Consider the following 72,089-nt stretch of genomic DNA (forward strand, 5'->3'; position numbering starts at 1 on the left):
ATGTATTTTATTTTTTCTACTTTTTTAATAATTGATTTTGGGGGGAAAATCTTTTTAAATGTGAAACTGTTTATTTTATTTTTTCAAAACACTTTTTTATTTTATTTTACACTGTGTCCCCCATAAGTTTATACAAGACCTCAGGGGGACATTTAACTTAATTATTTTTTTATTTCCCACTATTGATTTCTCCTGTAATTTGGGCTGACATAGTAGCCCCAGTTACAGGGGAAATACACCCCCCAGAGAGGCTGTACAGCAGAATACAGTGCTGTACAGCCTCAGTGCAAGGCTGATCGAGATCTATGGAAGACCTCACAGCTCCTGCACTCCCCCGGCAGTCACATGACCACCAGGCAGGGACAGGAAGCGGCATAGCGCTTTCTGATCTGTATACACAGTGCTCATTGAGTGCTTTGTATACACCGATCTAGAAGGCAGGGACACCTGGGAACTGTCCCTGCCTTCTCCCTGGGGTGCCCTGCTGTCACTGACAGTGGGCTGCAAGATTAGCGTGCAGCTGCGATCTCTGAATGGACGTTCCAGAACGTCCATTCAGAGATAAACCGACCGCCCAAGGATGTTTATAGTCAATGGGCGGTCAGGAAGTGGTTAACTATGCAGACTGACTAAATAGTTTGAAAAAAATCAAAGATGGTGGCCAGCCTACCCAGGAAGATTTGGTGGTAGGTGCATGTCTCCAGGGAAAGTGGTTAGATTCCCCTAAGGCCTCATCTACACAACCGTATGTATTTTACGGTCCGCAAAAAACAGATCCTCAAAAAATACGGATGACGTCCGTGTGCATTCCGTATTTTGTGGAACGGAACAGCTGGACCCTAATAGAACAGTACTATCCTTGTCCTTAATTCGGACAATAATAGGACATGTTCTATTTTTTGGCAGAACGGAAATACGGAAACGGAATGCACACGGAATAACTTCAGTTTCAATTTAAATTAATGGTTCCGTATACGAACATGAAAAGAAAATGCGTTTGTGTGCATGAGCCTTAACAAGTTGGATATCCACAATAAATAATAGAGAGAATATGGAAACAGCACGTCCTTTCTGTGAGGCTTATTCCAGCATCTGGAATATACCTCAAAGAAAGGACGTGCTGTCCCTAACTCCCTATACTCTTATTGTTTCTTGTGGATATCTGACTAAATAGTTTGGTCTTAAGTAGTTTGGAGCTACTCGACCACGGCATGGGCACATTGCATGCACAGTGTGGTCGTACACTTAAAAGGCTTCTGTCACCCCCACTAAACTCATTATTATTTTTTTGGGTACTTATAATCCCTAACCTGTGATATAGCTATACATTATTTTATTAATCATTTTCGTTCTATAGATATGCCAAAAAATTTACTTTTATAATATGCTAATTACCTGTCTACCAGCAAGTAGGGCGTCTACTTGCTGGTAGCAGCCGCAAAAAAACGCCCCCTCCTCTTGTTGATTGACAGGGCCAGCCGCGATCTCCTCCTCCGGTGGCCCTGTCAGCATTTCAAAAATCGCGCGCCTGTGTTCATTCGGCGCAGGCGCTCTGAGATAAGGCGGCTCGCCTCCTCAGCACTCCCTCAGTGCGCCTGCGCCGATGACGTCTCCTCTTTCGGTGACGTCATCGGCGCAGAGGGAGTGCTGAGGAGGCGAGCCTCCTTATCTCAGAGCGCCCGCGCCGAATGAACACAGGCGCGCGATTTTTGAAATGCTGACAGGGCCGGCCGGAGGAGGAGATCGCGGCTGGCCCTGTCAATCAACAAGAGGAGGGGATGGTTTTTTGCGGCTGCTACCAGCAAGTAGACGCCCTACTTGCTGGTAGACAGGTAATTAGCATATTCTAAAAGTAAATTTTTTGGCATATCTACAGAACGAAAATGATTAATAAAATAATGTACAGCTATATCGCAGGATAGGGATTATAAGTACCCAAAAAAAAAAAAAGAGTTTAGTGGGGTGACAGAAGCCCTTTAAGCCTGTATTACATTTGCCTATTTTCCGGCGTATGAATGCTCTTTAGCGAAGATCTCACATTGTAATACTGCTGCTGAATGCCCAATGAACAAGCTCGTTCATTAGGCAATCCAAATCTTTTGACATGCTATCTAATCATGATCTGCCACTGGAAAACCACTATACAACATGGGGACGAGAAATGGCATAGCAATCACTCTTGCCCATGCTGTGGAGGAGATCACTGCATGTAATAGCAGTAGTCTCCTCCGCTAGTGAGCTGAAGGGAATCCAGCCTTTAGGGTACATAGTAACAGTTTATAAGCCTGAAAAAAGACATTTGTCCATCCAGTTCGGCCTGTTATCCTGCAACTTGATCCAGAGGAAGGCAAAAAAAAAAAAAACTGAGTAGAAGCCAATTTTCCCAACTTTAGGGGGGAAAAAATTCCTTCCCAACTCCAATCAGGCAATCAGATAACTCCCTGGATCAACGACCCCTCTCTAGTAGCTATAGTTACATACTTTCACATGTTTTTAGTACCATCTTTCTGCACTTTTGCAGGGTGTTTATTTTCACCTACAGTATTTGCTGTAAAAATGTCAGGTCTAGATACTAGCTGAAGGTCTATGGGAAACATGACAAACAGACCACACAAAAATATATTTTTTTTGCTCCTGGCATTTTTATCTTTCAAATTTTTGCACAGTAGAAGAAAAAGGCCACAAAACCACATTCTTACCAGTTAAAAACATAAACTGATAAATTCATGTGTAATGACCCTAAGGGCTCTTTCACACGAGCGGATGCTGTGTGGGTAATCCACTGCGTGAAAGACAGCCAAGCCGCACTCTGTACAGCAGAGACACAGAGCAGTAACATGACTGATAACGCTCCGTGCCTCTCTGTGATCTTTTTACTACAAAATCACAGTGAGATAAAGTTGTCACCGTGATTTTGTAGTAAAAAGATCAGAGAGGCAAAGAGCGTTATCAGTCATGTTAATGCTCCATGTCTCTGCTGTCCGGAGCAGGGCTTGGCTGTCTTTCACGCAGCGGATTACCCACACAGCATCAGCTCGTGTGAAAGAGTCCCACTATTTATCAAGTTTTTGGTGCAGATTTTCATGCACATGAATGGGTGCGGACCACAAACACTTGAGTACAAAAAAAAACAACCTACATGAGGTTTGACTAAACTCATACACTGCTGATTCTGGATTACGCTGGATTTTAGGCTTGAATATAAAATATCTTTAAAAAGCATGGTGGGGATTATCAAGTTTTGCAGGAAAATGACTTGTCATAAATCTGGAATGAGACTAATTAACATGGGTAACCAGGCCCACTTTGCAAAAATAGTCAGGCTTCATGCACATAAACGTTGTGTGCCCATGGCCCGTGTGCACTCCGCATCACGGATGCGGACCCATTCAATTGAATGGGTCTGCAATCACAGAGATGCAGAACGGAAGCACTAGAGTGCTTCAGTGGTGTTTTTGTCCGTGCCGCCGCACCGCAAAAAAAAATAGAACTAGTTCTATTTTTTAGCGGTGCGGACGCATCACAGACCCATTCAAGTGGAATGTTGAATGTCCCGGCAGCCACGCGGACATTGCCCGTGCATCGGGAACCGCAAATTGTGGCCTCAAGATGCAACATGTCACAAAATGTTTGTGCGAGTAAGGCCTCTTTCACACTTGCGTTGTCCGGATCCGGCGTGTACTCCACTTGCCGGAATTACACGCCGGATCCGGAAAAACGCAAGTGTACTGAAAGCATTTGAAGACGGAACCGTCTTCCAAATGCGTTCAGTGTTACTATGGCACCCAGGACGCTATTAAAGTCCTGGTTGCCATAGTAGTAGTGGGGAGCGGGGGAGCAGCATACTTACCGTCCGTGCGGCTCCCCGGGCGCTCCAGAGTGACGTCAGAGCGCCCCATGCGCATGGATGACGTGATCCATGTGATCACATGATCCATGCGCTTGGGGCGCCCTGACGTCACTCTGGAGCGCCCGGGGAGCCGCACGGACGGTAAGTATGCTGCTCCCCCGCTCCACTTTACCATGGCTGCCAGGACTTTAGCGTCCCGGCAGCCATGGTAACCATTCAGAAAAAGCTAAATGTCGGATCCGGCAATGCGCCAAAACGACGTTTAGCTTAAGGCCGGATCCGGATTAATGCCTTTCAATGGGCATTAATTGCGGATCCGGCCTTGCGGCAAGTGTTCCGGATTTTTGGCCGGAGCAAAAAGCGCAGCATGCTGCAGTATTTTCTCCGGCCAAAAAACGTTCCGTTCCGGAACTGAAGACATCCTGATGCATCCTGAACGGATTTCTCTCCATTCAGAATGCATTAGGATAATCCTGATCAGGATTCTTCCGGCATAGAGCCCCGACGACGGAACTCTATGCCGGAAGACAAGAACGCAAGTGTGAAAGAGCCCTAAGCTCAAAAGATCCTCTGAAACCTTTTTTGTAAAAACCTTTTTTTTCCTCATTGCATCAGGTTTGCTACTTTACAGGAAAATGCCCTATAGACCCAAAATTGATGCTGTGGTATTGATGCATTACTTCAGCTCTGAGATTGAAGCTTTCTGCGGCAGTGTAGAAGACATGGGGCCAGATTTATCATTCCTCTGACAGCTCACTCCACTTTCACATATGGCTAAAGTCAGTTTTAGCCAAGTCAGATTTATGATCGGCCCTTTAAGACTGTAATAAATGTGGTTTGACGGTAGCAGTTTATCCGTCAGTAAGCAGCTTTACAAAAGTCGCACGTTTTTATGAAAAAGTCGCATGTTTTTATGAAAAAGTCGCATGTTCTATTAAAAAGTCTCATAAGATAAGCATGGTCCTCACTGGAGTGAAATTGGGACTTTTTTGCGACTTTTTTAAATAGTCCCAATAGTAAATCTGTCTAGAGATTCATTTACATAAGAAGACACGCCCACTTTCAGAAAACTGGCGAGCATAGTGCAGAGCAGAAAAAAGTCGCAAATTTGTGCGCAGTTTTAGCGTTTGGGACTTTTTCACTCCATTATTCTGACCTGAGCTAATGATAAATCTGGCCCATAGTCTCCCAATGCATGGGATGCAGAGGATGGGGGATTTATCTGTGTGATCACCTCTCAGATGTTTATATAGCCCATACAAAAGAAAGCCATTGTTGTAGGTGCCAAACATAGGCAAATATTATAAAGAACCCTAAACTGAAGTGGTCGACCTATGGACAAGGAGGCAGATCCCATGGATAAAGTCGCTCCAGAAAAGGAGAACAGCAACCATTAGTTTATCATCTTCATGTTCTATAGATTAAGCAATTGTGTGGATTTCTGCTGACACCGATGCATTTAGGATCCATTCACACGTCCGTAGTGTATTGCGGATCTGCAATACACTGGGCCGGCACCCCTATAGAAATGCCTATTCTTGTCCGCCATTGCGGACAAGAATAGGAAATGTTCTATTTTTTTTTTCGGGAGCCGCGGACAGCACAATGTGTCCTTTCTGTCCCCCATTGAGAATGAATGTGTCCACAGATGCAGACCCATTCTACGGTTCTACGGACGTGTGAATGGACCCTTAGGCTACATGCACACGACCGTGCAATTTGCGGAACGGCACGGACAGCCTTTAAATATAACTGCCTATTCTTGTCCGCAAAGCGCGGACAAGAATAGGACGTTATATTTTTTTGCGGGGCCACGGAACGGAGCAACTGATGCGGACAGCACACAGTGCTGTGAACATCTTTTGCGGCCCCACTGAAGTGAATGGGTCCGCATCCGAGCCGCCAAAACTGCGACTTGGATGCAGACTAAAACAGCCATGTGCATGAGGCCTTACTGTGTAGAGCTGTCTGCTACCAACTTCTGTTCTAGACAAATATGTGTATATTTTAACTTTAAAGGGATTCTGTCACCAGGTTTCACCCCTGTCAGCTAAACATATGCTGATGTTCAGGGCCTCATCAGGATTCCTAATGTGGGCTTCTAAATGTGATCCGTAGCCTTTATTTTGCTAAGAAAACAGGTTTTACTAACCTGTCACTCAAAGACTTCTGCACCGCCTCCTAATCCTCTGTGCGGTCTCTCGCTCTCCCTCCTCCTGCTGTAAGATATCACGTGTGCACACAGGGCTCTGAGAGGCTGGCGCCAGAGTGCAGGTCATACCTGGGTTGAAGTGCCAGCGCATGCGCACTTCGCTTCAAGAAGCCAAATCGAGAGGTCCGCACGGGCGCATCAGGCAGAGCCCTGTGCGCACGCGTGAGATCTTACAGCAGGATGAGAGAGGATGGAGGGAGAGCGAGAGGCAGCACAGAGGATTAGGAGGCGGTGCAGAAGTCTGGAAAGGCAGCGCTGGGCATGAATGGCAGTGGGTGCGGCGGGCACCTTGCATCCCTTGGGCACCTTATTTCTTTGAGTGACAGGTTAGTAAAACCAGTTTTTTTTTTTTAGCAAAATAAGGCTACGGATCACATTTAGAAGCCCACATTAGGAATCCTGATGAGGCCCTGAACATCAGCATATGTTTAGCTGACAGGGGTGAAACCTGGTGACAGAATCCCTTTAAGTGTAATATCCCATGCTTTACAGTACTCCAAATCTAAACAACCCTGTTAAAAAGGACACGTGGGCACATTTCTGCTTGAATTGAAACCTATAGATACATGACAGCGTGTACCTGCATGTAGTACAGTTCATTCATCTGACACAAGTCTCCATATTGCCACGGCCATTCACATCCAATCTGTGCCTGGAGCAATCATGCAGACAGGAATTCTATAGGGTGAAGCATCTATTCGAACAAGGTGCTGAGACCTAGAGAAACCAGGAGCTTCTCTCAGATTCAGAAAGTTAAGCCTCATTCACACCTCAGTGTTCCACGGACATTAGTACGTGCTCTCCAGGGACAGCACACGTCCCCATTCACTTTAATGTGTGTATTCAGATAGTGTTTTAGCATGCTCTATTTTGTCCGTGTTCACGGATCCATCACGTCCATTATAGTCTATGGGTCTGTGAAAACCACGGATGCCATCTGCGTTCCACTGATTAAGAGATTTGAAAATATTTCAGCTGTGCAGTCAGTGAAACACAGATGCAACAGACAGCAAAAGACAGACAGACCCAACACAATTCCTTCACAGATGCATCACTGACCACCTGCTCAGATTTGGCACGGACACATGAATGAGGCTTTAACCAGGAGCTAGATGAGCCCTTGATCTACTGATCACAGGCCTATTTGCAGGGTATTTACAGGTAGAAGACCCCACCTACCCATCACTCACTATAACCAGCATTGTTTGTTTCGTTTAATTCTCTAGTTCTGAAGTCTCCTGAGGAGTCCAATAATACCAAGATAGAAACCTGGCACTCCCAAAAATTAGAATATCGTGCAAAGTTCATTTATTTCAGTAATGCAACTTAAAGGTGAAACTAACATACGAGATATTCATTACATGTAAAGCGAGATATTTCAAGCCTTTATTTGGTATAATTTGGATGATTATGGCTTATAGCTTATGAAACCCCAGTCACAATTTTGAGGTACCCTTTGCTCAGGGGGTATGGATCAATTAGCTGACGAGTGACACTTTGAGCCTAGAACATTGAACCTTTTCACAAAATTCTAATTTTAAGCTGCATTAATGCAATTCCATTTAATTTGCATTACTGAAATAAATGACTTTTGCACGATGTTATAATTTTCACCTATAGGTCCAAGAGTAGGGCAAGGTTCCAGATGGGGTCAAACTAATCAGGGAAGGAGCTCTGTATTTAGGCATCTTTAGGGATTGCTAGCCCCTTACCCTTAATATGGTCACATTATGGACTTTGACTATCCTATTTATACAGCAGACTTGACCTGGAGAAGTGACCATCTACAATTAAGCACTAGATGGTGTGCAGCACTAAAATGACAAGACCACTGTGGGACCATGGCTCTAAAAACTGGGTCTTATGTTTGTGAGGTAGCATTACTTATTGCTTGAGAATTATTGCTTCCCAAGGCCTCAGGCTACATGCAGTGCGGGTCCACAATACACGAGCACCGGCCGTGTGCATTCCGCATCATGTACCCATTCACTTGAATGGGTCCCCAATCACGGAGATGCAGAACAGAGGCACGGATTGGAACCCCACTGAAGCAGTATGGAGTGCTTCAGTGGAGTTTCTGGCTGTGCCTCTGCACCACAAAAAAAGTAGCACATGCACTACTTTTTTGTTGTGCAGTCAGCTGCGGATCGCAGACCCATTCAAGTGAATGGGACCGTGATCCACATGTGACTGCCCCAGTCTGTGTGCGTGCATTGCAGACCGCAATTTGCGGTCTGCAGCACAGGCACGGAGCCCTTATGTTCGTGTGCATGTAGCCTTAATCAATGATTTCTATCAGTTATTGGGAGTGCAAACAGGGAGCAGGTAAACACCAAACAGGTGCAGACCCTTCCCTTAGACCTCATGTCTGTTGAGCCTCCACTCCTGGTTTTGGCTCACAATCACCAATGAAAAATCTGACCAAAACACTGAATAATGCCAAACTCTGTACAAAATAACCTTTCCTCCTTTTGTTAGGGGTATTTTTTTTTATACATATCTAAAAAGTTTTAATGAAACCCAATTTGTTATTGGATTCAGATTTCAGCCTGGTGCACAGATTTTAGGGTGGCAAAATATTGGTTTTAACAAGTTGCTGAGGCAGCACTTTCCAACAAGTTATTTTTTTTTATTAAGACAAACCATTACAAGTCAGATACAGAGAACCATTGATATTTAAGTGCATTATTTAACAGTCTGAACACTGGTATAACAATACTAGAAAACCCCACACCAAAACTTTCCAGTACAATACAACAGTAACCAGCACAGCAAGACTGGATAAGTGAAAGGCTTTCTTGTTAACCAAGCAAATATGATGCATTTTGTCTGTCTACATCATTACAGCTGCTAAACACATACAGAATAGGGAGGGGGACACACTGACAGAATAAGCTTTGCACCGTTGGGGCGGCCTTCACAGATGCAACTCAATTTTCAGCTTCTTTGGAATCCTTTCCCTTTCTGATCTCTTCCCGATTCTTCTCCTGTGAAGGATAAAAACCATTCTGGTTAGAAAACACACAGAACGTCTAACACCCTAATAGAGTCTACATTACTTACCAGTTCTCGCAATCTCTCCAGTTTTGCTGCAATCTGGGCCTCTCTATTTTCTTTAATGGCTTCCATTTTAGAAGTTAATTTTTCCTCGGCCATCTTGCTGAAGTTGTCGTTTTCTTCTTTAGCTTTCTGCAGAACTTCTTTTTCATGCTCTCTCTTCTCTGCAAGCTGTTTTAAGATCTCAGCCTCGTGTAGCTGAGAAATAAGATGAACATTTTACACACTTAGGATATTAATGCAAGATGAAAAATTTGTGCCTGTCCACCAAGGCAATCTCTTTAGGACAGGACCCTACAATAAATACTACCTCCACTGGCCTACATTAAATTCAGGGAATGCAAGTTCCACATGCATGCTGAGCCCACACTATATTCTACTTCTTGTGGCACCAAAAGAGGTAGAATAGTGTGGGCTCAGCATGCATTACCTATTATGTGAGAAGGTCCTAGATTGGGATTACTAATGTGAGGCACATGGAAGTCTGAATTGATAAAACTGTATGCCTCACGTTCAAGTTTTTTTTCCTGGGATTTAAATATGTATGACCCTTAGTTTAGGTAATCAATATCAGATAGTCAGGGGTCCGGCACACCCAACGATCAGCTGGTTGAAGAGAAGGCCAGATTACCTACTATTAGGGCTCATGCACAGAAATTTATTTTCTTTCAGTGTCCATTACTTTTTTGGCAGACCCATTCATTTCAATGTGTCTGCAAAAAAATAAAATTTTATATAATATATAATTTTCCAGTACCATACAGAAAAGGATAGTACTGTTCTGTAAGGGCCAGCTGTTCAGGTCTGCAAAATACGGAATGTATTTTTTTGCAGACTACAAAATACAGTTGTGTGCATGAGTCCTTAATTGAGGCATGTAGTTTTATCAGTTTGTACCTACATGTGCCTTACATTAGTAGTAAGTAACATGATCATGTACATCACATTAACCATGTTGTCCATTAGGTGGCGAGGTATATTATGGTGTTAAAGGGGTTGTTTGGGTTCAAAGCTAAACCTGGACATACCCATAATTTCACCCAGGCAGCCATCTTATCAGAGCATTTCATACTCAGGTTTTTTTATTTTTTATTTACAACACTGCTGGGTGGAGGAGTCTGCCCAGCAGTGTGTTCAGTGACACCACAGGCTCTGATGGGCTGGCTTTAGCACTGCCCTAGCTGCTTTACAGGCTAGGGCAGCGCTAAAGCACACCCAAGAGTGCCGGTGACATTCTCGTGCTCACTGCTGGGTGGAAGCTTACGCCTGGCAGCCCAGTAAGTCACCAGATCTCCTCAATGCCTTTGCAGGGCAATAGAGAGCATCAGAGCATAAAAAGCTCCAATGCTTTTGTCAGGGGGGAATTCTGGGTGAAAATATGGGTGTGTCAGGGCTCAGCTCTGAACCCGGACAACCCCTTTAATTTGGAACCTCCATGTGCCTCTAATAGTGACACCATCACTAACCCCATGTTGCCCATTATGAGGTACATGATTGGAGTCTTACTACTAATGTGAGGTACTAAAGTATGACCATGTGCCTCACCATACTACACATCCCTGTAAAAACAGCAGGAAACATCTGCAGGAAGTTCCTTCTGGGTATTGAAGGACCCGTGATGTCATCGCTATGTGACCAGTAACATGTAGATCATACTGGTCACATGGAGATGACATTAAATGTCCTTTAACCTATGCGCATGCAGCACTGCAAGGACCGTGTTGAGTCTTTTTCCCCCTTCGTTCTCATTGGTGGCAGTGGTCAGCACCTCTGTGCGGCTGCTATGAAAACCATGGTGTGTGCTGCACTTAGCACGTACAAAGTTCTCCGACAGGAGCCACTACTAAGCTGGACAGTAGAGAAGCAAAAACACAGACACACATTGATGATTGATACATGGTGCAACCCAATTCTGGTTAATAGAAGAGTCCCAAGTTGGGGACTGGCCTTTACAATTCATGGTTTTGTGCAATTTCTGCACAGATCTGCTTGAACTGAAAACATAGCTTTGTACTGAAGTAAACATTCATTGGTTAAAAAAACCTGCAAATTCCATGCTGAACTGTACCTTTATAAAGCATTCGTGTGAACTGGCACTTTGAATTAGAGTTCCCAAGTCATAAAAGCTCCAATTAGCAGACTTAAGGCTCATGCACACAACCATGCCGTGTTTTGCAGAACGGACGCCAATAGAAATGCCAGTTTGTCCAAAAAATGGACAATAGGACATGTTTTTTGCAGGGCCACGGATTGGAGCAACAGATGCTAACAGAACATGGAGAGCTGTCCTCATCTTTTGCAGCCTCATTGAAGTGAATGTTCCACATGGCTCAGATGCAGACCCAAAGAACATTGTGCATAAGCCCTTAAACTGAGCAAGCTCTAAGACCTGTTATCTGGTGCTTGCACCATCTCCTGAGACCAGAAAATACAAACATTTTCTGCCACTCCACAGAGGGCACATACCAGTGCTATATCCAACAAACCCTTATGAGGTGAAAAGGATGCTCAAGTGCCACAGGAGCTTATTCACAGCATTAGCACTTACCAGTCAGCTGGAAGCCATGACACTGGAATGGTGGCACTGTCACAGGGAGAGTAGCTTTTTGTAGTTAAAAAAATATATGGTGCTCACTTTAGTCTTGGACAGACCCATTCTCTGGGTCAGTACAATTAGTGATATTAGTTTTTCTGGTGTTTTATTAAAAACTGAAAAAAAAAAAAAAAAAAAGGGAGGGTTTCTTTGCATTGCCATATTCTAAACCCCATAACCTTATATTTACAGAACTGTGGGAGGGTATTTTTTTGCAAGGTGATATATAATTAGTACTGATACCAGTTTGGGATGTGTGACATGTACACCTGTTTGAGGGAATGGGTTAAGGTCCAAACTGCACCAAATAAGGTCTAATATACAGGTAAGAACCATGCAGATTCTGCTGTAGTTTATTCATGCACATTTCCCAAGTCAAAAAGGGTAAGTTACGCTTAATGGTAATTGGTTTTTCCCATAGCCTCCACAATGGCACTCACAGGAGGGTGTCCCTTCCCACAGGACAGGAAACAATGCCGGAGCACATGATTTAAAAGGACTCTTCCCCTTACCTATTCAGTCAATAAGAGGACATGGAAGTGATGCAAGAACAAAATATGTATTAACCATTTGCAAATGATGCAATTTAAGAGACAAAAGGAAAAAAGGGAGGGTTGTGGAGGCTATTGAGTGCTGTTGTGGAGGCTATTGAAAAAAATAATAAATAAAGTTACCGGTAAGAGTAATTTACCCTTTTCCCTGGCGCCTCCACAACAGCACTCACAGGAGGATTACCAGAGTAATCAATATTAGGGAGGGACCACGGCAGAAAGGAATGTGGCTAAAGGATAGGTCCCTGTTATTAAGAAGGTCTAATTTATAATGATATGAGTCATATAGGGCTTGCCCACGTGGCTGCCCTGCAGATCTGGTCTGAGACTGAAGTAGATTCCGCCCAGGAAGATGACCGCTCTGGTAGAATGGTCATTTATCCTGGAAGGGGGAATGAAGATTCTTTTGGACATAAGAAAAGGCAACTACATCTCTAATCCATCTGGCTATAGATTTGCTGGCCACCTGTCTGAAGTTTAATGGTGGTATGCAGGTAGGATAACTCTTCTCACATGCAGGTTGTGGAATTTAATCTCTTTCCGTAGTTTGAGATTGCAAGAAGGAAGGTAACAAAACTTCCTGTTCACAATGAAACCTGGAAATCACCTTGGGAAGAAAAGCAGGGCAATGTCTGAGAATTATGCGGTTGTCCAGGACCACAAGACAGAGGCTTGCGAGAGAACGCCTGAATTTCTCCAATTCTTCTAGCAGTGGTTATTGCTACAAGAAAAACTGTTTTGTAGGCAAGCATCTTTAAAGAAATCTGTTCAACTGGAGGTTCTGTTAGAACTGAGGAGGACCAAGCTCAGGTCAAGAAATGCTTGATGAGTGGGAAGTCAGTCAGTCTCTTATCCAGGAAGGCACTTAAAGCTGAAACCTGCACCTTGTGTTGCAGGCCAGAGACCCTTATCTAATCCCACCTGTAAGAAACCTAGAATTTGAGGAATGTCTGGAGAAAGGTGATTGAGGACAAAAAAAAAAAAGCTTTCCAGGTCCTTAATTTTTGATGTTCTAGGCTTTCAGCTCATCATAGTAGAGATTACCACATCAGTCAACCCTTTTAGTCCTTCAAGGCGAGGTGTTCAGCTGCAAAGATTTATCCTGGGATGAAATACTGGTCCTTTGTGAAGAAGGTCCAGGGTAGCTGGATAGGTCCAGTATACTCCTGCTGACAGCCTGAGCAGCAGGGGGAACCAAGACCTCCTTGGCCACAATGGAGCAATGATTACCTGGGCTCCTCACTCTACCTTCATTAGAGTTCTTGGAATCAAACTGAAGGGAGGGAAAGCATAAAGAGCTATTGGCCATGGCTGGAATAGTGTGTCTACCCAAAACAGTTGGTCCTGTGGGGAAAGCAAAACCTTCTGATCTGTCTTACCCCTTTTGGCAAATAGATCTAGATCTGGGACTCCATCTTTTGCAGATCTGTTGGAATATGAGAATTCAGTGACCATTCGCCCTCCTTCAAAGTCTGACAGCTGAGGAAGTTGGCCATTACATTGTTCTTTCACATGAACTGCGGTTAAAGAGGACCTTTCACTAGATAAAAAAAATTAAAATAAAAAAATCGAAACTAACTATACAGACATGGAGAGCGGCGCCCAGGGATCCCTGGGCGCCGCTCCGTTAGCCCGGTATAGGCGCCGGTATCTTCACATGTTAGGCTCCACCCAGTGGAATCTGCCAGCATCTCCTTCTCCCATGCTGTAGAACTGGCCAATCACTGCACTCAGCTCATAGCCTGAGAGAAAAAAAAAAAACTCAGGCTATGAGCTGAGCGCTGCGATTGGCCAGTTCTACAGCATGGGAGAAGGAGACACCGGCAGGTTCCACTGGGTGGAGCCTAACATGTGAAGATACCGGAGGCTATACCGGGCGAACAGAGCAGCGCCCAGGGATAATAGTAAGTGCAGGGAGATCCCTTGGCACCGCATGTCTGTATAGTTAGTTTAGATTTTTTAATCTAGTGAAAGGTCCTCTTTAAAAACAAACAAGATTTTTCTGCCCAAGGAAAATAAAAAAATAAGTCCTGAGACACTGCCCCTAGGGAACGGCTTTGGTTCCTCCTTGCTTGTTCAAGTAGGCAACTGCAGTGGTGTTGTCTGATAACACCTTTACATGTTTGAGATGGAGTGAAGTCAGATGATTACTTTGTAGATGGCTGTGAGCTCTTCGATTGGAGGAAGTCTGTAACATATGCTCCCCCCGCCCCGAACTATTCTCCCTCCTGAATGGCTGCCCCATCCCAAACTGCTTGCGTCTGTGGTTAAGACCATGTTTTTTTTTCCTGCCTCCAATAGACACCTGCCTGCAAGTTCTTTTCCACTCCACATTAAGGATCTTTACAGAATTTTGGATGAGAATGAGCTTTTCTAGGGCAGAATTTGTTCTGTTCCAGAAAGACAAGAGGAAGGCCTGAAGAAGCCTCATAACTGAGCCCATCTTCCTGACAGGATTGTAGCCGTCAGAAGGCCTAAGATAGTCATGATGTTCCTGATGGAGGAAGTCCTCTGGCTGCAAAACAGAGAGACTGACATAGATGTTTTTTTTTTCTAGGGGCAAAAAGGACATTAGAAGATGAGAATTTAAGAGTACTCCCAAGAAGAGCTTCTTTTGGTCTGGAGCTAAATTGATTTTTTTGAATTTTATAATCCACCCCAGGGTGCTAAAGCACTTTTTCACTTGAAAGGAGGTGGGTACTTGGAACTTTCTCTATGGGTGAAGCAATCAGGAAGTCATTGAGATACAGTACAATCAGAATCTGCTTTAGATGTAGTTACTTCATGACCTCCGACATGATCTTTGAAAAAAAATCCTTGGAGCAGAGGAGAGTCCAAATGGGAGGGCTCCTAAATGAAAATTGTGTAGTTGGTCCTCCATGAAGACAGCAATTCTTAAATGGGCCTGACATATTTGGACATGATAGTAAGCGTCCTGAGGGAGTAAGTTAATTGTGGATTTTTATAGTTTCCATCTTGAATTTTTTGTATATGATGGATCTGTTGAGGGATTTTAAATTATTAAATGGAAGGATTTGTTCAGCTTTTGGACCAGAAATATTGGAGAATAGAAACCTGCCGTACTGATCTACTGGAACCGGAAGTAGTACCTTTTTGTTTACAAGGGAAAAGATTTCCAGTTCTAGACAAGACCTTTTTGAGGAAGTTTGTTTATAATAAAACGATCTGGGGGAGGGGGAAGAAAACTCTAGTTTTAAGCCCTCTTAGGGTAGACACTACCCATGGGAAGGCTCCCATTTTCTCCCAGGCCAAGGTGAAGAAAGTTAACCTTCCCCCGACATGGCATCATTGTGGGACGTGAGGAGCTTTCAGGATTGAATAGGAATCCTCATCCTCTACTCCTAGAAGGCTGCCACTTCCTTGACCCTTCTTTCTTCTGATCCAGACTTTTTGGTTCTGAAAGGACTGTCTGATGAAAGTAATGGCTTTTGAGGGGAATTCCTTTTTTCTCATCCAAGGCCTTTTCAAGAATATCGGCTAACCCCGAGCCAAATAAGCCATCTCCCTCACAGGAGATAGCGCAAAACCATTTTTGACCCAGCGTCACACCATGTACGAAGCCAGATTTTTCTACGAGCCGCAATAGACAGAACAGCTGACCTTGCAGAAAATCTGAATAGGTCTGCATATGCCAAAAAAATTTATGCCTTCTTTAAAAAACAGGCAAGGAAGATAAGATCTCTTCCCTCGGGGTACCAGCTGCTAAGTGCTCTAACCGATTTAGCCAGACTGATAGAAATCTGGTTATGCGGGTAGAAGCAATACTGGGATGCAGCATGGAAGTATTTGTTTCCCAGGCTTTCAATAAATTCTGGACTTCTTGTCCATGGGATCTCACAAGAGACCCATGTCCTCAAACAGCAAAGAGGTCTTTTTTGAAATGCGGGCAACAGGGACATCGATCTTTTGAGTTTTGTCCCACAGATTAGATTCTGTGTCCGCAAAGGGATATTTCCTTTTAAAGGAATTTGTCAGAGTTCTTCTTTCAGGATCCCTCCATTCTCTGGATATCAGGGATTTTATGTTATGGATGGGGAAGACCCTTTTTCTTCTTTCCCCAGCCCCTGGAACATTTGATCCTGGACAGAACAGGTTTCTTTCACCTCAATGTCCATAGTGGCTCTTATGGTTTTTAGAAGAGTCTCTTCAGGCAGAAACAAGGGTCTTCCTGAGCAGTCATCTGAGGAGGCAGAGTCTGGATCAGATACTAACTCTGCTTCATCCAGCTCAACTGAATAGGTAAGGGGAGGAGGCCTTTTTAAATCATGTGCTGTGTCGTTTCCTGTCCTGGGGGTGAGGACAACCTCCTGTGAGTGCCGTTGTGGAGGCACCTGGGAAAAGAGGGACATTTCAAAAGCAAAGAGGGACTTGGGGCAAAAAGAGGGTCAGCCTCCAAATTAGGAAAGCTTGGAGGCATGCCTTTAAAGCAGCTCTATCACCAGGATCAACCCTATAAAACCAGGCACATAGCGTAGTAGGGTTGATTAAGCCATTTAATTAAAACTGTACCTTTATTTTTACTGTAGGTGCCAGCGTTCGAGAAATTTAGACTTACTATGCAAATGAGCTGTTGCTCCAGAGACACCCTCGGTGCTGAATACTAAAACCTCTTTCCTTCAAAACGCCCTCCTCCCCTTAGATTTGCCAGCACTAGACTTCAGATGTAGTGTTGAGATCTTGCACCAGTGTACTGAAGGAAATTGTGCCTTCACTTCTGGGTTCAGTAAAGTGAAGAGCACATGCGCAGTATACATCTTTGCTGCTCTTGAAGCAGCAGAAGACAGTGCTCATGTGCCATTCTAGAGCATGCGTACCAGTGTGAGATTTCAGCACTAGTCCTGAAGTCTAGCACTGTCAATCCAAGGGGGTGTGTTGTGAAGGGAAGAGGTGTTCGTATTGAGCACCAGGGGCATCACAGAAACAGTAATCATACCGCATAAGCCTGCCTCCTGTTCAAAAAGCTCATTCGCATTTAAAAAAAAAAAAAAAAAAAAAATTGGCATCTTCTACTTCCACTAACCTACCTAAGCCTGATAACTCCAGGGCAGCACGCCCATAACTCATTACTAATTGGTGTCCAGCTATTGCAAAGCTACAACTCCCAGCAATGCCTGGACAGCCTAGAGCCATTAGGGCATGCTGGGAGTTGTAGTTTTGCAACAGCTACAGGTTGAGCATCCCTGCCCTACACTAAGCAATTAGGTTAATTCATAACATGCAGTTTTAGCAGCTCCCTAAATACACATCTTTTTAGGTTAGCCTATTGCATCCCCTCATCTAACCCTTCTCCATTTACCGCCATGCCTTCAGAAATATGCCTTTAAACCATGCTACGGTTTTATCTTTTGCCCAGTCAAAACTACCGAACTGAAGACATCCTGAACGGATTACTCGCCATTCAGAATGCATGGGGATATGCCTGATCAGTTATTTTCTGGTATAGAGCCCCTGTGACGGAACTCTATGCCAAAAAAGAAACGCTAGTGTGAAAGTACCCTTATATCTTCTCCATTGTGCCAAGATGGCCAGACCATTGTATAAGGGCTCATGCACACAAACATATTGTCTTTGTGTCAGTTCAACCGCTCAATGGGTCAGAAAAAACTAAGTTACTCCATTGTGCAATTAATTTCTGTATTTCCATGCTGCAAAAAATAAAAACAGGTCCTATTGTCTGCAGACAAGGCTAGTACTGTTTTATTAAGGGCCAGCTGTTCTGTTGCACAAGATACAGAATGCACACCGATGTCATCTGTATTTTTTGCGGACTGCAAGATACATACGGTTGTGTGCATGAGCCTAACACAAGTACTTTTTACCTATTGCTTCACCCCATCTCAGATGGTAAGCTCTTGCGAGCAGGACCCTCATTCCTCTTGTTTTAATAGTTATTAGAAGTTTGTTGCCATGTTATTTATGACTGTTTGTTCTTGAACCACCTGATTGTAAAGTGCTGTGGAATGTTGGCACTATATAAGATTATTATTTTGTTGGAATTTCTCCTGAGCACCAGAACCTACAGCAAAAACAAAAGGTATTGTTTTAATCAGCTTCAACTCTACTAGGCTATATGCCTTGTGACAGGTACTCTTTAAAGGGGTATTCCCATCTCAGACAGTGGGGGCATATAACTAGGATATGCCCCAATTGTCTGATAGGTGCAGGTTCCAGTGGTGGGACCCGCACCTACAACGATAATTGAGCAGGTAGAGCTGTGGCAGGAGGACCCCAGATTTCCCGGGGTCCATCCACCACCAAGCAGCCCCTGCTCCTATACATTTCTATGGGCCAGACGGAAATGGAGCCAGCACTCAGCTATTTTCGGAGGCCCCATAGAAATAAATGGAGGGCGGCTGTGCAGTGCACCCTGTGTTCATTTCCCTGCTCAGTTCTCATTGTAGGTGCGGGACCCGCACCTATCAGACAATGGGGGCACATCCTAGCGATATGCCCCCATTGTCTCAGATGGGACAACTCCTATAAGGCCTTGTCTACATAGCTATGGTTTTCAAATTCATTAAAAGGGTATTCCACACCCCTAGTTCTGTTCTGGCCCCTTTGTTGACAGTTGCAGAGCTGTGGGGGCATGTAACAATCTGAGGGTGTCAAAGGCTGCCTTCCCCTCTCCCAACAAAGCAAAGAAGTGAATAAAACTGCTCCCCTCTCTTTAGCGTGATTGCTGGGATACTCATGTTGGATGTGTAGGACTACAAGTCTCAACTATACAATTCAGTGTTTGCTTATATCTTTGTGCAATTGACTAGCAGAGTGCTGTTACCTGTAGTTCTACTAATCCAAGTGTGTTTTAGCCAAGGTAGCGTGCACCTGCGTTCTCATTTACTTATTGTGGAGGTGCTGGTTCGTTTATTTTTTCCCTATACAATACAATGACACTGCTGATCCACAGGATCTTCCCCCAAACTCTTCTTGTACAATGCTCTGCAGACAGCACTAGAGTACAGAGGAGAGAACTCCTCTGGGGTCTTTGTCAGCTCTATGTTTGCAGCAGGGAGGGCGGATCCTGAGCAAAGCATTTATCTCCTCAGTGTCTGAAGAGGAAACCCTGCAGCTGCTCAGTACCAGAGGCAGAGCCTCCATCCCTGAGTGTGTGCTGCTAATGGTAGAAGGGGTTAAACTTTGCTGAAGAATCCAGTGGGAGGAGATGCAGAGCAGACCAGGCCGTGCAGGGGGGGTTAATTTTGGCTCCAGCATGCACAGCAACATTCCCACTGTAAGGTTCCATCATGGTTGCCAGATTGCAAGGAAACTTGGAGATTTTGGCGTCTGAAGTACTTCCAGTAGATGTAACAGAATGAAAGGAGACAGGCCTCCAGCAGATCTGCGATCTAAACAGCTGTTTTACAATATAATCTGCACAAAGAATCAGTGGTGGTTCTGCGGGCATATTCAGTTTTGATCTTGTGTCAAGACAAGTACCTTTCAAAACTCTTGGTTAAACCAGTTTATGATTATTTTTATAAGCACTTGATGAGAAAACATATGGGATTTCTCTTTCTCCAGAACCCATGACAAGCACCCATTTAATTCATTAATCCCTCCCTGGCGCTTGATTGATGACAACTGTTCGTCTTTCCCCCCCAAAAAAATGACAATAAAAAAAGGAAGTAGAATTTTTATAAAATTGCATTTGCATGGCTCCTACTGATCTACTCTGAAATCAACACTAAAGGAGGTGGGTGTTCCCTTTTAATTGCTGAGGCTTCCTGTCCAACTATGCAGGCGGATCCATCTCTCTCCATGGGCTGTCATGGGTTCTGGAAAAATCTAACAGAAGATACCACTCACCTTGCGCCTCTCTTCTGCTGCTTCCAGCTTCTTCTGAATTTCTTCTAATGAGCATTCCTTTTTCTTTGGGGAGGCAATCGCAATATCTGGAGCTGCATCAGTAGATGGGGGGCTAAGGATCAGCTCAAATGCCTGACCAGAGGCACGCTTCTCCAGCTCTTTTACCTTAATATCTATATGGAAAGAGATAAAAATAATTGTGTATTAAAAGGGACTAAGGCACTCCTAGGGGTGGGGGGGAGGAAAATGACTTCTGGCTACACAGCTTCTGACTGGCTATTGAAATAATTAACCACCAAGTTTGTGAATCTGGTATCTACAAGCTAAGCAACAAGGCAAGCAAAATTGACATTTATAAAGCAATTAGAAACAAGATATTAACAGAAAATAACGTGTGAACCAGCTTTTCTGAGAACAAGTAATATTTAGAGAGGTTTTCACCACCTCAGAGACATTGGTGACAGTTTGGATATGCCACCAATATCAGATAGAAGTAGAACCTGCATCCATCTCCAGAAGTGAAGAGCGGTCTCACAGGTGGCCGTGCATGCGCAGTGTGCTCTACATTCACTTCCAAAAATAGCCAAACGCCCTTGCTCTGCTATTTTTTGTAATCTCCATAGGAGTGAATGGAGAGCATATACACTGGTCGCTCTTCACTTTTGGGGGGCTGTTCTGGAGGTCCAAGAGGTTGCCACCATACCCAACATAGGTGGCATCAACAAATGAGTATGAAGGACGATAAAATGAAAATTTGGTAATGTCATCTACTTCAGCCTTTTGGTGCTACCATGACAACCCCAAAGAGGGCAAGGCTGGAAAGATGCTGGTCAGACAATGAATTCTACTGCCAAGGATGTGGAGAGAATTCACAAGGCTTTATTAACAGACATAACAGCGTCTTACCAGCTTCGGCCATGACTGAAAGTGCAAGTGTCGCTCAGCTACGGGAGACTGCAAGAAGAAAGAAGCGTGTTACTGACTGTACAGGCAGCCACAGACACAACCAGCGAAGCCGGGCAACGAGTGGCGCACATGCGTCACGTGACAAAAGGGGCGTGCCCCACCCATCATCCCCACGAGGGTACCACAACAAAAAAGCGCGAAACATAACCCACGTGACCCGCAAGGAAGACTAGCTGCGTCACGAGGAGCCCGAGTGCCACACCCGCCAACCAGCTACTGGATGTAACAGTACAGCGGCGGCAAGAAGACAGTGTCAGGCTGCGAGGGGCGGAGCCAGGCTCTGCTCGACCAATAGCTAGCAAGGCGGGGCCAGACACTACACCTGAACAAAGCAGGGAGCGCGCCTATTATAGCCAGCTCTGTCAGACAGCGTATTAACCCCGCAACCTCCCCGCATGCATGCTGTGGTACTGCGAGCGCGCGCCTCTCCATCTCACACACATGTACGCACCAGCTCCCCACAGGTGCGCTCACTATGCACGGTGGTCACACGCAACAGCTGCGTTTAGCGAGCAAGACGCTAGAAACAGTCACTTAACGGGTGCGCTGGGCCCCACACGAGAACGGCAGTAACCCATCACGACACCGCCTTAACATAAGCGCCCCCGGTGCACTCATCTTCACTCAGGCACAATAACGATACACGAGGTAAAACCCTCTCACAAGCGCTCACCACAGCCGTCCAGCTCTCACCTGTCTCTGCCGATGAATACCACACGCGCTCTCAGCAGCAACGAACAAAAGCGCCCACCACAGCCACGTGACCTGCTATGCGCGCCCCTCATTGGCCGAGACACTGTCTGTCACCCCGCCTTCTCCAAATACCGGCGGCTGCAGCTGCAGGGGGCATCAGAAGACCAACCAATGCCTCCCCCCGTGTTTGATGGACTCGCCCTGTGCTGACTGCTAGTCAAAATATACATCATTGCACATCCTCTATACACCTGACATGTCCTAGGATGTACCATTACTCGCGGGTGTCATCCTCTACCATGTACCTGGGTGCTGTCTCTCTGTTAATTGCAGATAGCAGTGGGGGGTGCTCTGTACCCGTGTTATCCTGTCACAGTATGGGGAGGATTTTCATGTAGGTGTGAGGATAAGCAGAAGGGTGGGCAGCTATTAGGCTACATCTACACGATGAGATTTGTCGCACGACATTTAGTTGCACTAATGTCGCGCGACAATTTTTATAATGGCAGTCTATGGTGTCGCACTGCAACATGCTGCGACTGCCACGCAACAGTCACAGAAAGTCCAATCGAGATGGATTTTTCTGCGACTTGCGTCGCAGTCGCAGAGTGTTGCAGTGCAACACCATAGACTGCCATTATAAAAATTGTCGCGTTCATTTCAATGGGTCCGCAAAAAAAAGGAATGTACTCCGTATGCATTCCGTTTTTTCCATTCCGTTCAAAGATAGAACATGTCCTATTATTGTCCGCATAACGAACAAGTATAGTACTGTTCTATCAGGGGCCAGCTGTTCCGTTCCGGCCCGCAAAATACTGAAAAAGCCAATACGGTCGTGTGCAGTAGGCCTAAGGCTCAGTTCACACAGCTGATTTTCAAAATACACGCATAAAAGATCAGCTGAATCCAAGCAGATTTTTACACCTCACAATTCTTCGTGTTTTTGACGCATTTTCAGGCAGATTTTTTACTTTGTTAAATTCTGTAGTACATTTCCCAAGCCTTTTTTCTGCCATGTTTATGCACGAAAAGCCGAGCAGATGTGCACATCGGAAATGCTGCGGTTTTTTTCTGCTTCCCATTCATTTGAATAAGAAATCCGACACCTGATTCTGCCATGTGGAAAAAAGAAGCATGTGCTACTTCTCATTGAAATGAATAGGAGGCTGTTTTGAGGTGTTTTGGAGCTGATTTTGAGGCAGAAACGATCCAAAATCAGCGCCAAAAACTACATGTGAACTGACCCTAACTGTTTTTTGATGCAGTTTTGCCCCAGATGTCACCCTTCATTAGAGAAGGGAGAAATCTATAGCTAAAGGCTCATGCACACGTCCGTTGTTGACTGGCGCCCGTATTGCGGCCCGCAAACAGCTGGTCCACTGTATACAGGCACCGGCCATTTGTGCACCACATCATGGATGTGGACTAATTCACTTGGGTGAATGAGTCCTCAATCCGGAAGGTGTGGTGCGGAACTGAGGCACGGAACCCCACAAAAGCGCTACAAATGGATGCGTCCGCAGACGGCAGCCACATGGTCAGTGCCCATGCGGTCCGCAGCATGGGCAAGGCTGGCACATGGTCGTCTGCATGAAGCCTAAAACCGTAAACATAATTGACATACTGCAGATTTGTATATCCGCACGGCAGGTTAATTTCCACCTGGAAACAATCCGCAGTATACGAGATTTGTATAATCACACACTTTGCTGGTACTGTATTACGCGGCAGTTTATCTGCGCAGGAAAAACGCTCGTATTACAAATGTGTGCAGGTCGCCTTAGGTTTCCTGATGCCAAAATCTGGAGTCGATCATAAAAAGAAGGAAAGTTTAAAGGACAGATATGACTTTCCCCTTTTTATTCACTGCCGGCTTCCAAAACAGCATCCTGAAACGTGAACACGTAGCCATACCCTTTTTTTTTTTTTTTTTAGGAATTCCTAGTTTTTGTAAAAATACAGATGCTAAAAAACTGTTAAAAAAAAATATTTACTGTGTGAAACAGACTCTTAATGAGTTCTCCAAGAATATAGGGGGAGATTTATCAAACTGGTGTAAAGTAGAACTGGAGATTCCTCCTTTCATTTTGCACAGCTCCTTTGGAAAATGAAAGGTGGAATCTGATTGGTTGCTATTGGCAACTAAGCCAGTTCTACTTTACACCAGTTTGATAAATCTCCCCCATAATGTCGATAGCTGATGCTTAGGATAGGTCAATTTTTAAAGCAAACATGTTTCTCCTGGACGATGTGAGATCAGGATAAGGGCTCATGCACACAAGCTTATTTTGTTTCCCGTTCTGTTTTGTCCTATTCTTGTCAGTTTTGTGGACAAGGACAGGCATTGTTAAAATGGATCCTCAAAAAAAAACAACAATCCAACACGGATGTCACATGGATGTCATCAGTTATTTTATTTTTTTGCGGACCGCAAAATACATATGGTCATGTGCATGAGCCTAAGGCCTCATGCACACGGCCTTGTTCCACGGCCGAGAGCGGTCCGTGGTAACCCGGCCGGGATTCCTGCTGACAGCAGGATGCACGGCGTCATTGGTTGCTATGACGCCGTGCGCTTCATGCCGCCGCTGCTGTACAGTAATACACTCGTAATACACTGCATGAGGCCTTAAAGGGATTCTGTCACCAAGTTTTGGGCTATAGAGCTGTGGACATGCACGGCTAGATCACCGCTAGCATATCCGCAATATACCTGTCCTATAGGGCTGTGTGCTTTTATTTTCTTTAAAAAAGGGATTTTATAGATATGTAAATTAGTCTTGAATGTGTCCAAAGGGCTGTACTAACTTTCCTGGAGCCCAGCCGTGCCCAGCCACGCCCGCCTGTGAAGGAGCCCAGCACCGCCTATGTCCTCCGAATCTCCTCCTTTCATCAACTATAGATTGCCGTAATCTCGCGATGCGCGAGCTTGCGCATGCGCAGCTCTTTCCCTGAGGCTGATACCAGCACAGGGAAGGAACACTATACCGGCACTGCGCATGCGCAAGATTACGCATCGCGAGATTACGGCAATCTATCGTTGATGAAAGGAGGAGATTCGGAGGACATAGGCGGTGCTGGGCTCTGTAAGGAAATATTCTTATCTTTCCCTTATATTGTACCTGAGGTACAAGACTTCGGTATTCAGCTTGATTTGATTCTTTCTGACGTCAGAGAGAGTGATAATGAAGCAAGACAGACTTCTGTGTAGTTTCAAAATGACTCTGAAGGATTTATTATCTCGTGAGACTTATATAGTCCTAAATGACATGATGTTTAAGTTAAACAGTAACACATGTTTTTAGCCAGCTTCTACCAGAGTCCAAGGCTATCCATACATACGAGCTATCATATGGACTTTCACCTGCTACGCGTCCATGCTTGCGTAATGCACCAATGTATGGAACATGATGTAATATAAGCTTATATAAAAAATATATGGTTTGGACTGAAATAGAACCCTTCAACCCCCTCTTAAAACCTATTTACATATATCTATATAATGTGGGTTTTTCATTTTGTTCCTTTCTAGTTCTTCCTTAGTTTGCTTGTAAGCCTTTAGGTATTCCATATACCCTTCAGGAGTATAATCCTGAGGCTTTGTTGAGGTTGTGTTTGCCTCTTCTACCTCTACCGGAGTATAGAGGAATGTTGAGTGTACCCCTCTTTCGGCCACATTTTTACATATGGTAAGAAGGGAGGGCACACACTGTAGACAACAGCAGAGACACACTATTGCAGCGACCACGGCGAGTGCCACTCCTAAAACATATCTTATTTGACCAAAGTCAGGTATCCAGCCAAAAAGCCAGTCCCACCAACCTTTGGTCAACATCTTGTTTTATATGTTTTATCATCTCTTCTAGTTGGCCTATTTTATCTTTTATTCCACGGGAGTGATCTGATAAATTGAAACAACACATCCCTGGAACGCTGAGCATCCTACACCATGTTGGAGCAATAAATAGTCAATAGTTGCCCTATTCTACAAGATAGCCTTTTTATACGATTGTATATCCAGCAGCATATCTTGCAGAACTGCACTAGTGACATTTATCTGTTTTACCATACAACAGGCAAGTTTTGATATTGTCCTGTGGTTATATATGGCCAACCCTGGTACTCCTATCAAAGATACCCCTTAACTCATGTATTCTGCTCTAGAGAGGAGATTCACATTATAATCACAATTTTCTGGTAGCTGTAGAGAAGTGTCTCTCGTGTGTCGTGTCTGCATTGCTGGGAATAGTGGTATCATTGCTAATGTCAACCTAGCTATTGTACAGGGTCCCTCTGTAATATTGGCCGGTATATATGTGTGACTAGTATTTCCACAGGCCAATACCCATCCTGCTGGTAGAGGTACATGTTTGTCTAGGGATGGTACTGTTTTTGTAATATTACATTGCATATACACTGCGTGCAGAATTATTAGGCAAATGAGTATTTTGACCACATCATCCTCTTTATGCATGTTGTCTTACTCCAAGCTGTATAGGCTCGAAAGCCTACTACCAATTAAGCATATTAGGTGATGTGCATCTCTGTAATGAGAAGGGGTGTGGTCTAATGACATCAACACCCTATATTAGGTGTGCATAATTATTAGGCAACTTCCTTTCCTTTGGCAAAATGGGTCAACAGAAGGACTTGACAGGCTCAGAAAAGTCAAAAATAGTGAGATATCTTGCAGAGGAATGCAGCACTCTTAAAATTGCAAAGCTTCTGAAGCATGATCATCGAACAATCAAGCGTTTCATTCAAAATAGTCAACAGGGTCGCAAGAAGTGTGTGGAAAAACCAAGGCGCAAAATAACTGCCCATGAACTGAGAAAAGTCAAGCGTGCAGCTGCCAAGATGCCACTTGCCACCAGTTTGGCCATATTTCAGAGCTGCAACATCACTGAAGTGCCCAAAAGCACAAGGTGTGCAATACTCAGAGACATGGCCAAGGTAAGAAAGGCTGAAAGACGACCACCACTGAACAAGACACACAAGCTGAAACGTCAAAACTGGGCCAAGAAATATCTCAAGACTGATTTTTCTAAGCTTTTATGGACTGATGAAATGAGAGTGAGTCTTGATGGGCCAGATGGATGGGCCCGTGGCTGGATTGGTAAAGGGCAGAGAGCTCCAGTCCGACTCAGACGCCAGCAAGGTGGAGGTGGAGTACTGGTTTGGGCTGGTATCATCAAAGATGAGCTTGTGGGGCCTTTTCGGGTTGAGGATGGAGTCAAGCTCAACTCCCAGTCCTACTGCCAGTTTCTGGAAGACACCTTCTTCAAGCAGTGGTACAGGAAGAAGTCTGCATCCTTCAAGAAAAACATGATTTTCATGCAGGACAATGCTCCATCACACGCGTCCAAGTACTCCACAGCGTGGCTGGCAAGAAAGGGTATAAAAGAAGAAAATCTAATGACATGGCCTCCTTGTTCACCTGATCTGAACCCCATTGAGAACCTGTGGTCCATCATCAAATGTGAGATTTACAAGGAGGGAAAACAGTACACCTCTCTGAACAGTGTCTGGGAGGCTGTGGTTGCTGCTGCACGCAATGTTGATGGTGAACAGATCAAAACACTGACAGAATCCATGGATGGCAGGCTTTTGAGTGTCCTTGCAAAGAAAGGTGGCTATATTGGTCACTGATTTGTTTTTGTTTTGTTTTTGAATGTCAGAAATGTATATTTGTGAATGTTGAGATGTTATATTGGTTTCACTGGTAAAAATAAATAATTGAAATGGGTATATATTTGTTTTTTGTTAAGTTGCCTAATAATTATGCACAGTAATAGTCACCTGCACATACAGATATCCCCCTAAAATAGCTAAAACTAAAAACAAACTAAAAACTACTTCCAAAAATATTCAGCTTTGATATTAATGAGTTTTTTGGGTTCATTGAGAACATGGTTGTTGTTCAATAATAAAATTAATCCTCAAAAATACAACTTGCCTAATAATTCTGCACTCCCTGTATATATATTATTTTTTTTCCTGATACTATCTTTTTACAACTTTCTAGATTTCTATCATATTACTTTGCAGAGTCTCATATGTAGGACAGTTATAACAAGCATGATAAGGATTTACATATCCATATTTAACATCATGATCCTGCAAATCTGTGTCATTTGATTGGGAAAGTAGGAGCCCCGTCCATACAGCTACTGGGGTGGGGACTGCAATTATCAAAGCACTACATTTCAGCCATCTCGAGGAATTTCCCGACTGCGTCATCTCGTTGGGGGTCAAGGCTGTCTGCCTCCGTTAGTACCCCTTCTGTATCTTCTTTGAGGTCAAGGCTGTCTGCCTCCGTTAGTACCTCTGGGCCTCGTTGGAGGTCAGGGCTGTCTGCCCCCGTTAGTACCTCCTGTCCTTCTTCAAGGCCAAGGCTGTCTGCCTCCGTTCCTGCCTCCTCTCTTGCTCTCACAAGCTTCACTCGGGTGGCGTGGATCCAAATTGGAGATTGTTCAATCAGCACAGCTGTTCTGGTTACTGCAATGACGGTAGTAGGTGGGCCATATACAAAATCACCTTGAGCTCTTCCTTTCTTCAGTGTTTCGACCACCATCTCATCCCCCACCCTGTATGGGTGGGTGGGTTCCTGTGGAAAAGAGGGAGACTTACAAGCAATTTTGTCCTCAGTTTTGTTAAGTACCTGTATCAATTTGGTGACATAGTCTTCCCTAATCTGATCTATGTCGCCTTCCTGTACCACTAGGGGGTGACTTGCCCAAGGAGTTGGAAAGGGCCTACCCATAAGGATTTCAAAGCTGTTATGTCCTACTCCGTGGAAATTTGCTATTAAGATGGAAGCACTGTGTTGGGGGGAATGCATAACTTCCCCTCTTTGCAGACTAATTCTAATCCTGTTTTAGGATTTTTTCTGCAATACTGGATAACACCAGTCTTGCTGTTCCTGTTCAGTGGCATACCACTGAAGATCAGTAAGCATTTGTAACATCTCAGGGGTTGGAGGTGCCAGACATGGCATCTCCCAATGGTTACACAAACCTGTGGGGTTGCATTTGGCCACTCGTTTCGCCATCTTATCTGCCAGCGCATTGCCCTGTGAGACATGATCCTTACCATCTGCTGCCGTGAATCCTCTCCTCTGCCAGATCATACCATGGTCCCACACTACCCCATGTGCGTACCTACTCTCAGTATAAATGGTGACAGGTTTATCAGTATGTAGAATACATGCACTAGTGAGTGCAATGAGCTCAGCTGCCTGCTGTGTTGAGTGTGGATGCCCTTGAGTAGGCCTACAACATCATGAGTGGTGTGCAAAATGGTGTAATGTCACATTGTGAAAGGAGTTGCCAACTCTACCATCATAGCACAGGCTGCAAGAGAACACAGACATGCCGGCATCCCTTGAACAGGGGTGGGCATTACCTTTGAGAAAAATACACAAGGACGCAACTTGCCTCCGTTTTCTTGTGTCAGTACACCCGCCATGGTTTTACAATTTTGGCGTGCAAACATGTGGAAGGGCATATTATAGTCAGGGAGGCCCAGCCCTGGACTCGACATGAGCAAACATTTCAGATAATCAAATGCATTGTACATTTCAGAAGACCATTTAATCAAATCTGGATTTTCTTCCAGAGTGGCTTGCCTCAAAACATTGTCAATAGTGGGAGCAATCAGGAATCCATTGTCTACAGTAATTTATCATACCAAGGAAAGATAACATTTCTTTCTTGGTGTGCGGGGCGACCAAACCCGCAATAGACTGGACTCTTTCTGCGCTGATTCTCCGTTCACCTTTTGTGAGGACAAAGCCCAAGTATTCAACCTGCATTTTACACCATTGCATTTTCTTAAGTGTCACTTTGTGACCACATCCTGACAACCATTATAACAGTGATAAACCATCCTGAATGCTGGCCTCCGCTGACATGCTACACAGTAACAAATCATCAACATATTGCAGCAGCACAGAACCTTGGGGGGATGTACCATGGTTTTAACATCGCTTGGAGGACTATGCTGTACACTATAGGTGAATCAGCATACCCCTGGGGTCTGCACCAGGTCAGTTGACGTCCGTCAAAGGAAAATGCAAAAAGTTGTCTGGTTATCTTATCAACTGGGATAGAAAAGAATGCATTTTTCAGATCTATCACACTGAACCAGACAGCGTCTGCTGGAATGGCAGATAATAATTGAGTGACATCAGGTACAACAGGGGCTATAGGCACAATGATGTTGTTGATGGCCCTTAAATCCTGTACAAAGCGGGTAGCACCATCTGCCTTTGTCACTGGATTCACGGGCGTGCTGTAGGGTGAAATCACCTCTTCCAGGATTCCCTTTTGTAGGAATTCTTTTATCATTGGTCTAAGTCCATCAAGTTTCTCTTTTAACAGCGGGTATTGTTTCTGGAACACTGAGATGACACCTGGTTTCGCAGTAGCTTCGTAAGGTGTGCAATCTATGAATCCTGTGTCATATTCATTTGAAGACCATAATGCAGGGTTAATGTTATTAAGTTCTGTGTGATTCTGTATGTTTGCAAGAATCAGTGGCACTGGTGTAGAGACTGGAATGAGATCTGAGTGTACTCTTATGTCCTGATTCTTTGCTGATACCTGCAAGTCAAGCTTAATGAACAAATCTCTCCCTAACAGGCTGACTGGGCAATCTGGTATAATGCTAAATACATGATCTGTGATGTATTCCCTGTCCATGGTCTCGAGTGGTAGTGAGTCAGTTTTGAAAGGTTTTGTCAAAACCCCATTAATTCACATAGAAGGCTCACACTTCCCTCCTCCCACTCTTCTAAGTCCACCCACTAAGTCCTCTAAGTCCACCCCTTTTAGTCGGACGCTGTGGTCCCCCTTTTTGTCTGTCATTAATGTGGCAGCTGTCCATAAGAACAGAGCTCTGATGTTTAGCACAACACTTAACATGTAACACATGACTTCAAACATTGAAACAAACAGATCTGACAATACAGACATGAACACACAAAGGGCCCATAAATTTTTTTCATTGACTTCAATAAAAAAATGTACAGCTTGATCAATGCTGTTGGCACCAATAAAAACTAAAAACCTCCAAAAAAAAAAAAATTCTCAATGCGCATATTATATAAAAACAAATACCGTATTCCATACACATTCACATACATTTTCATGTACTTAAAACAGCTCATAACCTCGCCCTCATACATAAAAACTGAATTGCACCAACAGCTCTCAGGCTTCTTACATTTTTTAACTCCACTACAACTCAAAGCCATACCCATTCACATTCCACTGAATCATGTATCTTCCAACACAGTCCAAAAATTTCTTTGTTTCATTCCAAAACTTGCAGCACATACAAACACAGCTTTCCTGGAAACAGATATCCACACCACACACAGTTTGTTGCTGCGTTTTCCAATCTCTTCTGGTTTTCCCTCTGTAATTAATCAACTCTTATAAGAAGACAATATACATGTTATAATCATAGTCATTTTGTTAAAAGCTGGATTCCCACATTACACTGCTTGGGGAAGAAAATGACCGAACAATTCTTTATCTTGTATAATATATTACACATTACTTACTCTGCATGATTTCCTGGCCGCTTCCCTTATCTCAGGAATGTGTTTGTGTGAAGGCGGAGGAAGTGGATGTCTGAAGTTCAAGTGGAGACGTTCTTTTTTATGGTAAGCATTAGTCTATCAGATTGTTAATAAATGTGGAAATAATTAGACTGTCATTCTGGAGAACCAGTAGCCCTGCCTCCAATTTCCAGCAATCCACAAATCTCCAGAAATCAATAACGCTTTCTGAGGGTTTTTGCTTACATGCTACGGCTACTGGGAGTGAAGACTTTTGTTTAAATACCTCTATCATGTGTTTTTCTATCTCCTTTCTGCATATAATTCATATCTCATGAAGGGTCAGGTTGACTTGAATGGGTCCGTCCTCCGTTTTCCACTGACAAGAATAGGACTGACTGGAATCACGGATCACAGACGCGGAGAAAAAATGGAGGACTATCAGTTTTTTTTCACAGCTCTTTAGAGATGAATGGGACCTCCACTAAACTGTGAAAAATGACAGAACGGACGCGGATGCACACAACGGTCGTGTACATGAGGCCTAAGGCTACTTTTACACTAGCAGCAGCCTTCTCTGGCAGGTTGTTTCAGCAGGTGAACAGCCTGCCGGATCCATGCTGCCGCTAGTGCACGCGTGACTCCATTGACTATAATGGAGGCGGGCCAGAGTTCCGGCAGCAGCACGGCAAACATGCCGAGAGGCGGCCGGAATAAAACTGCGCCATGTTTCACCCGCCGGAGAAGGCTACCGCCAGTGTGAAAGTAGCCTAAGGCCCCTTTCACACGGGCGAGAATTCTGCGCCGGGAGCAATGCTTGAGGTGAACGCATTGCACACGTACTGAATCTGGACCCATTCACTTCAATGGGGCTGTGCAATTGAGCAGTGATTTTCACACATCACTTGTGCGTTGCGTGAAAATCGCAGCATGCTCTATATTGTGCGTTTTTCACGCAACGCAGGCCCCATAGAAGTGAATGGGGCTGCGTGAAAATCTCAAGCATCCGCAAGCAAGTGTGGATGCGGTGCGATTTTCATGTATGGTTGCTAAGTGACGATGGGGATGGGGACCCGGTCTTTATTATTTTCCCTTATAACATGGTTATAAGGGAAAATAATATCATTCTTCATACAGAATGCTAAGTAATGTAGGGATGGAGGGGTTAAAAAAAATAAAAGTTTTACTCACCTCATCCACTTGTTCGCGCAGCCCGGCTTGTCTTCTTTTTTCTTCTTTGAGGACCTGGGAGGAAAAGGACCTTTGGTGACGTCACTGCGCTGCACCATGGTGATGGACCATGTGATGAGCGCAGTGACGTCACCAAAGGTCCTTTTCCTCCCAGGTCCTCAAAGAAGAAGAAAGAAGACAAGCCGGGCTGAGCGAACAAGTGGATGAGGTGAGTTTAATAATTTTTTTTATATTTTTTAACCCCTCCATCCCTATTTTACTAAGCATTCTGTATTAAGAATGCTATTATTTTCTCTTATAACCATGTTATAAGGGGAAATAATAAAATCTACACAACACCGATCCAAAACCTGAACTTTTATGAAGAAGTCCGTGTTCGGGTCTGGGTTCCAAACATGGCTTTTTTTCTCACGCGTGTGCAAAACGCATTAAAACGCTAAAAACGCATAAAAATCACGCATTTTCCCGCAACGCCCGCGTGAACCCAGCCTAAGTGTGTATACATAGATAGCTGTCAGTCACTGATAGTTGTACATGAGGGAGGTGTTATCAGTTATTAATAGCATTCTCTGTGTAAGAGTGTATACATAGATAGCTGTCCGTCACTGATAGCTGTACGCAAGGAGGTGTTATCAGTGATTGATGGCATTCTCTGTCATTCTCTGTGTGTGTATACAGGGCTGTCTTTAACAAGGGGCAAAAGGGGTAGCTGCCCCGGGCCCAGTTGCTCCTGGGGGGCCCAAGGCAGCTGCCTCTTGAGCCCTGCTAGCCACTGCCCCGGGTGTCAGGCTGTCAGCTACACAGGGGGTGCTGCCATGCCATGCCTGCCGACACTCCAGGCAGCATACTGTGAGAGCTGTGATTCTCTAGGACCTTAGATGATATAATCACCATGTGACCAGTAACCTAGCAATATTACTGGTCACATGGCTATGAGGTCATCAAGGTCCTACCAGGAGTGTTACTTTAGAAGTTTGCCTTAACTGTGGAGCTTTTTCTTTGAAAAATTACATCAGAAAAAGGTGACAGGGGCTGTTATGCTAATATACTGTAAACTACTGTATAGTGGGGTGCTGTATACTGTGGGGGCCTGTATACTGTGGGGGGCTGTATACTGTGGGGGGCTGTATACTGTGGGGGCCTGTATACTGTGGGAGGCTGTATACTGTGGGGGGCTGTATACTGTGGGGGGCTGTATACTGTGGGGTGCTGTATAGTGTGAGGGGCTGTATACTGTGGGGGGCTGTATACTGTGGGGGGCTGTATACTGTGGGGGGCTGTATACAGTAGTGTGGGAGGCTGTATACTGTATACTGTGGGTGCTGTATATTGTGGAGTGCTATACTGTATACTCTGGGGGGCTGTATACTGTGGGGGGCTGTATACTGTATACTGTGGGTGCTGTATATTGTGGAGTGCTATACTGCTGTACTGTATAGTGTGGGGGGCTGTATAGTGTGGGGTGCTGTATCGTGTATAGTTTGGGGTGCTGTAAACGGTGAGGTGCTATACTGCTCTACTGTATACTGTGAGGTGTTGTATACTGTGGGGTGCTGTATACTGTGGGCTGCTATACTGCTCTACTATATACTGTGGGGTACTGTATAGTGTGGGGTGCTATACTGCATACTGTGTGGTGCTGTATACTATAGGGTGCTATACTGCATACTGTGGGTTGCTGTATACTATAGGGTGCTATACTGCATACTGTGGGGTGCTGGGGTGCACTGTAACACTAGGGTGAGCCGAGCCCTGGTCTCCTTCCTGCAGAGCGGTGCCCACTTCCAGCCTGAGCCCAGCTGCCCAGAGCACTGATCCTGAGCCGCTGGAGTCTTCAGAACTGAAAGTATTTACAGTCATTCACTGTACTCTACCAGATGTGTGGATTTCTTTGTGTGTGTGTTGGAGGGCGTGATTGCCTGCTAAGGTGTGGGAAGGTGGGATCCAGGGGGGACCAAGTACATTTTTGCCCAGGGTCCAATCAATATTAAAGACTGCCCTGTGTGTATACATAGATAGCTTTCAGTCACTGATAGTCTTACACAGTGTCGGACTGGGGTGTCTGGGGCCCACCCTATGGATACATTCAAAATTACCTGCTTACACAGCAGTGACATGCTACCAGATGATTGAATATGGGGCTCCCTGCAGCAACTTTGAGAAGGTAGGTCCTGGGACAGAGAGGATACTGGCTAGCTTTCCTCTATACCTAGAAGCCATCTCAGCTCTGATCATGTCTATAATGATATATGCTGGGGAGTTTCTTTAATAATCTATCAAGTTTTTTATATGAACATAGGCTGGTGTACATTGAATATATGTATGTAGTGCAGTAAGTCTACTGTGTTATGTGTCACTTGTGGGAGACTAGGGGCCCACCTTGCTCAGGGGCCCACCAGTCTGAGCCTGGGTGTACATGGGGAGGAGTTAACAGTGATTGATAGAATTCTCTGTATAAATGTGTATACATAGATAGCTGTCAATCACTGATAGCTATACACAGGGAGATGTTATCAGTGATTGATAGAATTATCTGTGTAAGTGTATAAATAGATAGCTGTCAGTCACTGGTAGCTCTACATGGGGAGGTGTTATTAGTGATTGATAGCATTCTCTGTGTAATAGTGCATATATGCATAGCCGTCAGTCACTGATAGCTGTTGTCAGGGATATAAAGCAAATGCTTTATATAAAAGAAAGGCTCAAAGGAAAAATTTCAAAGGGAATTGATCCTAGAGGTGGACATATAAAACACCTCAAAAAGAGTTTGTTGTTAATTTAATTATATTGTGCAATCAGTAAAACATGATACAAGCGTCTATGCAAAAATATAGATGATTTATTATACAATAACTTAGAATACAATCAAAGCTTAATCAATATAAAATTCAATAATATGCAATAACACGCAGTAATATGCAGTACCCTAAATTCCCCACTAGATGGCTCTAACACAAATAACCTTTTAATTCCTTATTACCTCTCAAACATAAAATGTAATACAACCGTCTCGACCACAATTATGAGATATACTCTCAGTTGACACAGTAAACTCAATAGTGATTAGGGTAGAAACAAACCCTTGTTCTGCTCAAACTATGACCAATCTCAGGTTTTATTGCAACACAACTTATAAATTATCAGGCCTGATATTGACTATGGAATGTGAATATTCCAAACAGAGAGTTTCTCCGATATCAGTATTAGATCTTTTATTCAGTAATATGCATCTTTATTGAATAGTGATAATATTGATGTAGCACTTTTACCATTATACTGTACATTCGCACTAAAGCGGGGAGTTACTAAATATCAGGCTAATTAATTCAATAAATGCTACACATAATAAAGTTATACGTTACCCGAGAATGCAAATGATTTGCAGGGTGTATGGGGAGTCAGCTCTAAAGTTCGTTCTGATCATTGGGATTTTTCTCCTGGGGTCTCTCCTTTCTTTCTTTTCTCTCTCTCCCTCTTGTGTGTGGTTTATTATCAAAAACTTATCAGTTAGACACACCTTCCCAATCATTTTCGGTTAGGCGTGTACATATGATAATGACTGTGATGTCACAGTATTACCCAGAATGCATTTCTGCTGTTGGTGTAATGTTACTTATTTATACCTAGGTGGCACTATTGCATAAGCTACTAGCATCATTACTAGTAAGGGTTAAATATCCAAGTCTGATGTGTTTATTTTTTATTTTTATTTATTTTTATTGTTGTTGTGGCTAGATCAATTAAATAGCAAACCATTTTTGATGTCAACAAATCATATATTTTAAAGACTAACCTTTATTTTTTTTTGTTTTGTCTTTTTGTTCCAGGGTCGACAATCATGGTTTGGTGGCGGTCCATCAGGGACCGATACAAGAAAGACTTTATCGAGGAACTTCGGCGCCCGAGTGGTTCGGGAGGAACCTCAAGGCGGGCATATAGCTATACTGCCACCTTGGGGTTCCTACGAAGTACCCTAGAGCTACAAAGGTAAGATATTATGTTTATAAAGATTCTGAATTATGTTATCCAATCTATGTGTATGGCCCAGGCAGACTGTTATTTGGCCCTCTGTCTTGGACATCCACATAGTATTTTGTGGAGTAGAGATGAGCGAAGCGTGCTTCAGATTATACATCTGAATTTGCTTTCACAAAAAAAATTCATACTGTACATAGACACTTCTCTGTACACTAATAGAATGTATGGGTTCTATCTATGTACACTATTTGTATGAAATTATTTTGCAATGCAACTTCCTATGTAGCATCAGAAGTCGCTTTGCTCACCTCTATCCAGAGGTTCTTTAATGAAATACAATTGCTAATTGTGTTTATTTTCTTCTTTGCTTTACAGAACATCAAGCAGTATTCGGGTGCCCGAAGTTCCCCAGGAGGCGGTTCCTGATCAGCCGGCCACCGCGGGTCCCTGTCGTCCAGCTCAAGCAACTAGTCAGGACTTCAATGTTCCCCTACCTGTGCCCTCTGGCGACGCAACGATGGCCCGATTAGCCCCACTATTTGAGGCCCTCATGCATCGGAAGAGGACAGGTATGAGCCGTCAGGCAGACCTCGAGGATCTCACAAGGCTCGTTTACAAGTCCTTGATGGGATTCACAAATAGAGTTGCCACTTTGGATTATAATTTGCGGCATCTTCAAGAGGGGGTGATGTTGACGTCGCAAATGAGTCCGGTGCATCACTATTTGATATCGTTACTCCCCGTGATGGAGCAGTTCACGCCCAACCAACTGTTTGAGGCCAGAAGACAAGTGGACTGCGTCTTGTGGCAAGTGCAACACCGCCCCACATCCTTCCATGGCCCCAGCCCTATCCTCCATCACACACCTATCCTCCATCACACACCTATCCCCCATCACACACCTATCCCCCATGCCACACCTATCCCCCTTCCCAGCCGCCCCATCCCCCTTCCCAACCTCCCCATACCCCTTCCAAACCTCCCCATCCCCCTTCCCAGCCTCCCCATCCCCCTTCCCTGGTGCCCCATCCCCCTTCCCAGCCGCCCCATTTCACTTCCCATACCCATCCCAGTCCCAAACCCCCAAGCTATTTTCTCACCACTTTTCTCCCTCTCCTCCTCATTACTATCCTCCAACGTCTTTCACCACTCCTTCTACCCCAGCTCGGGATACTCCTTTTCCTGCCCAATCCTCAACTTTAAATACTCCCTCTGTTGCACTTCCCCCAACACGCACTTATTTGTCCACAGTGGCAGAAGAACAACAGGACAGAGGGGTCCCAAACCGTGCACTGCCCTCCACCCTCCACTCTTCTAGTTTCCCCAGGCCTTTTTATAGGCAACTTTAAATAAGTTTAAAAAAAAATTATGTTTTTGTATATATTTTCTGAAAAAATTTATTTATTCTTAATAATTTTTTTTTTCGTTTTTGAAAATGTATTTGTTTTTGTTTAAAGGGTTTTTAAAGTTGTCGATCCAAAATGTGTTCTTTTGGAACCCTTAAAATTTCCCATGCAACAAGACTCAATATATGGTTTTTAAAAAAGTTTATGAAACAAACTAATTTTACCAAACAGGTTTTGAGAAACAATACACACTACTGTATCCACCCACCAACATAACCACGCAACCAAACTCCATCAAGAATATATTCAAATTGACTTAATTTTTCATGAAAAAAACCTAATAATTTTAATAATTTGTTCCTGCCAGTCCACTCTTCCTGCATCGGAGCAGAAATATTCAGCAAAGGAGTCTCTCATCCTGGAAACTGCTAGAGTGGTCCGCGGTCCAAAACTTTCAATACTGGCCAACTGTCACGGTCCCTCAGGTGACTGATGTCAGGAAATCAAGAAGATTGGCTGAGCGTGGAGGAATCTTACAGCCTCCTTGATTTCTCTTGATTCAGTGTTGATAGGGTTAATGACCACTTCCCTTTTTTAAGCTGTTGCTCAGTGTTCATCACTTCTACCCTTTATAGTCTCACCCCACCCTTCTGCCTATGCGGTTGATAGCTTCATTTGGGTTTGGCTGAGCTGGTGTAAGATCCTCTCTGGTGTTCCTGTTCTTCCATCTCTGCAGAAGTTAAGTATCACTCCAGCGGTTTTCCAACACTTTATCAATGACATCTTTCATCATCTGGTGGGGAGATTTGTTGTTGTATATCTGGATGACATACTAATTTATTCTCCAGACATGAAGACTCATAAGGATTATGTGAGACAGGTGTTACAGATCCTAAGAGAGAATAACTTGTATGTGAAGATGAAAAAATTTGTTTTTGCTGTTCAGGAAGTGCTCTCACCCTCAGGTTTTCGTATGGATCCCGACAAAGTCTGTGTGCTGTTGGACTGGGATCGACCCGGAAATCTGAAATCACTTCTGCGGTTTTGGGGATTCACCAACTTCTACCGTAAATTCATCTTGAACTATTTAACTGTGGTTAAACCTTTAACAGACATGACTAGGAAGAGGGTCGAGTTCTCTGTTTGGTCTGAGGCGGCATTACAAGACTTTTCTGCTGTGAATGTTTTGCTTCAGCCCCTATTTTGGTGCAACTGGACGTGTCTCAGCCATTCATTCATTCATTCAAGAATGGCGCCATTGGTTGGAAGGAGCAATTCCTCCTATTACGGTAATTACTGATCACAAAAATCTGGCTTACCTTGAGTCGGCTAAAAGACTGAATCCAAGACAGGCCAGATGGTCGCTGTTGTTTTACCAGATTTAACTTCATTGTCACCTACCGCCCTGGGGTTAAGAACGTCAAGGCGGATGCTTTGTCGCGTGGCTTTCCTGGGGGGGGGGGGGTGATTCTAAAGATCCTAGTCCTATTTTGTTTGAAGGGGTAGTCATATCTTCCCTATATCCTGATCTTGAGGCTAAGGTGTTGGCGGACCAAGAGGATGCTCCGGACTCTTGTCCTCCAGGGAAATTGTTTGTTCCTTCAGACTTACGTCATAAGGTATTTGAGGAACATCACTGTACTGTCTTGGCTGGACACCCTGGGAGTAGATACACTGTCGATCTCATCTCGCGCAGATTTTGGTGGCCGAGGCTGTTTAAGTTTGTTGAGGACTATGTGTCAGCCTGTTGTACCTGTGCTTGTGCTAAGGTGACACATACTCGGCCTCTGGATCTCTTCTTCCGTTACCCATCCCGTCCAGACCTTGGACTCATTTGTCCATGGACTTTATCATGGATTTACCGAATTCTTCGTGAAAAAACGTGATCCTGATGGTAGTTGATCAGTTTAGCAAAATGGCGCATTTTATAGCATTGCCTTCTCTACCTAATGCCAAGACTCATGCAGGGGTGTTTGTCGATAACATTGTGAAACTACATGGCATTCCCTCTGATGTGGTGTCTGATCGGGGGACTCAGTTTGTTTCCAGATTCTGGAAAGCGTTCTGTACTCGACTGGGGGTACAATTGTCCTTTTCTTTGGCTTTTTGATCTCAGTCGAACGGACAGACGGAGCGCACCAATCAGAATCTGGAGACTTACTTGAAATGTTTTGTTTCGGAGAACCAGGAGGAGTGGTCTTCATTCTTGTCGTTAGCTGAGTTTGCCATTAATAACCGTAGACAGGAGTCCACTGATAAGTAGCCGTTTTTTGGGGCATATGGATTCCATCCACAATTTGGCACATTTTCTGGTTCTCAAACTTCTGGTATTCCTGAGGAGGAACGATTTTCCTCTTCTTTGTCTTCAATTTGGTGGAAAATTCAAAATAACCTGAAAAAGATGTTAATAAACAGCAAACTAAGCTGCAAAAAACAGTGTCAGGCAGCTGCTGCCAAGGCCAATAAGATAATAGGTTGCATCAAAAGGGGCATAGATGCCCGTGATGAGAACATATTCCTACTACTTTACAAATCATTAGTCAGACCACACATGGAGTACTGTGTACAGTTCTGGGCTCCAGTGAACAAGGCAGACATAGTAGAGCTGGAGAGGGTCCAGAGGAGGGCAACTAAAGTAATAACTGGAATGGGGCAACTACAGTACCCTGAAAGATTATCAAAATTAGGGTTATTCACGTTAGAAAAAAGACGACTGAGGGGAGATCTAATTACTATGTATAAATATATCAGGGGGCAGTACAGAGATCTATCCCATCATCTATTTATCCCCAGAACTGTGACTGTGACGAGGGGACATCCTCTGCGTTTGGAGGAAAGAAGGTTTGTACACAAACATAGAAAAGGGTTCTTTACGGTAAGAGCAGTGAGACTATGGAACTCTCTGCCTGAGGAGGTGGTGATGGTGAGTACAATAAAGGAATTCAAGAGGGGCCTGGATGTATTTCTGGAGCGTAATAATATTACAGGCTATAGCTACTAGAGAGGGGTCGTTGATCCAGGGAGTTATTCTGATTGCCTGATTAGAGTCGGGAAGGAATTTTTTATTCCCCTAAAGTGAGGAAAATTAGCTTCTACCTCACAGGGTTTTTTTGCCTTCCTCTGGATCAACTTGCAGGATGACAGGCCGAACTGGATGGACAAATGTCTTTTTTCGGCCTTATGTACTATGTTACTACTATGTTACTAAGATGGGTAACAGGTATAAGCGTGTGGCTGGCAAGAGACGTATGAATGGTCCGGACCTGAGAGTGGGTGATTCTGTGTGGCTGTCCACAAGAAACATTAAGCTTAAGATACCTTCTTGGAAGTTGGGCCCAATATTTATTGGTCCATATAAAATCACTGCCATTGTTAACCTTGTAGCCTTCCATCTTGAACTTCCTCAGGCTTTGAAAATTCATAATGTATTTCATAAGTCGTTGTTGAAGAAATGTGTCGAACCTGTTAAGCCGTCCTCCTTGCCTCCTGCTCCTGTCATGTGGACGGTAATTTAGAATGTCAAATCAGCAGGATTGTGGACTCCCGAGTTCTCCGTAGATCCCTCCAGTATCTCGTCCACTGGACAGGTTATGGACCAGAGAAGAGGATGTGGGGTTCCAGTGGCCGATGTTAATGCAAATCGTCTGGTGAAGGCCTTTCACAGAGCCCAACCGGATAAGGTCGGTCCTGAATGCCCGGTGTCACGGGGTGCCAAAGGCGCACTCGGTCTACCATCAGCAGCAGACCTGCTGCTTAGCTTCAGGAGCGAGGATCTGTGTTTGGCCTCGTTCCCAGGGCGGCTTTACTAGCTGGGAGGCTCCCTGCTCCTAGGTCTGCCTTGAGCGCCGAGCTGATCACTCAGTGCTCGACTTGTCTGTCTGTCGGTCATGTGACGCTGGCCACGTCACATGACCCTCAGACCCCACTATAAATACAGGCAGCCTGCTGGCCACAGGTTGCCTGTTAATTCTAGGTTCCTGGCTTTTGTTGGACTACTGATTACTCACCTGATCCTGTTCCCTGACGATCCTTTGCCTGCTCCTCCTGTACTGCGCATCCCTCTTGGTATTGTGACCTCGGCTCCCACCTGACTACTCTTTGCGGACTTCTCTGGTACTTCTCTACTCTCCTGGTATTTGACCCCAGCTTCTCCTGACCATTCTTTGCTTAACCCTTTGTACTGTGTAGCTCTCTTGGTTCTCACCCGGTTCGTTCACATTCCGTTATTTGTCTTGTCTGTCTTCCCAGCATGTATCCTAAGTTAGGGACTGCCGTCTAGTTGTCCCCTGTCATTAGGACTTGCGAGGCAAGTAGGCAGGGCCAGGGGTGAGGGTAGAGCGCACTGGTCACTATGCTACCCCCTCTGTTTAGTGTACGTGACCGTCACACCCGGAGGTCACCCGTAGAAGGGGAGGTACTGTCATGGTCCCTCAGGTGACTGATGTCAGGAAATCAAGGAGATTGGCTGAGCGTGGAGGAATCTAACAGCCCCCTTGATTTCTCTTGATTCAGTGTTGATAGGGATAATGACCACTTCTCTTTTCTCAGCTGTTGCTCAGTGGTCATCACTTCTACCCTTTATAGTCTCACCCCACCCTTCTGACTATGCGGTTGATAGCTTCATTTTGGTTTGGCTGAGCTGGTGTAAGATCCTCTCTGGTGTTCCATCTCTGCAGAAGTTAAGTGTCGCGTTTGTTTGTATTTGTTATATTCCCTGTTGTTGCATCTGGGCCTGAGACAGAGACTTCCATTGGTCCATCAGGGGGAAAATGGGTTGTCTCTGGTCCTATACTTATTCCAGGGCCTTATAGGCAAATCAGGGCCTAGGTATCCAGCTTATGAATATTCTTACCTTCAAGGTCTATTCATATTGATAGGTAGTCAGGGCCCGGATTAGGGTTGTCTAGGAGGTGACCTGTTTGTTCCCTAGTTTTCAGGCCCAGTTACTGTTCCCCTTCCCTCCTGTGTTCAGTGTAGAGTTTCCCCCCCCCCCCACACTGATCGTGACACAAACTTGCTGTCTTCAGGAATCTCCTCTTTTATGAGGAGGTAGTTGTGTAACACCACACATGCCTTTACTACCTCATCAACAGTTTCTATTTTCAGTTGAATTGGTTTGGTGAAAATCCTCCTGACGAAGCCTACGTGGCGAAACACGTGTTTAGGTCGAAGCAGTGGGGGAACCGTGTCACCATTTTTTAGCAGCAACATGGGTAAGTAACATGGTATCTGGATTAGGGTGGGACTAGTGATTTACAGTTATTGTCATATGCCATCTTTATGAGTAGTATTGCACTGTCCAATTACACCCTACAGCATCCATTGCTTGGACGCTGTGAATAAGAGCTAGGTAGTTGTTCAACACTAGGGGACAGCAATTGCACCGGCAACTACTCCAATATTCACAGCTTCTGTTAATTGTCTGTTACCTGCTGTATATGGTCACATTATCCCCCATTGTGATTCTCCACATTGCAGAGCCCTTTTGTGGCCCAGTCTCCATGTTCTGTCCCTTTTGAGTCTCACCTGTAATGTTCATGTGATTTATAATTAATAAAATGAGATTTTTTTACCTTGTTAAATCCTTGCTCTTTTTTTGTACAAGGTAGTTAAATACTCATTTGTTCCGGTTTAATCCGCGGCTGGAAATAAGGTTTAATTAGATTGCCACACATTTGAAACGCCAAATCACCAACCAACACAAAGGGTATGGTAGAGGTTAAGGTGGTGGAAAATCAAATTGTCTATTGTATAGCCTTCGCCCCATGTCAGAATTTTTAAAGACCATGGAATCATTGGTTCGGCCATAAGCCCCAACATCGATTACCACAAAACGGTACTGGGCATCAGCTATGGCCATTAATATAATTGAAAAATAATTATTGTAGTTAAAGTACTCAGTACCAGTGCCTTGGGGCTTGATAATACGTATATGTTTCCCGTCTACTGCCCCAAGACAGTTTGGAAACTGGTCCACCTCCCAAAATTTTCCAGAAAATTCGATCCACTGTTGCCTATTTGGATGTGGGATAAATTCCGCATGCAACTGCTCCCAAAAAGCACATCACGTATCCTTAACAATCAAGGAAACTGTGGATATTCCTAGACTAAACTGATAATGGAGGAACGTCAAACTTTCTCCTGTTGCCAGAAATCTATCAGAAGAAAATAAAAAAAGGAGTGTAAATAAAGATGAGCAAATATGTAAAAAAAATGCACAAAAGAATAAACAATACAAGCTACATTATTTGGATGGCCTTGTTTGAGACCTTAACCCTTTGGCTACCGGAGGTTTTTTTGTTTTTGCTTTTTCATTTTTCTTCCCTATTTTCTGTAAGCCATAACTTTTTTATTTTTCCGATCACAATGCTGTATGAGGGCTTATTTTTTGTGGGACAAGTTGTACTTTCTAATGCCACCATTAATTATGGCATAAAATGTTGTGGGAAGTGGTAAAAAAATGGGTTTTGTTCCCACAGCGTTTTGTTTACAGCAAAACTGACCCATGCCCTTCATTATCTTGGTCAGTACGATTACGATTCCCTATGTTTATAGGTTCTTTATGTCTAAATAGTGTAAAAATAAATGTAAGCTTTGAGAAAACATTTTTTTTATATCACCATATTCTGACCCCCATAACTTTTTTATACTTATGTCTACTGAGCTGTTTAGGGGCTCATTTTTTGCGGAACAATCTGTACTTTTAATTTATACCATTTTGGAGTAGCGTGACTTTTTATCACATTTTATTACTTTTTTTGGGTAAGAGAAGCAATGAAAAAATTTAAAATCGGCCATTTTTACCCTTTTCAGATCTGCGGATCCGTCTGTGTGAAAGTAGCCACGGACACGGATCACGGACGCGGATGACAATCTTGTGTGCATCCGTGTTTTTCACGGACCCATTGACTTGAATGGGTCCGTGAACCATTGTCCGTCCAAAAAATAGGACAGGAAACACGGATCACGGACGCGGATGAACAACGGTGCATTTTCCGAGTTTTCAACAGACCCATTGAAAGTCAATGGGTCCACAGAAAATCACGGAAAACGGAACAACGGACACGGATGCACACAACGGTCATGTGCATGAGGCCTAAAGGACATTTTTGTGAAATCCAGTGATGGTACGGGCTCTCCATAGAGAACGATAGGCGTATGGTTCTGGCTAGCATTACTCACAGTGCTGTCAACGTCTCTAATGGTCGAGATAGGGGTAAATCCTGACCATAGGAGCTGGTCACAGTGAACAATACTAATGCAGAGCCTCCAAAGTCCTTGGCCTGCGCAATCAAGAGCTGTGCTAGGTAGAGTACAGTATCAAATAAAGAAAATTTTCGTACCATGGGGTATGGAAATATGTCAGGTTTCAGCTTTGAACCTGGAAAAGCTACTTTAAAAAAAATTACCGCTATACAAAAATAACAGTTAATATCAAAATATATATATATATATATAAAAAAAATTACCTTATGGTAAGCATTAAGCGGTCTGCAGGTGAAAAACTTCGACAGAAAGTGGTGTCCTGTCTTTCGATGCGATGAGACACCCTTTGTAGCAGATCGTCAAAACTGTTGACGCTCATCCGTAAGTAGTTATGAAACTTGTCCAGATAATTCTGCAGTTCGGGAAACTTAAAATGCTCCCTTTCTCATTCTGGCAGAAGTAATCGGATGCACAGAATAGCGACGGCGCAGTCTGGCACGAAGACGTCTTCTCCAGCGGGAAACAAGAATTAGAGCCTGAAATCCAAAGCGAATGTGGTCCGTCATCATCTTTGCTATCTTCTGAGGCAGTATCTGAGGGGTATGTGACCTTCGTTTGTCTTTTATAGCCACTGTAAAATTTGCATGTGAAATTGGTTCTTTTGATGTTTGAAAATGTAAATACTGGATTCGTTATTCCGTCTGAAATGATAATGGATGAGACGGATCCGTTATTTCACCGGATCCGTCAGACGGATCTGGTAAAAAAGATATCCGTTTACATACGGTTTGCCGGATCCGGCAGGTTTTTCCGTCAACGGACTAACGAATCCGGGGGGGGGGGAAACTATCCGTTTGCATGCGGTTTGACGATGGATCCGGCAGGCATTTCCGGCAACGGAACTGCCTGCCGGAATCCAACAACGCTAGTGTGAAAGTACCCTTAGTAGTGTAAAATGCAAAAAGTTTTTTTATTTATTACAGAAATGAGAACAAAATGTCGTAAAAGCCCCATTTTTCTACTTTTTGAAAGCAGAATTCTGGAGTGAAGGCATGATAAATCAGTGCCAATGTCTTTACAAATATCAATTACGGGGACCTAATTATCACATCATGTAAGAAGGACAGTGGCTAACATGGTGGATTATAAATTCTTTGAAGGACATGATGAAAAGTTGCACAAATCTCATACTGAATTAAAAAGGGATGTGAATATTATACTCCATAATTTTGTAACACCCTAGGTAACACTGTGGAGCAATTAATTATCACAGCCAATATTGTAAAAGCCTCACAAATTGTGAGGAATCTCTATTTCCTATTCACTGTTTGCGGGCTATGCTGCAGGGAGACATTCTAGAAGTACAATATATGACCAAAGGTACGTGGACACCTATATGAGCTTGGTATCATCTCTTTCCAAAACCATGGATGTTGGTTATAATGGCCACACGGCACCTCCAATAAGAATTCAGATGCCCCATACAGTGCGGTCTTCATTAGTCAAATAGCAGGCATCTGCAGCCTAAATGGCCACATGGTTCTTGACCGCAGCTGGCCAAGACCTCGCCGTGTGGTTGTTCCCTTACTATACAGTTGGGTCCCCTATTGCAGCTATAGCAGCCTGGGAAGGCTGGAATTTGTACCCATTCATTCAGGAAAGCATGTTGGGAAGAAGTTGTGGCTCACAATCGCCATTCTGTGCAGGCCACGCGACTTCCTCTACACCAAACTCATCAAACCATGTCTATAAACATCTTACTATGTGCACAGGGCTATGCTGGAACAGTAAAGGATGTTCCTTAAACTGTTGCCACAAAGGTGGAAGCATATAGTTGTTTTAAGGGTAACTGCACATGATGCGGATTACGTGCACCTTTTCAGAGTGGATTTTCATGATACAATACCAGCAAAGTGAGATTTGCATTTTTTATGTGTAGAAATTGACTTGTGATGTGGATTTTAAAATTGACAGCATGTCAGTTGTCCGATTCCGCACCTTATATAGAGTTGTTCAATGGGGTTGTTAACATAAACACAAAATCTGCAACAAAAACACATACAACCACACAAAAAGAAGCACACAAAAATAACAATAGTGTGGATTTATGTGCGCGTTTTTATGCACATTTCATGCAGATTTGATTCCCCATAATTTATTTAGTGAATAAATAAATCCGACAAGAAAAAAATGAATGACTCTCAGCTTTGTACAATGACGAGTTATACAAATTGCACGGGGAGGAATGAGATCATTTGGTCCCCATAGAGTTTGCTCATTGTGGACAGCATGACAGCATATTCCCTGTTTACACGGGGAGATTTGCTAAGGTCAAAAATGATTTTTTTAAGCCCTTATAGAAGATGTGATCAGTCAACAGTGTTTGCTTGTTTGCCGGTTGATCCCTGTCGTGTTTTGCTGGGCAATATTTGGGGCTCTTTTGAACACTGGTTTGGCTGATTATTGACCCATGTAGAAAAGCCTTAAGATGCGATAATTTGTCACCGTTTCTGAAAAGCCTGCTACAGAGAAGTCCTTTGTCTGTGACTCTAGATGCATCTGCCAGAGCTGAATCAACGTAGTGCAGCATGCCCTTACTGTAGGCCTGCTCCTCCTCCTTGCTCTTGTAACTAAAGCAGCTGTCTGAGCAGTAAATGGTAGTGTTTTAACGGAAAAACCTCACCACCACCGGCTTTATGCCCTAAGGCAGGCATCCTCAAACTGTGGCCCTCCAGCTGTTGAAAAAACTACAACTCCCACAATGCCCTGATGTAGGCTGATACCTGTAGGCTGTTCGGGCATGCTGGGAGTTGTAGTTTTGCAACAGCTGGAGGGCCGCAGTTTGAGGATGCCTGCCCTAAGGCATTGCCAGACTGACAGTAAGACAAACTGTGCAAATGAAGGAGAAGCTGATACTATTGACAGCTCTAGGCTAGACATTTCACTGTTTGACCATACTGAGATGTGTGGTCAATTTAATGCAAGTGTAGGGGTTTTTCCAAAGCTCCAAAGCCATAATATAATACAGTGTAATCAGCCACTCTGAAAATCTGAACTGATCTAGAGATATTGATAATCTGTCTTCAGGATAGGTCATCAATATCCGTAGCCCGGACAACACCTTTAACCTTCTAGCAATGGAAAGACTGGATCTCTGCTTTACAGGTGGTGGATCTAAGATCAGGATATTCTCACTATCTAGGGCCAACATTATGGTAGCTTGCAGTCACTCAGTCCAGCTAGTTGGGCAGTACTGTATCTCCATTAGAGCTGTAATGCACCATATGCTGAACTGTTGTATTCCTTGCTCTCCTGCCTGCTCTGCACATCTTATGCCCATATTTCCTCCCCCTCTTTGGTCCCTCTCAGTTGTATTGGGTGCACATATGCCTGTCTCCGATATGGGCTCTGTTAACTATCTGCTATCTGTAGTTTCTTATATTATCACACCCTTTCAGTGGTTCTGCCAGACTTCTGTCTCTGACATAGTGTTTAGGACACTTACACCACATTCAGAAGGGGGTGTCTGTACACTGGGCATTGTATAATCTAAGCCTGCCCTTGTCACCACCCATAGGTGTCAGTTATCTCAATATGTACAGCCAGCTTTAAACATGGTTATTAACTGACTCAATCTGCCATCTGCTCATCCAGCATCTGTTAGCTCCCTAGCCTATTCTTCACATTCAGCTTTGCTGCCAATAATGGTAAAATCAGACTATGTCCAAGTCTTATGTGAAAGTGAAAAGCAGAGCAAGGATTCATCAATGATTGTTCAGATATCCACAGTTGAGTCACATTATTATGACCACCAGCTAATATCCAGAGTAACCGCTGTTTGAAGCATGGACAGCAGCTAAATGGGCTGGAAGTGACTGAACTCAACCCACCTGTGACTCCTGGTAGGTTGTCACAGGTTCCTAGATTCTGAAGCCATGCTGACTACAGGGCATCCCACAGCTGCTGGAGGGTGCGTGAAGTAGGATCCATGTAACGAACACAACAATTGAAGTGGTCCCACAGATGCTCAATTGGGTTCAAGTGTGGAGAATTAGGGGACCAGAGTAGTAATTGGAAGTCTTGCTCTCCAACCACTACATATTGTCTTGCCGGAAGATCCAATTTGCCCCAGGGAAGACAATCAGCATGTATGGGTTAGGTGAGCTGCCAGGATGGATTCATGCACAAATCAACTGACAATGCTTTTGAAATGGATACGCCGGCCCAGAGAATGGCACTAAGACATTCCTCGGACTATAACGCTGCCACTGTCAGCCTGTGTTCTTCCAGCAATAGTTTGTTTCTTGCCTGACAGCCAATGTCCATCCGTTTGACGAACCAAAAACGTGACTCATCAGAGAAGGCAACCCTTGCAAATTAGTGGAGGTCCAATTCTGATACTGCTATGAAAAATGAAGCCTTTTCTGCTAATATAACTTTGTTACCAGATGAGCAGTGACCATCCATCTGCTTCGAAGCCCCATACGCAGTAGGGCTCACTGAACTGTTGTTTTAGACACAGCGCTGGTAAGCCCCCTGGTTCCCTCGTGCACATTCGTAGCTGACATTCACCCCTCACATCAATGGCACATGGTACTGCACAATTTCCACAGCGCTTTTTCCCAACGCCGCCATTTGTCCACTCATGATACACTTTCACTACAGCAGCACAAAAACTGTGCAGTTTCAGAAATATTCTACCCTTGGCCCAAAAGCCAATAATCATCCCTTTTTGCAACTCTAATAAATCGTCCCTTGACATGACATCAACAAGGAATATGTATGCAGACACAATCACACACCTTGTATACCCACCAAGCCAGCTCATGAAATCTGACTTCCTCCATGAGCTACTGGATGCCAACGTCGAAAGTGGGAAGTGGTCATAATAATGTGACTCCACTGTGTAGATAGGAAACACATTCTAAATATGCAGGTATAACTGGATACTGCAATTACCTGTTCAGCCAACGTAACTCTCATGGCATCAACATGATGGGGTCTCTATACTAAAATGTAGGCACTTAAAGGGCCAGGTGCACTGGTTGATGCTGAGAAACTCTATATGTGACAGATCCACTGTGGATTTTCTGATGTAAGTGGAAACTGCAGCTGCAAAAAACCTCCAAAATGGGCTGTTTTTTGCAGTAGCATTGCTGCAGTAATCACAGCAGGTCTACAATAGGTTGCAAGCAGCGGGTAAAACCCACAGCATGAATTGAGGCACTGAGGTTTGTAGAGAATGTACACTATATACTCCTCAACATTGAAATTGCAACACCAAGCAGCGGGGCCCGATCTTCAGGTCCGCAGCTCCGCAAAAGATAGAACATTTCCTATTCTTGTCCGCAGCTTGCGGACAAGAATGGGCATTTCTATAGGGGTGCCGGGCGGGTGTGTTACGGATCCGCAATTTGCGGGTCCGCAACACACCACGGACGTGTGAATGGAGCCTAAACCCATTTTTTTTCTCTGCTGTGTACCTGTTAAGGAGAGTGGTTTGTGCTTCCAGGTGCTATTAATTGCACTGCTGAACTCTTCCTGAGCTCGCTCTACCTGGCCTTGCTGTACTAAGTGGGCTTGTGAATAAGTGGAGTTTAAAGAACCGGAGTTGAAGACAAGGAGCAAGAAACTAAGGTTTGATAGATTTTCCTTGTGTATTGTTGACTTGATTCTAGCTAGTCCTCCAACTTCAGCAGACAGGGTCTAATTCTAACTCATATTTACCGTTTTCCTTCTTTACTGTTCATCCCCATCTAAACATGTGCTCCATGGTTAATGCTACAAAGTGTGTGTCCTATGCAATGTATGCGTGCCTTGAAGAGCCATTCGAGGGCGAATACATTTGCACTAGATGCAATCACGTTGCATATTTGGAAGCCCAGATCTTGGATCTAAATAAGCAGCTTGAAATACTTAGGGGCATTGCAAACCTGGAGAGAGGCTTAGACCTCACTGTGCAGGCACTGACTGGGGTCAGTGAAATGGAGGTGGGTGGAGGAGGGCAAGATCAGGACTATCAGGTCAGCAGTTGGGTTAATGTAGGAAGAAGGGGTAGAGGGGAAAGTGCCAGGGAGGCTAGTCCTGAGCTGGAACACCCTAGTAAATGTGCCTGCTGATATTAGGGATGAAAGCCCAGGGCCAGCAACACTGCAGCAGGGCGTTTCTCCTAGCAACCAGGAGGATGACCGCTGCAGGAATGATGGGAAAAGGAGTGCGGCAAAGGTTAGACAGATGCTGGTGGTAGGGGACTCTATTATTAGGAGGACAGACCGGGTCATCTGTTGTCGAGACTGTGAATGCCGAACAGTTTGTTGTCTTCCGGGTGCTCGGGTTCGGCATATTGCGGACTGGATTGACAGATTGCTGGGTGGGGCTGGGGAAAACCCAGCAGTCATGGTACACATTGGCACCAATGACAAAGTTAGGGGGAGATGGAAGGTCCTTAAAAATTATTTTAGGAAACTAGAGAGAAGCTCAAGTCCAGGACCTCCAAGGTAGTGTTTTCAGAAACACTATCAGTGCCACGAGCGTCACCAGAGAGACAACAGGAGCTTAGGAAGTTAAATAAGTGGCTCAGAAGCTGATGCAGGAAGGAAGGGTTTGGGTTCATGGAGAACTGGGCCGACTTCTCTGTCGGTTACAGGCTCTACAGTAAGGATAGGATACACCTTAAGGGTCCATTCAGATGTCCATAGAATGGGTCCGGATCCGTTCAGCAATTATGCGGAATGAGTGCGGACCCATTCATTTTCAATGGGGCCAGAAAAGATGCGGCCTACACACAGTGTGCTGTCCGCATCCGCATTTTCGGTCCGCGGCTCCGCAAAAAAATAGAGCATGTCCTATTCTTGTCCACAGCTGCGGACAAGAATAGGAATCCTCTATTAAGTGCCAGCGATGTGCGGCGTTAGTGCTTTGCTGACCGCAATTTGCGGACCGTAAAACACTACGGACGTCTGGATGGACCCAAATGGGGAGGTTGCAACTGCCCTGGGGGAAAAATGGTTAGATGGCTGCAGGATCTTTTAAACTAGAATGTGGGGGGAGGGTGTGGGGGGGTCATACTAATAAGGGGGTAGATAGTGTAGATAGAGAGTGGGATATAGGAGGGGACAGTGGGGATTAAGTGGGGGCTGGGGTTAGTGAGGAAAGTAGGGAGAAGACTTGGCAGAACTATACACCGAAAAAAATAGAACTGCTGGTAACAAGAACCTGTTATATACAAACATCAACCAAGGTAACCCAAAAATCCCAGATATTCACTTTACAGGTAATAGTAATTTAAAATATATTTTCACAAATGCCAGAAGTCTAGCTAGAAAAATGGGGGAGCTGGAGGCTATGGTACTAGAAGAACACATAGATGTAGTTGGTGTGGCTGAGACATGGTTGGACTCTTCGCATGACTGGGCTGTAAATATTGAGGGTTTTACACTATTTAGGAAAGACCGGGTCAATAGAAAAGGCGGTGGTGTGTGCCTGTATGTAAAGGCATCTTATCTTATCTTATCTTAGGAGTGATCTGAAGACAAGTGTGAAAGAGGCAATTGTGGGTGAGGATGGTGATACCTTATGGGGGGGATTTCAAAGGGATATAAACACTGAAAAAATAGTACTTGGTGTAATCTATAGACCCCCTAACATCACAGAGGAGATAGAAACGCAACTGTATAACCAAATAGAATGGGCTGCACAGGCTGGCACAGTGGTCATAATATGAACAGTAGCTTGGGTGCAAGCTGCAGTTATCGATCCTCGTCACTGGAAGTAGGGTTCCTACCCCGTTGGCTGTAGCAAATAAACTTCAGTGACATAAGTAGGTATTCTTGCTTAGTGAATTTTATTAGTTATGCGGCTTATGCGTGACGTTTCAGCCTTCAAGGCCTTTTTCAAACTAAAGCACAAACAGAAAAATACATACAGTGAATATTAGTATCACCCATCATGACAGAAATGGTGTTATACAGCTCAGTACGGAGCAAGAATTGTCACTTAGATCCGTAGAAGGGTCTGCGGAAGTCAATGGATTTCTATACTATAAAATATACAATATATACACATAAACCAATAAGTTAATGTAACACGACTAAAAGTCATTCCAAATATAACATGTAATTCCATGAGGACCGAGGTCCATGTTTACACCGAGGGTACATAATCTTCCAATAAAAAGGAAGTAGATAGTGCTGCACCGAAGGAAATTCTGTACACCCTTGGTTAAGGTAGCCCTGTTGTAAGACTATGGTGAAGCAATAAACAGTAAGACTATAAGAATAGCTGTGGTGGAGCACAAATAATGAATCACTAGCAATTTTTTTCTGTTAGAATGGAGACACTTAGGCCTCTTTCACACGGGCGTTGCGGGAAAATGTGCAGGTGCGTTGCGGGAACACCCGCGATTTTTCCGCGCGAGTGCAAAACATTGTAATGCGTTTTGCACTCGCGTGAGAAAAATCGCGCATGTTTGGTACCCAAACCCGAACTTCTTCACAGAAGTTCGGGCTTGGGATCGGTGTTCTGGTTATAAGGGAAAATAATAGCATTCTGAATACAGAATGCTTAGTAGGTGATCAATTGAGGGTTAAAAAAAAATAAAAAAATTAACTCACCTTCTCCTCTTGTTCGCGTAGTTCCCAGTCTCTTCTTTACTTCTTTAATGATGAGCTGTGGGCTAAAGGACCTTTGGTGACGTCAGATCACATGCTCCAAGCACATGGTCCATCACCGTGGTGATGGACCATGTGATTGGAGCATGTGATCTGACGTCACCACAGGTCCTAGCCGGTAGTTCATCATTAAAGAAGTAAAGAAGAGACCGGGAACTACGCGAACAAGAGGAGAAGGTGAGTTAATTTTTATTTATTTTTTTAACCCTCAATTGATCACCTACTAAGCATTCTGTATTCAGAATGCTATTATTTTCCCTTATAACCAGTGAATAGACTGTCACCTAGCAACCATGCGTGAAAATCGCACCGCATCCGCACTTGCTTGCGGATGCTTGCGATTTTCACGCAACCCCATTCACTTCTATGGGGCCTGCGTTGCGTGAAAAATGCAGAATATAGAGCATTCTGCGATTTTTCACGCAACGCACAAGTGATGCGTGAAAATCACCACTCATGTGAACAGCCCCATAGAAATTAATGGGTCGGTATTCAGTGCGGGTGCAATGCGTTCACCTCACGCATCGCATCCGCGCGGAATACTCGCCCGTGTGAAAGGGGCCTTAGGGTATAGAATAATGGCCTACCTGGTGTCGCTCTGTAGGAAGGTAAGGAGGCGTTGTGTGAAGGCGATGGCTAAATGTGTAAGGTGTGCAAATGCACGACCGGAGGATGCCATGTTGCGCCGGTACGGCCGGCGTCTTATAAGGCGTGCGCTCGTGTCTAAGGACCTCCAGTGCGCATGCGCCGGGTACTTGCGTTTCAAAATGCATTCCAGACCTCAGTTTTGAGGTCTTTGGCGCAGAAGACATCTAGCCGGGACCGAAGTCTCGCGAGACCACGCCTCCGTGGTGCGCTGATTGGACGCGCTGCAACTATACGTATATGGGAATAGTCTGAACATGCATGGTGGCTATAATATGGATAAGGATAGATGGGATAGAGTAATAATGAAATATGGGGTAGAGCGCGAAAGGAGAGAAAGAAATATCGTTAGCATAAAAATGAAACTAGAGAAAATGAAAAGACTAGAGAAAATGAAAAAAAGGAAAAAATGAAAAAAAGGAAAAAATGAAAAAAAGGAAAAAATTAATGAAAAACATGAAAGTTATAGTGAATAAGAGGAATGAAGAGGAAAAAAATGAGGGTCTGACTAAAAGGGGAAAGAGGGGAAGATGAAGAATGAAAAAGGGTATAAAAATGTACATAAATGTAAAGCAAGGGGTTAGTAGTAAATACAGATGGAATGGAATAGAATATTACCAAAAGGATCCAGAGTCTATGGTGGCACCAGGGCTGGAAGACTTTTTATGTAATCTGTAATAAATGATAACCAACAATTAGTATATAGTGACAAAACCGGGTTACGACAATACCGCAGGTAGAACAGAACCCCACAGAACAATACATCTTATGTGTTAAGTAAGACTCTGAATCTCGTACTCTCTATTCATCCCTTTGGGCTCCAGGCTATCTAATCTGTGTATCCAGAATGCCTCTCTGGTTTTAAGCGTTTTTACGCGATTATCCCTCTCCTTGGTATTTATATATGTTCAAGTACCTGAAATCTGAGTTGTGAGACTGAATGGCCAGCTGTGTGGAAGTGTGCCGGAACCGGTTGTAATAGGTTTTTTCTTCTTATGCTGGATTTATGTTGACAAATGCGGTCCCAGATTTTTTGTGTGGTTTCTCCCATGTACACCATTCCACACGGACATTTGAGTGCATAAACAACGAAGTTAGAATCACAGGTGAAGAAATTGTTGATCTTAAAAGGTTTTCCTGACGTGGGGTGATATATGGATGGACCCTTTTGGATGTTGGAACATTGAAAACAATGTAGGCAAGGAAAGGTACCCTTGCGTTGAGTGTTCAGGAAAGTCTGCCTAGAAGTTGTTCCCAGGGGCCCAATGTCTGCTTTGACTAGTAAGTCTCTCAGATTTTTACTGCGGTGAGTACAAGGCAAAATTGGATTTTTTAATTCTTCTACGTCAGGGTAAGCCTTCCGTAATAATGGCCAATGGGATCTAATGCTGTTAAGTATTTTATTGGCTGCCGGATGGACGGTGTGAACAAAGGCTAAGCGTTTGATGTTGTGGGGTCTTAGTGGATTGGGCTGATCATGTATTCGTATTGTTTTCAAGGGGTAACCTCTATCCAAAAATCGCTACTGCATTTCTGTGAGTATTGTTTGGCATGTAGACACGGTCTTTACTATGCGTTTGATTCTGGTATATTGGGACCTGGGTATGGACCTTTTTATATGAGGTGCATGGAAACTGGTAAAATGAAGGAGATTATTATGATCTGTCGGTTTGCGGTATAGGTTGGTATGCAAAGTACCTATTGTGGATTTGCTTACTGTACTGTCTAGGAAGTGAATGGTGTCCGTGTGGTGTTGGATAGTGAACTGGAGTTCAGGATAAATTGAATTTAAAAACGCATGAAACAGTAAGAGTGAATCCAATGTACCTTCCCAAATGCTGAATATATCGTCGATATATATCGTTTCCATGTCATGACATGAGTAATGAGATCAACATTTGAATAGAGAAAGGACTCTTCGAAGTGTGCCATATAGCAATTAGCGTACGGGGGCGCCACATTGGACCCCATCACGGTCCCTTGTAACTGTAGGAAAAAATCGTCGCTAAACAAAAAGAAATTGTTGTGCAAGACTTTTTGTAGTAGATCAATACAAAAAGATATGACTTCAGGGCTGTATGTGGATGTCTGAAGGAGGGATCTGACAGCTCCTATCCCCTTGTCATGTTGGATGGATGTGTACAAACTGATTATGTCCCAAGTCACCAGAATAGTATCTTGTTTTAAAGGGGGCAGGTTGTCAATAAATTCCAAAAAGGAGGATGTGTCAAGAAGAAATAAACGTGTATTTTTCACCATAGGTGTCAGAATCTTTTCTAAAAAGATTGACAGGGGGGCCAGAATAGACTCAGTCGAGGCTACGATCGGGCGACCTGGTGGGTTATTGAGGTTTTTCTGTATCTTGGGTAAAATGTAAAAAACCGGAGTTATTGGATGCATATTGGTAAGGAAAGAGATGGTTTCGTCAATAATGTTGAGGTTCCGATAATGTGTCAGTGTTGTATTAATTGCTGCCGCAATGTTGGTAGTGGGATCATTACGTAATCTGCAATATACACTTGGGTCATCTAGCTGATGGTAGACCTCCCTAATGTAGGCATCTCTATAATGACCAGTGCACCCCCTATGTCTGCTGCTTTAATGACAAGGTCTTTTCTTTTTTGTAATGACTGTAGGGCCTGTTTGTCACTATTGTATAAGTTGTGTGTGAACTTAAATTTGCCTCCACTGAGGTCTTTCTGAAATTTGGACATATCCTTTTTAATGAACCTAATGAAGGTTTCAACTGCAGGTTGGTTTTTTGGGGGGCAAAAAGTGCTTTTATTTCGTAGGCCTAGATCTTTGATGGAAATCTGCGGAGAGGGAATGGTACGACTCGTATGTACTGTGTTTTCTGCAAAATGTACCTTCAACCGTATATTCCTATAAAGTCGCTGTAAGTCCATTTTGAGTTGAAATGTGTCCAATTGTCTAGATGGACAAAAGGAAAGGCCTCTTTCAAGTAAAGAGAGGTCGGCGGGTCCTAATGTGTGTCATGAGATGTTGATAACCAAGGATTCTACCTGCAATCTTGTTGTGACTTGCTGGGCTCCCCTTGAAGAAAAGGGCGGTCCTGGCCTTTGGCCCCTGCGTCCTCTCATGGGACGTTGTTCTCCAGGTCTGGATTGTAGACGTTCTCACCTGATCCTGAGTGGACGGAATCTGATTATGAGGAGCGCCATCTCGTAGGATTGGGATATTGGTTAGTGGTGTCGGGCCATCTGTATACCCGATTGTACCTATAGTCCTCATTATCCCGTAGGAACTTATGTCTTTTTGTGGCTTCCACATCTTTTCTATGCTGTGCAAGGGTCAATTCGATCCTGACTTTGAGTTGATTAAAACCGTCTAAAGGAAGGATGGCTTTCAGTTGTTCCTCTGTTGCTTGGATCTCATAGAAGTGATCGCGGTCTGAAGATATGATAAGGGTTATCAAATCAAAAGAACATTTATTAAGTATTTGTTAAAATTTTCCACTGAACTCTGCGTTGTCTCTAAAGAAAGTTGGTCTTGTGCGTATGCGAAGTCCACGCGGGATTCATTGCACTTTTAAGTATTTGGCCAACGTGGCACTATGGAGTTCATAGTTTAATAATCTCTTTGACTCTCGTACAAGGTCCTGTGTTTGGAGCTCGGACGGTGTTAAGAAGTCACCGGAGATATTAACTTGAGACAAGATCTGTGATATCTCATCTTGATGAAAGGACAGTGTACCACTTGCCATGATGTCTGCAGTAACTGCACCAAGTAGGAGTATAAACAGTAGCTTTTCATGTTTTTCATTCCTTTTTTCATTTTTTTCCCTTTGTTTACATTTTTCCTTTGTTTACATTTTTTCCTTTGTTTAAATTTTTTCCTTTTTTCCCCCCTTTTTTTTTATTTTTTTCATTTTCTCTACTTTCATTTTTATTTTTATGCTAACGATATTTCTTTCTCTCCTTTTGCGCTCTACCCCATATTTCATTTTTACTCTATCCCATCTATCCTTATCCATATTATAGACACCACGCATGTTCAGACTATTCCCATACACGTATAGTTGCAGCGCGTCCAATCAGCGCACTGCGGAAACGTGACCGAGACTTCGGTTCCGGCTAGATGTCTTTCACACCATAGACCTCAAACTGAGGTCTGGAACGCAAGTACCCGGCGCATGCGCACTGGAGGTCCTTAGACACGAGCGCATGCTTTATAAGACGCCGGCCTTACCGGCGCAACATGGCATCCTCCGGTTGTGCATTTACACACTTTACACATTTAGCCATCGCCTTCACACAACACCTCCTTACCTTCCTTCAGAGTGGCACCAGGTAGACTATTATTCTATACCCTAAGTGTCTCCATTCTAACCCAAAAAATTTGCTAGCGATTCATTATTTGTGCTCCACCACAGCTATTCTATAGTCTTACTGTTTATTGCTCCACCATAGTCTTACAACAGGGCTACCTTAACCAAGGGTGTACAGCATTTTCTTCGGTACAGCACTATCTACTTCCTTTTTATCGGAAGATTATGTACCCTTGGTGTCAACATGGACCTCGGTCCTCATGGAATCACATGTTATATTTGGAATGACTTTTAGTCGTGTTACATTAACTTATTGGTTTATGTGTATATATTGTATAGTATAGAAATCCATTGACTTCCTCAGACCATTCTACGGATCTAAGTGACAATTCTTGCTCCGTACTGAGCTGTATAACATAATTTCTGTCATGATGGGTGATACTGATATTCACTGTATGTATTTTTCTGTTTGTGCTTTAGTTTGAAAAAGGACTTGAAGGCCGAAACGTCACGCCTAACTAATAAAATTCACTAAACAAGAATACCTACTTATGTCACTGGAGTGTATTTGCTACAGTGGTCATAATGGGAGATTTTAACTTCCCAGACATTGACTGGGGTCATGATTCTGCCTCAACTTGCTGCAGGACCACTTTATGGGCCAGTTTGTAGAAGCTCCCACTAGGGGCAATGCTCTGTTGGATCTGGTAATTTCTAATGATGCAGAGCTTGTTGGAAATTATACTGGTCGAAAAACACTAGGTAAGGGTCCATTCACACGTCCGTTGTTTCTTTCCTGATCTGTTCCGTTTTTTGCGGAACAGATCTGAACCAGTTCTGTACCCATTCATTTTTAATGGGTCCTGAAAAAAATCGGACAGCTCAATGTCTGATTTTTTTTCAGGACCCATTGAAAATGAATGGGTACAGAACTGGTCCAGATCTGTTCCGCAAAAAACGTAACAGATCAGGAAAGAAACAACGGACGTGTGAATGGACCCTAATAGTGACCACAATATAATTATATTCCCCCTAAACTATAAGAAACAAACTCTGTCAGGCAGAGCAAAGACACTGAATTTTAAAAAGGCTAATTTACCTGGGTTAAGGGCAGCATTTCAGGGCATTGAATGAGAGCAGCTATTGTCACATAATAATACTGAGGATAAATGGGAGAGCTTTAAATCCACATTGAGTAATTGCACTAAAAAATGTATCCCTTTAGGTAACAAGTATAAACGGCTAAAATTAAACTCCCCATGGTTTATAGCTACTGTAAAAAGGGCAATAAAAGACAAAAAAGGGCATTTTAAAAATACAAATCTGAGGGGTCAGCTGAAGCGTTTGAAGATTACCAAGGCGTTAATAAAATCTGTAAAAAGGAGATAAAATTAGCAAAAATATAAAACGAACAGCAGGTGGCAAAGGAGAGCAAAACAAATGCCCAAAAATTATTTAAATATATAAATGCTAAAAAACCAAGGTCCGAGCAGGTAGGTTCCCTAAATAATGGTAAAGGTGGGTTAGTCACTGAAGATAAGGAAAAGGCAGAGATAGACAAGGCAGCAAATCATAATGAGGTGGTTATTATGGGGGACTTCAACTACCCAGATATAGACTGGTAAACTGAAAGCTATACATCCCATAAAGGAAACAGGTTCTTGGCAATAACCAAAGACAATTACCTCTCCCAACTGGTTCAGGACCCGACTAGAGGGACGGCCATACTGGACTTAGTATTAACCAATAGGCCTGACAGAACAACAGACGTGCAGGTTGGGGAAAACCTGGGAAATCATGACCATAAAGTAATAACCTTCCAATTATCATTCAAAAGAGCATTTCTACAGGGAAGAACAAAAATACCAAACTTCAAAAAAGCTAAATTTAGCCAACTAAGAGAGGCCATAGGCCTAACTAACTGGGACAAAGTCCTCAAAAATAAAAATACAGCCAAAAAATGGGATATCTTTAAAAGCATCCTAAAATCTCATTGTGAGAGGTACATACCGTATGGGAATAAAAGGTTAAGGAACAAAAAGAAACCAATGGGGATAAATAGAACTGTAAAGAAAGCAATAAATGACAAAAAGAAAGCATATAAATCACTAAAACAGGAGGGTAGTGAGGAAGCACTGAAAAACTTTAAGGAAAAAAATATAACATGTAAAAAACTAATAAAAGCGACCAAACTAGAGACCGAGAGATTAATTGCCAAAGAGAGTAAAACTAACCCTAAAATGTTCTTCAATTATATAAATGCTAAAAAGTATAAATCTGAAGGTGTCGGCCCTTTAAAGAGTAATGAGGGGGGAGTCGCAGAGAGTGACGAGGAGAAAGCAAAGCTGTTAAATATTTTTTCTCTCCAATGTATTCACTGAGGAAAATAAACTGTCAGATGAAATGCAGAATTTAAAAGTAAATTCCCCATTTAAAGTGTCCTGTCTGACCCAGGAAGAAGTACAACAGCGACTTAAAAAGATTAAAATAGACAAATCGCCAGGACCGGATGGCATACACCCCCTGTATTCTAAGGGAATTAAGTAATGTCATAGCCAGACCCTTATTTCTGATATTTGCGGACTCTATACTGACAGGGAATGTCCCACAGGATTGGCGCATAGCAAATGTGGTGCCAATATTCAAAAAAGGTCCAAAAACAGAGCCTGGAAACTATAGGCCGGTAAGTTTAACATCTGTTGTGGGTAAACTGTTTGAAGGTTTTCTAAGAGATGCTATCTTAGAGCATCTCAACGGAAATAAGCAAATAACGCCATATCAGCATGGCTTCATGAGGGATTGGTCATGTCAAACTAATTTAATCAGTTTCTATGAGGAGGTAAGTTCTAGACTTGACAGCGGCGTATCAATGGATGTCGTATATCTGGACTTCTCCAAAGCATTTGACACTGTACCACATAAAAGGTTAGTATATAAAATGAGAATGCTCGGACTGGGAGAAAATGTCTGTATGTGGGTAAGTAACTGGCTGAGTGATAGAAAACAGAGGGTGGTTATTAATGGAACACACCCAGATTTGGTCACTGTCACTAGTGGGGTACCTCAGGGGTCAGTATTGGGCCCTATTCTCTTCAATATATTTATTAATGATCTTGTAGAAGGCTTGCATAGTAAAATATAAATTTTCGCAGATGACACTAAACTGTGTAAAGTAATTAACTCTTAAGAGGACAGTATACTACTACAGAGGGATCTGGATAGATTGGAAGCTTGGGCAGATAAGTGGCAGATGAGGTTTAACACTGACAAATGTAAAGTTATGCACATGGGTAGGAATAATGCAAGTCACCCGTACATACTAAATGGTAAAACACTGGGTAACACTGACATGGAAAAGGATCTAGGAATTTTAATAAACAGCAAACTAAGCTGCAAAAACCAGTGTCAGGCAGCTGCTGCCAAGGTCAATAAGATAATGGGTTGCATCAAAAGGGGCATAGATGCCCGTGATAAGAACATAGTCCTACCACTTTACAAATCGCTAGTCAGACCACACATGGAGTACTGTGTACAGTTCTGGGCTCCTGTGAACAAGGCAGACATAGCAGAGCTGGAGAGGGTCCAGAGGAGGGCAACTAAAGTAATAACTGGAAAGATTATCAAAATTAGGGTTATTCACTTTAGAAAAAAGACGACTGAGGGGAGATCTAATTACTATGTATAAATATATCAGGGGTCAGTACAGAGATCTATCCCATCATCTATTTATCTCCAGGACTGTGACGAGGGGACATCCTCTGCGTCTGGAGGAAAGAAAGTTTGTACACAAACATAGAAGAGGATTCTTTACGGTAAGAGCAGTGAGACTATGGAACTCTCTGCCTGAGGAGGTGGTGATGGTGAGTACAATAAAGGAATTCAAGAGGGGCCTGGATGTATTTCTGGAGTGTAATAATATTACAGGCTATAGCTACTAGAGAGGGGTCGTTGATCCAGGGAGTTATTCTGATTGCCTGATTGGAGTTGGGAAGGAATTTTTTATTCCCCTAAAGTGGGGAAAATTGGCTTCTACCTCACAGTTTTTTTTTTTGCCTTCCTCTGGATCAACTTGCAGGATGACAGGCCGAACTGGATGGACAAATATCTTTTTTCGGCCTTATGTACTATGTTACTATATGTTTTTTTTAGCCCTGTATATACAAAAGAAGAGAAAGGAGCTGATATTTGTGGTGCTGGGGCTGTTAGTACATGCAGTAATATTCTCAATTGGCTAACTGTAGATATGGTCCAAGATAAGTTAAATAAGGTAAATGTGAACAAGGCTCCGGGTCCAGATGGAAGAGCTCAGTTCAGTCATTGCTGTTACCCCTGTTTATAATTTTTAAAGATTCTCTAGGTACTGGTACAGTGCCAAGTGATTGGCGCAAGGCAAATGTGGTGCCCATATTCAAAAAAGGATTTAGGTCCTTTACAGGTAATTATAGACCAGTTAGTTTAACTTTTGTTGTGGGAAAAATGTTTGAAGGACTCTTAAGGGACTATATACAGAAGTATGTGATTGTAAATAATATTATAAGTGATAACCAACATGGGTTTACCAAGGACAGAAGTTGTCAGACTAACCTGATTTGTTTTTATGAAGAGATGAGTAGTAGCCTGGACAGAGGGGCGGCTGTGGATGTAGTGTTTCTGGATTTTGCAAAGGCTTTTGATACTGTCCCTCATAGACGTTTAATAGGTAAAGTAAGGTCTATAGGCTTGGAAAGTATAGTTTGTAATTGGATTGAAAACTGGCTGAAGGACCGTGTCCAGACAGTTGTGGTCAATGATTCCTATTCAGAATGGTCCCAGGTTATGAGTGGTGTAACCCAAGGTTCAGTGTTGGGCCCTCTATTATTTAATTTATTTATTAATTATATTGAGGACGGGATTAATATCACCATTTCTATTTTTGCAGATGATACCAAGCTATGTAGTACTGTACAGTCTATGGAAGATGTCTATAAACTACTGTACAAGATGTCTTGAACACTGTGAGTGATTGGGCATCAACTTGGCAAATGAGGTTCAATGTGGATAAATATAAAGTTATGCATCTTGGTAGTAATAATCTCTGTGCTTCATATGTCCTAGGGGATGTAACACTGGGGGAGTCACTTATAGAAAAGGATTTGGGTGTCCTTGTAGATCATAGATTGAATAACAGCATACAATGTCAATCAGCTGCTTCTAAGGCCACCAGGATATTGTCATACATTAAACGAGGCATGGACTCGCGGGGCAGGGATGTAATATTGCCACTTTACAAAACGTTGGTGCGGCCTCATCTGGAATATGCAGTTCAGTTCTGGGCACCAGTCCATAGAAAGGACGCACTACAGCTGGAAAAAGTACAGAGGACAGCGACTAAAATGATAAGGGGCATGGAGGGTCTTAGTTATGAAGAAAGATTAAATAATTAAATGTATTTAGTCTTGAGAAGAGACGTCTAAGGGGGGACATGAGTAACCTATACAAATATATAAATGGGCCATACAAAAAAAACTGTGAAAAACTGTTCCATGTAAAATGCCCTCAAAAGACAAGGGGGCACTGCCTCCGATTGGAGAGGAAAAAGTTCAGTCTCCAGAAGCATCAAAGCTTCTTTACTGTAAGAATTATGAATCTGTAGAATAGACTTCCTCAGGACGTGGTCACAGCAGGAACAGTGGACAATTTTAAAAAGGGTTTAGATGATTTCTTAAAAGTAAAACAACATTAATGCTTATGAAAACTCTCACTTCCTTCTAGGATTCGCGTCCCCACCTATCCCTTGGTTGAACTTGATGGACTTCTGTCTTTTTTCAACCATATCAACTATGTAACTATGTAATAACGCAAAGTCATATAATTATGGAAATCACATGATCAATAGACATGTTAATGATATGCAAATAATAAAAAACATGGAAACAAAATATTCAAAACATCTAGATTTGTCCAGTATTGAGTATGAGAACCACACGCAGAAATACACACACTTACATGCCTTTACATGCTATAAATGAGGTTATTAATGGTTCAGGAATGTTCTGCCTTGCTGAATACACTTGTGCATGCAGATCATGAAGATCTTTTGCTGGCAGCTCCCTTTATAATTGCCGAACCAATGACATTCTAAATGTGCTCAATGGGAGACAAGTTCGGAGATGCTGCAGGCCATCATAGCAGATTTAGGCCATACAGGCTGCTCATAGTAGCACAAGCAACATGCGGCCTGGCGTTGTCCTGTTGAAAAATGGCCCCTAAGACACTTTGGAGAAATTGCCATACTACTGGTTCCACGACCAAATCAAAGTGATGTCAAGCTGTTAGTGTACCTGAAGACTATATGGGTCCAGCTACCATACATTATGTCTAGGACTGGTGTGACATTCCCTAGTGACGGTCTGTTTAAGGCTACTTTCACATATGTGTTTTGGAATTTGGATTTCAAAACCGGGCCGAAATGGTTCAGTTTTGTCCCAATGCATTCTGAATGGAAAGATATCCATTCAGGATGCATCAGGATCCCTTCCATTCCGTCAGCATTCTGTTTTGTGACCAGATACAAAACTGCTGCAAAACCGGATCCCCCCCCTTGACTTTTAATGTATTTAGTGATCTGGTTTGTTCCATTTCGATTTCACACAACCGCATCCTAACGGAACAGATGCATACTGTTGTGTTATCAAAACAGAACCGTTTTGGTGTTGTTTGGAGATCCACTGCTGGATCTCAAAACCTGAAACCAAAATGCATATCTGAAAGTAGCCTAAGGAGTTGCCCCCATGGTCTCCAGACCAATCTCTGGCTATCAGTGAATCCGAGACAAAGGCAGGACTTATTGGTGAAGAGGATAAACCTCAGTTCCAGCCTCCATTGACTTCTTGATGTGCATCATGATACAGTTTGCGAGTGGTGGCATTAGGTCAATGGAAGACCTGTAACTTAACTTTTGGCTCGTATCCCAATGCTGTGCAAATGCCTTCTAATGGTTTGTGTAAACATTGTTCGCTGCCCTAGGCTTGGGATGTGATGTCCACTTTCACTTGCACTTCCAAAGATTTGCAACTAAAATCCAACATAATCCAAACAACTTACTTCCTACTGCAATACATCTCTCAAACAACACCAGTTCTCTAGAAGGCTCTATCCCAGACAATTCTTAACTTCCACAGTTCTAAGCGCTACCTAAAAACACATATTTTTGGGGTGGCCTCTCTCATTCCTTAATCTAAGGCCTCATGCACAAGACCGTATGTACTTTGCGGTCCGTAAAAAACGGATCCGAAAAAAATACGGATAACGTCCGTGTGCATTTTGCGGAACGGAACAGCTGGCCCCTAATAGAACAGTACTATCCTTGTCCGTAATGTGGACAATAATAGGACATGTTCTATTTTTTTGTGGAACAGAAATACGGACATACGGAAATGGAATACACACGGAGTACCTTCCGTTTTTTTTTGCGGAACCATTGAAATGAGTGGACACGGAAAGAAAATACGTTTGTGTGCATGAGGCCTAACTCTTCTATTTTCACTCATATGCAGCCCTATTCCTCACAGCCTGATCCTTTCATCCAACTGTATCCATCAAATCCCATGAACTCAAAAGTACTATAGATACTGGCTGATGACTGATTCATGCAGCGGCCTACTCGGAAAACCCCTTTTTAAGGCCATAAACACCTATTATTCCGTTCTTTTCATTTTGGGCTACAAAACATTTTTTCTTTATTAAAAAATGTCAACCATTTTCTCTGTACAGACATAAGTCTCTATGTATTTGCAGAGTAGGAGGCTTTTAGTTCACAATGAGTACCATCAGATAGAAGCCCTTATCTCTGAACTCATGAAGCTCATTAACACTAAGCCAAGTTCTTATCAGTTTGATAAGAATTGAGCTACAATGAATGTTCTGTACTGCAATAGCCAAAAGGTGGTCTTTTCCTTCTGAACCCCACATTTATGGCATTTCCGTACCCAGTAGAACCCGCCTAACAATTTAAAGAGTGTGATGTATCTTAGATGGCATAAGCTGGCCACAATATATTGGGTACTGTAATGCCATATCTATAGAAAACATCGCTTGTGCATTTACTTCTACTAAATATCTGTGGCATCAAAATGCTCATTTCACCCCTTAATACCTTGATGGATGTAGTTTGTAAAATGGGTTCATTTCTTGGGTGTTCCATTTATTTTTTATTTCACCCCACAGCCTCTACATTTATCAGCACAAACAGTGTAAACCACCACATTGGGACTCAAAGGCATAGAGTGCTCTTTTACTACTGAGCCCTCTCATACATTCATTTAGGGTATATCTAATACCAGAAAACACAACATAATAACACATGATGGGAACAATATATTGGGTGTTGAATTGGCATATCTGTTTTCACTTTGTATGATCCGCTGTGCATTAATTTGTGCAAAATCCATGTAGCATCAAAAAACTCACTTCGCCCTATGCTCCTAAATCCTGTTGTATATCCAGGCAATAGATCGAGGCCATGTGTAGGATGTTTCTAAAAATAGGAAGCACAGCATCTGTCACGGGTGAAGTTGCAGATAGCTGGAACTTAAAAATAAATGACCGACTGGCTTGATCCCAATCTAAGGAGCATATAGGTGAGCCCTTTAAAACCCTAAGAGCTCTCCCTGACTGCTACGCACATGCAAGGGTCTCAATGGTAGACGATTGCATGCCCACGTACCTAAGACTGTGTGACACCTGAAAACCCTATAATAGTGAGGGGGCACGACCACCAGCTCCCTGCACTGAATACGGACGGAGTCAGGGTCACCTAGAATCAAGCCAGCAAGGAAACAATAAAAGAAAAGACTTATCTGAGCAAACAGCAGCAGCAGCCTCCAGCAGTGAACACTTAATCCAGGAAGTAGTATAAACCGCAAAGTGAGGCAGTATGGGAGGGAATATAAAGGAAGACGATTAGTCTTAATAAGTGACACCTGGCAGAAGGAAAGGAGCTGACAAAGTGAAACCAAAACAAAGAACGTCATACAAAAGGTAGAGAAGAACGTCTGTCAGACCTTCTCACAGAACTGGCAGTGACAGTACCCCTCCCTCTACGGGTGGACTCCAGACACTCAGAGCCCACCTTCTCAGGATGAGACCTATGGAAAGCCCTGATGAGACGAGTGGCCTTAATGTCCACCACTGGGACCCACATCCTCTCCTCAGGACCATAACCCTCCCAATGAACGAGGTACTGAAGAGAACCGCGGATAATGCGAGAATCCACAATCCTAGAGACCTGAAATTCAAGATTACCATCAACAAAAATCGGAGGCGGAGGCAAAGAGGAGGGTACAGTGGGTTGGACATAAGGTTTTAATAGGGACCTGTGAAAAACATTATGGATCTTCCAATTCTGAGGAAGATCAAGACGGAAGGCAACGGGATTGATGACGGACAAGATCTTGTAAGGCCCAATAAACTTAGGACCCAACTTCCAGGAGGGAAACTTCAGTTTGATATTCTTTGTAGACAACCACACCAGATCACCCACATTCAGGTCCGGACCAGGCACACGTCTCTTATCCGCCACACGCTTATATCTCTCACTCATCCTCGTCAGATTACCCTGAATCTTTTGCCAAATAAAAGACAAAGACGAGGAAAATCTCTCCTCATCAGGTAAACCAGAAGATCCCTCTCCAGAGAATGTCCCAAACTGCAGATGAAACCCATATGCACTAAAAAATAGTGACTTATCAGAGGACTACTGGCGACGGTTATTTAAAGCAAACTCAGTGTCACGGCTGTATGTGAGCAACAAGAGCATACACAGTAAATAGAGCTACTGACCGGACCCAAACTAGGGAGGATAAAGGGTGACCCCTGTCAGACCCTCAAAGCTCTCCCTATGCTGCTAAAGCACATGCCCGGATCCAAATGGTGGAACGAGGCATGCCCGCGTACCTAAGACTGATGACCACTGTAACCCCTACAATAGTGGAAGGGGCACGGCCACCGGTGCCCTGCTCAGTATATGGAGGGAACCGTGGTCGCCTCAGATCCAGTCAGAAAATAAACAGATACACTACAATGTCTGCACACTTAGCTGAAGGAGCTGCAGCAGCAGAGAAGACGGATCCAAAGACAGCTGGCAATATCCGGAGTACTTGCTGCAGCAGAACACAGGTACAGTGAAATGATAGCTTACAAGTGAAGATACTCAAGCAAGAGCTACAACTCAAATGAGAAATATAATCCACACCCTACAAGAGGAGGAGGGGTGATTTAAAGGCAGGGAAATCAAACGCAGGAGGAACAGCTGGGAGGAAGGAAACAGAAAGTAAAAACCTCATCACAGGGGCGGAGAAACAGAGCAGTGAGAACTCCTCCAAGCTCTAGTAGTGACATCATCACAGGGGTGGAGAAACAGAGCTGTGAGAACGTCTCAAAGCTCTGGTAGTGACAGTACCCCCCCTCTACGGGTGGACTCCGGACACCCAGGACCCACCTTCTCAGGATGAGCCCTATGAAATGCCCTGATGAGGCGAGTGGCTTTAATGTCCGACACCGGAACCCACATCCTCTCCTCAGGGGACGAGGTACTGAAGAGAACCGCGGACAATGCGAGAGTCCACAATTCTGGAAACCTCAAACTCCAGATTGCCATCAACAAAAATCGGAGGCGGAGGCAAAGAGGAGGGTACAGTGGGTTGGACATAAGGTTTTAATAGGGACCTGTGAAAAACATTATGGATCTTCCAATTCTGAGGAAGATCAAGACGGAAGGCAACGGGATTGATGACGGACAAGATCTTGTAAGGCCCAATAAACTTAGGACCCAACTTCCAGGAGGGAAACTTCAGTTTGATATTCTTTGTAGACAACCACACCAGATCACCCACATTCAGGTCCGGACCAGGCACACGTCTCTTATCAGCCACACGCTTATACTTCTCACTCATCTTTGTAAGATTACTCTGAATCTTTTGCCAAATGGTAGACAAAGACGAGGAAAATCTCTCCTCCTCAGGTAAACCAGAAAGAGCCCCTCCCGAGAATGTCCCAAACTGCGGATGGAACCCATATGCACCAAAGAATGGTGACTTATCAGAAGATTCCTGACGACGGTTGTTCAGAGCAAACTCAGCAAGAGGGAGAAATGAACACCAATCCTCCTGGTTCTCTGCCACAAAACAGCGCAAATATGTCTCCAGATTCTGATTGAGGCGCTCAGTCTGACCATTCGACTGCGGGTGAAAAGCAGAAGAGAAGGACAGCCGAACCCCAAGGCGAGAACAGAAAGCCTTCCAGAACCTGGACACAAACTGCGTGCCTCTATCGGAAACAATATCAGAGGGAATGCCATGCAATTTAACAATATGGTTGACAAAAGCTTGCGCCAACGTTTTAGCATTGGGTAAACCAGGGAAAGGTACGAAATGAGCCATCTTGCTAAAACGGTCCACCACCACCAGGATCACCGACTTCCCTGAGGAACGAGGAAGATCCGTGATAAAGTCCATGGACAGGTGTGTCCAAGGACGGGAAGGTATGGGTAATGGGAGAAGGGAACCTGAAGGCCGTGAACGAGGGACCTTAGCGTGAGCGCACGTCTCACAAGCAGCCACAAAACCCTCCACCGACTTACGAAGAGCAGGCCACCAAAATCTCAGAGCAATGAGATCTACCGTGGCTCTACTCCCGGGGTGACCAGCAAGAACAGTATCATGATGCTCCTTGAAGAGTTTGTGACGTAGCTCAGGAGGCACAAACAACTTCCCAGAAGGACAACGGGCAGGTGCCTCAGTCTGGGCAGCCTGGACCTCGGCCTCTAAATCAGAATATAGAGCAGAAACAACTACCCCCTCCACCAAAATGGGACCCGGGTCCTCGGAGTTTCCTCCTCCCGGAAAACAGCGAGAGAGAGCATCAGCCTTCACATTTTTGATCCCAGGGCGGAATGTAAGAACAAAATTGAATCTGGAGAAGAACAGAGACCATCTGGCCTGTCTCGGATTCATACGCCTGGCCGACTCCAAGTATGCCAGATTCTTATGGTCGGTAAAAACGGTGATAGGGTGCCTGGCCCCCTCCAACCAATGGCGCCATTCCTCGAAAGCCAACTTGATGGCCAACAACTCCCTATCTCCCACATCATAGTTTTTCTCTGCCGGGGAGAGTTTTTTAGAGAAAAAGGCACAGGGTCGCCATTTGGCAGGAGAAGGGCCCTGGGACAAAACCGCACCCACACCCACCTCGCAAGCATCCACCTCAACAATAAAAGGTAAGGAAACATCGGGATGCACCAATACGGGAGCAGACGCAAAACTCTCTTTAATCTTAGAAAAAGCTGCAAGCGCCTCCTCCGACCAAGAGGAAAAATCCGCCCCCTTTTTTGTCATGTCAGTGAGGGGTTTGACAACAGAGGAATAATTCAAAATGAACTTTCTGTAATAGTTCGCAAAACCCAAAAAGCGCATCAATGCCTTCTGATTCTCAGGAAGCTCCCACTCAAGTACAGCACGGACCTTCTCCGGATCCATGCGAAAACCAGAAGCAGAGAGGAGAAAACCCAGAAATTGAATCTCCGATACCATAAAAAGACATTTCTCCAGCTTGGCGTATAATTTATTTTCCTGCAGAATCTGCAGAACCTGAAAAAGATGATCCTGATGGGTCTGAACATCAGGGGAAAAAATCAAAATATCATCAAGATACACCAATACAAATTTCCCCATTAAATGGTAGAAAATACTATTAACAAAATGCTGAAAGACGGCCGGAGCATTCATCAGGCCGAAAGGCATAACGAGATTCTCGAAATGCCCGTTAGGGGTATTAAAGGCCGTTTTCCATTCATCCCCCTCTCTGACCCTGACCAGGTTGTACGCACCTCTCAAATCCAATTTGGAAAAAACCTTGGCCCCAACAATTTGGTTGAAGAGGTCCGGGATCAGAGGAAGGGGATAGGGATCGCGAATCGTGATACGGTTCAGCTCCCTAAAATCTAGGCAAGGTCTCAGAGAGCCATCTTTTTTTTTAACAAAAAAAAACCCCGCAGCAACAGGTGATTTTGAGGGACGAATATGCCCCTTATCGAGACTCTCGGAGATATAGGTTCGCATTGCGATTCTTTCCGGTTGTGAGAGATTGTAGAGGCGTGCTTTTGGCAGCTTGGCGCCGGGAATGAGGTTAATGGGACAGTCAAACTCCCGGTGAGGAGGTAGCTCCTGAACACCGCTCTCGGAAAACACGTCTGAGAAATCAGAGAGAAATGATGGCACAGTTTTAGTAGACACCTCTGCAAAAGTAGCTGTGAGACAATTCTCTCTACAAAAGTCACTCCACTCATTTATTTGCCTTCCTTGCCAATCAATAGTGGGGTTATGTCTAGTGAGCCAGGGTAACCCCAAAACTAGAGGAGAAGGCAATCCGTTAAGGACAAAACAAGATATATCCTCCACATGAGTGTCACCTACAGCT

The 72,089-nt window shown here is 43.8% G+C and overlaps 1 protein-coding gene and 1 long non-coding RNA gene across 2 annotated transcripts; one reads left to right on the forward strand and one right to left on the reverse strand.

Annotated features, from left to right (window-relative positions):
• Positions 1-3,358: 3,358 nt before the first annotated feature.
• LOC120993378 lies at positions 3,359-16,488 on the forward strand. The gene is made up of 3 exons (XR_005777239.1): positions 3,359-3,543; positions 7,527-7,529; positions 16,479-16,488. It is a non-coding gene; the product is annotated as an uncharacterized LOC120993378 (long non-coding RNA).
• On the reverse strand, positions 8,671-21,851 carry STMN1 (stathmin 1). Its single transcript, XM_040421888.1, has 5 exons — positions 21,750-21,851; positions 20,997-21,044; positions 20,091-20,263; positions 9,126-9,317; positions 8,671-9,049 (listed from the first exon to the last, which is right to left on the reverse strand). The coding sequence occupies exons 2-5, from the start codon at positions 21,007-21,009 to the stop codon at positions 8,993-8,995; spliced, it is 435 nt and encodes a 144-aa protein (XP_040277822.1). The 5' UTR covers positions 21,010-21,044; positions 21,750-21,851; the 3' UTR covers positions 8,671-8,992.
• Between the last annotated feature and the right edge of the window lie 50,238 nt (positions 21,852-72,089).

The sequence above is a fragment of the Bufo bufo genome, chromosome 3 (genome assembly GCF_905171765.1).
Source record: "Bufo bufo chromosome 3, aBufBuf1.1, whole genome shotgun sequence".
In the NCBI taxonomy this organism is placed as follows: Eukaryota; Metazoa; Chordata; class Amphibia; order Anura; family Bufonidae; genus Bufo; species Bufo bufo.

Excerpts from the sequence above, each read along its gene's own strand:
- STMN1 (XM_040421888.1), bottom strand. Across the intron at positions 9,318-20,090 it reads CAGCAGAAGAGAGGCGCAAG|CTACACGAGGCTGAGATCTT; the intron begins GTGAGTGGTATC and ends CTTATTTCTCAG. Across the intron at positions 9,050-9,125 it reads TGGAGAGATTGCGAGAACTG|GAGAAGAATCGGGAAGAGAT; the intron begins GTAAGTAATGTA and ends TATCCTTCACAG.